This window comes from Hordeum vulgare, chromosome 6H (assembly GCF_904849725.1).
Source record: "Hordeum vulgare subsp. vulgare chromosome 6H, MorexV3_pseudomolecules_assembly, whole genome shotgun sequence".
Lineage (NCBI taxonomy): Eukaryota > Viridiplantae > Streptophyta > Magnoliopsida > Poales > Poaceae > Hordeum > Hordeum vulgare.
Window position 1 is genome coordinate 3,904,125 of NC_058523.1, and position 72,089 is coordinate 3,976,213.

A 72,089-nucleotide genomic window follows, 5' to 3' on the forward strand; every position below is an offset into this window, starting at 1 on the left:
ATCATCACCGCGACAACGATGAGGAACATGATGGCGAGAAGACGAGCAGATCTTGCCAAGGATGCCATTGTACGCGCTATGACAGGGGGCTGATAACCTATGACAGGGGGCTGGTTATCAGTTTGAGTTGATTTATGCTTCTTCTTAATCTGATTAGTGTGATCTGTCTTGTCCTTGCAAGCCGTGGTATTTATAGTAACAGACATGTATGCAACTGGTTTGGAAGGGATGCACACATGACTAAGTCTAAGGGCACGTGGTGTTATGCCTATATTTAACTAATCGGTTACTCGAAAGGTGAGAACAACAGGTGTGAATGAACGTTTTATTTTGGAACTTGGCCTCGTATATATGACAGTCAAAGCTTCTAGCAGCACACGTGTATTCATGGTAAACACGTAGAATAATTCAGAAAACTTTCACCGAGTTGCTCTATATGGCACATCCATGACATACCAAGTTTTTGCAACTAATGATCAAAGAAATAAAAAAAAAGGAACATCACACCCATTGGAAATTACCCGAAATAGTTACACTTGAGTTTAAACCAACATCACATATAGTCCGTACGATACAAATGAAAACGACAGTATGATGCAAATATATTACATAAAATTTAAAACTAAAACTAGATAAAACTAGACTACTTTTCATCATTGTCCTCGCTGCTGCCAGGGTTCATATGAACACGTCCCGAACCCGAGGCGTGTCGGACCGGAGCATATCTCTGCCTAGTACACGTCGAAGGGACGGGCCCAGACACCGCGCTAGCCGGAGCTTTTCCGGGCGCGCGAAGGTATGGCGGCTGCAGGGAAGAAGGCGACGGGGGCGAAGAGAGAGGCGCCAGAGACGACGAAGAATGTCGCAGGGGCAGCGGCGCAGAGAAATCGGTGGGAAGTGGGGGCGGCGGGGCAGAGAAAGCGGCCAAAAATAGCGGTTGGCGGGCTCTAATGCGTTGCTTTAATCGAGCCTGCAACATCACAGACCAAAAGTGCCCCACGCGCACGCAGTTTTTTTACCACGCCGAACTTTCCCGCGAGTCCTGAAGCGCGCACACCGGATGCGCGCATGAAAAATGATTTTTCTTCTGCACGCGCGTGTTGGAGTTGCTCTAAGGTTAGTTCATCGTCGTTTGCACCACAAAGCGAATAGTTACTTAACAAATGTTCACTAAAAACATACTTGTTTGTTGAGATTTATTAATTAATTCAATTACTTTGCGCTTGGTTGTCTACGTTTCAAGTTAATCAATAATTTGTTTAATTAGTTAAATTAGTTTCCATTTGCTCACCACGTAAACGGCAGAAACACCACGAGACCAGCAAGAGAAAAGCACCCACATTCCACACTAGGAATGATTTCATCTCTGCACTAGTAGAAAACATGACTTTAGTCCTGGTTCCACACGGGCTTTAGTCCCGGTTTTTCAACCGGGACAAAACAATCGGTACCAAAGGTCCGAACTTTTAGTCCCGGTTTTCTTACGAACCGGACCCGAAGGATCTCCACGTGGCCGCTGCGGGGCGTTCAGATAGGAGGAACTTTTGTCCCGATTGATAACAACAACCGTGATCAAAAGGCAGCCCCGCCTCAGCAGCTTGCCGGCGCTGGATTTTTTTTTAATGGGGGGTTAGGATTTTAGAGGGTTTTATTAGGGGTTTCATATTGTGTTAGCTAGCTACTACATATAGAGAGAAGTGATATCTCTTTCTTCGTACTTCGTCGACGGTAGCTACTACCTATAGAGAGAACTTGATGCTAGCTAGTAAGTAAATGAACGAACCATTAATTACACTACTTCGTTATGAACATATATAGAGAGAAGTGACCTCTTGTTCTCCGTGCTTGGTCGAACAACTCGACCCTACTACATATTGTACACGATCATGCATATATACAATATATAACATCTCTTGCGATCCCTAACTAGTTAATATCTATCGTCCACCAAAATCGGTAAGGAAATCCTGATGATATGCCCCGTCTGATGGTATGACATGCTCAACAAAAAATCCCGCAAATTCCTCTTGAATTGCTCGTATGCGATCAGTTGGTAGGAGTTCTTGCCGCATACGCTCGATCTAATTTAAAGAAGGGCATCAATATATATATATATATATATATATATATATATATATATATATATATATATATATATCAACAAAGTTGATGGTAATAAAATAAAAATGTGAAGGGCTACTATCGGGGCTGTTTCCAACTGTACATCTTTGCTTATGAAATCAGCAGGACTGAAACCAGGATAATTAGCGGCCACTACTCCCGATTCAACATCAGTGACATCGGTAAACACCTTGAGAGGGGGGCACGATTGCTTCTGCTGTTCGCCGAGCTAGAGAATTTGTTTCCCACTTCTCGAACCATTGGTGTTTAAGCTTTCCGACTGCTTCGCTTTAGTGTGTGTCTTTTGAATAATTCGCTCATAGTGTGATGGCAGCGGACGTGGTACCGATGGTGGTCTCTCAAGGGCATCCAGATAGCGCTTCGCTTTTACCGGATCAACATTCTCCTTTGGAGGTGGACGTTTAGGTGCAAAATGGGCCTTAGTATAGGCGGCCACGGTTTCCGTGTTTTCCTCGGGAGTCATCTCATATGGTAACTTTGAAAGAGGCTTGAGGCTTGGACCATATTTAAATTTCTTCCCGCCTCTAGTACTGCTAGCCACCGGAGCTGCGGCGTCTCTCTTCGTCAGTTGCTGACGCGCCGGAGGAGGCGGAGGAGGAGGAGGTGGAGTGCGCTCACGCGTCGGAGGAGGCGGAGCGCGCTCATGTGCCGGAGGAGTCAGAGGAGGCGGAGTGCGCTCACGCGCCAGAGGAGGCAAAGGAGGAGGAGGCAGAGTGCCCTCACGCGCCAGAGGAGGCGGAGTACACTGACGCGCCGGAGGAGGCAGAGTGCTCTCATGTGCCGGAGGAGGTGGAGGAGGAGGAGGAGGAGTCTGCGGAGGCGTCCAGTGTGAAAGCTTGATGTACTCCTTTCTCCATAGACATATAGACCTTAAAACATTTTCCGCATGAATCTCCCCTTCACCTCTATGGTAGTCAAGCTCCAACTCCTCAAATCCTTCCATTATTTCATCCATAGTCAGAATAGCATAGTCATGTGGAATCGGACGGCAATGAAAAGTTCCCTCAGCTCTAGGAGGTAGATCAGAGCCGACCACCGCCTTCAAGGTCAGGTTGTTCTGGCATTTCGCCATTAGTAAATTTTAACTTAGTGAGCCTTTTAATTAACTCATTTTGAATATATGAACATTTTAACTTAGTAACTTAGTAACTTGGTAAATTTTAACTAAGATGTATACAGTGCGAGATTATAACTTGGTTAGTCTGAAACCCTTTATTATATAACAATAACATCTAATGAGTGACTGTGGTGCATTTATTTTCCAGTGCGTGCGGTGATGTCATCCCATATATATCAACTATAGGAATGGGAGCTTCACATTTTCATTTTAAAAAAGTAGCTTCACATTTTCATTTCAAAAGAAAGACATGCTTCACATTTTCATTTAAAAAATACTACCTTCGAATTTTCATTACAAAAACAAAGCACATTTCCACAAAACATCTCATCTCTCAAAATGGGAGCTTCACATATTATTTCAAATCACATCATGCATATGCAAAATTTCACATTTGTTTCTCTATCTAAAAAACAGAGGACGTCTAAAAAAACAGAGCACATTTCATACATCTCATCTCATTATGCAACACAAATTCATCTATCTATTCATCTCATCTCATCTCATTATGCAACACAAATTCATCTATCTATTCATCTCATCTCATTATGCAACAAAAAACAGAGCATGGCTGGAGCAGTGGCAGCTGGGGCGAGCATGGTCGGACGAGTGGCAGCATGTGTGGCTTGGGAAAGGGGGGCTCACTGGAGGTGCGGGGATGGAGCTATGAAGACCGGCGGCGACGAGGAGCCGGCTCGAGGACACACGGCGACAGAGAGGAGGGCGAGCGAGGAGGTCCGGCGCGAGTGATGGTCAGCGGGCTCGGGGACGGCAGGGCATCGGCGAGGACTGATGGGGATATGTTCCTAGGGTAGGGTCATAGGCCTGACCTACACGTCCTACCTAAGGGCACCTCATAATTAGCTAGGAGACTTTAAGGAGGACTCACACTAGATGGCTACAACATCTAAACCACTCGGTAAATAATCACTCGGTGGATTCCTCATTCACTCGACGGTTAACTTCCACTCAGAAGAGCCAGAAGCCAGTCGACGCAGAAGACCAGACGACAGTCCAGGGAGGCTGACAGGCGAGCGTTCGGCTGGTTGTTGTAAATATCATTTATTGCGTACGTTATTAGCGCCTTTAAACTCCACTAATCGAACCCTTGGTTGTCGGGCATTGATGAGGGGCAGCGCACCCTCTATAAGCCACCCCTCCCCTCTGGCACAAGGGTTCACACCCCTTGTAACACTCATATTCCACTCGACATCAAGCTCCAAGAGCACTGACACATAGGGCTGTTACCTCCACGAAGAGGGACCTGAACTCATACAAGCTTGCCACAGCTAGGACTCTACCCTCTACTTTCGTACCCTACACATCTACTGTGAGACTTGTTCCCACAACAGTTGGCGCCCACCGTGGGGCAGGCGTCTAGGCGATTTCCGGCAAGTTTGCGTTTTTTCGTCTTCACCATGTCTTCCGGCGGAAATCTGTGCTTGGGCAACGAGATCCGTTCCGGCGTGCTCATCTTCATCGCTGATGATTCAGCATGGCTTCAGGAGGCGCCTCTAGACGTTGAGGCGCTCCCGATCCGCGAGGCAACGCACTTTCGTGCAAGCTCCTGCGGAGTTCTACTTCGTCAACCGTCATCTCTGTTGTCGACCTCTCTCCCTGTTGTTCGTCGCCACAAGCAATCCGGTCGCTCGCGGCTTTAGTGCTGGGTGCGTCACGCGTTGACTCATCAAGCATCTTCCCCACAGATTGCGGCCATCGAGCCCGCCACATCTCTTCGCGACGCATCCGACTTGGTGTCGAACCAGTCTAATGTTTCCTCCGAGTGCGAGAGCTCCAACCCTCTGACGGAGGTCTTCATGGTTGGCTCATAGGAGAGCCCGTACGGGTGTTGGTCCAGTTGGCGAGAGTAGCGAGGTTCTTGTGGCGTTCTGTTAGAGCCCGACCGTATTCATCGCGTTGATGCGGGAAACGTGCACCACCCAGGGCATGCGGATCGCGCGGTCGTGGACGAGTGGAGCGCAGCATCGTGTGAGTGCACCCGCGTATAAAGGCTCCGCCCTTTGTGCTATTGTAACGCTTGGTGTCGAGTTCGTGCTCGAAGAAAAATATTTTTGTTGTTGCGGCAGGGCATACGGGCGCCCGAAAACACCACCATGTCATGTGTCTCGTCATTTTTTCCTCCTTCCTCCTTGGTTTGTGCCAGAGAGAGAAGTGTATAGAGAGAGGTAGTGAGCGAGAGGGAGCTGGGCACTGGCGCAAAGAGCAAGCAGAGGTCGTCATCACTGCTCGAGTCCTATATATATGCCTACGAGGCTTAAAGAATAAACATCAGTTTCATTAGTCTCACTCTCTATTCATATTTACATTTAGAAACAAAAATAAAGAAATCTAAACATGATATTCGCTCCCGGTTGACTACTTACCTACTTTAGTTTGTGTTCCACAACTTAGTAGACAAAGTAAAAACACTGCAAAAATATAGCCAAATACTTAAAACAGTCCCGAGCGCACCCATCTTCTGGCCATCCAATCGGTATAGTAGCGTTCACCTGGTAGCTAGATTCCCCGCGCATGCATTTATTTGGGGCTTTAAAATTTTCTAAAATCCGTAAATTTTGACTCTAGCATTGGATTTCGAATCCGTCTTCACCATTGTGTTTGTCGCGATGAGTACTTCAAAACTAGATCCATATGGATAGGTTCCGACATACTATTTTTGAGCAACATTGGGGTGATATTGATACAACTTTAGTGCTAATAAAAAGCAACCTCTTATTAGTGTGTGTAGTATGATCGCCTATCAAAGAATTTTTTTAAATGAAACTTTGATGTTAGATGAGGCAACTTGAGTGCTAAACTCAAGCAACTTTGATGCTATATGAATTGCATCATGTGTATACACATGACTTGCTTGTTGGATGCACTGGAGTTGCGCAAAACACGCTAAAAGTTGCTAACATTTTTGTGATACTCGATTGCAATTATGGCAACTATTCCTGAATAACAAGCAACTGACCATTAATGATAGGCAATTGAATATCAACCATAGACAATTGACCATCAGTAATAGGAAGCTAAGCATCAAAATGGAGCAATTTTATCATATTGTAGGCAACTGAGCATCAAAATTGAGCAATTTCATAGTACTTGTAGGCAACTATTTATCATTGATTAATATGTAAAGCTTTTAGAGGTGAATCTAGTCAACTGGTTGTCGTGGTAAGCAACTTAGAAGAATTCTTCGCTGATAGATAGTCATATTAAGGGGGGGAAGAAGTTGCTTGCCTATAGAACTAAAGTTGCCTCTATAGCACAAAAAGTTGCTCAGAAAAAAAGTTCGTCAAAACCTATTCATATGAGATGTAGTTTTGAAGAACTCCTCGTGAGAAACTGAATAGTGAAAATGGATCTAAATTTCGAAACTCGAATCAAAAGTTATGACTTTTTAAATTTTTGGAGCACTTGGATGAAGTTACCTTTTCTGACAGGTGCGTTTGCTAGACGCATCCAAAATATAGATGTAAGAGGCTAACCTTTACGGATTCAAGAGTTTGTGACTAAATAATGATTTTCTTTGCAGCTTCAGCGATCACTTATAAGCATAGTTTAAAAAACCGGACCGGAAAAATGACCGGACCGGAAAAAACCAGAACTAGAGATCAAATCGGGTTTTTAAGTCGAGAAGACCGTTCAAGCAATCGAACTTGCAACACCGCGTGAATCGGCCAGTTTTTCGTAAAACCGATGAACCGGGTGGTTTACAAAAAACCGGGCGGTTCGATGTTGATTCCCGAAAAGCCCCTGGATCCACTTGTTTTCCTCTAGAGAAAGAAGAGGTAGAATTGAAAAGGTAAAAGATCCCTCTTTTGGTAGAGTTTCGGCTGAATCGTGAGGGATTCCCTCAATTTGTGCAGAGGCCATAGGGCAGCCGCCACCACCTATCTGCTCTCGCCTGGCGCCGCCGGCCCGCCGCACCCCTCGGTGCCACCGCCATGCCACCTGACCTTGTTGTGAAAGCAGCAGGCGGAAGCAGAAGGTCGCCAGCCGCGCCACCCGCCACCCGCCGTATAGCGTCGCCGCTCGGTCGCGCCACCACTCTGGAGTCCGGACTCTGCCTCTGCCTCTCGCAGTCTAGCTCTCCTCGCCCCGCCATCCTGCAGCAAGAACAACATCTACCAGCCTGTCGGCTCTCCATCTCGTTATACAGCATCACCCACCAGCTCACCAGCACCAGGAGCCGAGGTCCAGTCGTCCAACCACGTCCATGATAACTTTGTAAGAAAAATCTTCCTAATGGGATTGCATAGTGGTTTCATATTCTTCATTTAGAGGATACATAATTACAATGGGATTGCATATTGGTTTGATATTATTGTGCATTTCATTTGTCCATTTTAGGATTCCATTAGTAGGATGGGTTTGTCGGAGACGCCCATGACACGAATTGATGGCAGCACTAGCAACTCGTCGTTTGAGGACCAATCTTCACAGGCACAGCCAAAGTCGAGAACCAAAGAAAAAATTGATCCATCATGGGCACATTGTGTTGAAGTTCTTGACGAAGCAAATACATCTTCAAACGTGATGGAATTCATCATTTCAAGCGACATTTAGCTGTATAAAAAGGTGATGCGAATATATGCATGAAGTTTCCTGAAGAGGTTAGAAGTGAGATGAATCAAAGAATTGCAACCTTCGAAGAGAAGAAAAGGAAGTCATAAGATGTTGTTGTTCGCATATTGGACGATTGCATGGAAGTTTCTGTTGGAGAACGTCCCATGGGAAACAAAAAAATTCCTACGCGCACGAAGACTTATCATGGTGATGTCCATCTATGAGAGGAGATTTGGATCTACATACCCTTGTAGATCGCACAGCAGGAAGCGTTAAGAAACGTGGTTGATGTAGTGGAACGTTTCGTGATTCAGATCGCCGTAGTCGTACTATCTCATCACGATCCGTCCCGCGAACTTCATCACGATCCGTCCCGCTAACTGCATCACGATCCTTCCCGATCTAGTGCCAAACGAATGACACCTCCGCGTTCAGCACACGTACAGCTCGATGACGATCTCCACCTTCTTGATCCAGCAAGAGTGGGCGGAGAGGTAGAAGAGTTCTCCGGCAACGTGACGGCGCACCGGTGGTGGTGATGATCTACTCCGGCAGGGCTTCGCCTAAGCTCCGCAGAAATACGATCTGGAGGAAAAACTGTGTGGTATAGGGTCGGGCAGCACGTGGCAAAGTTGTGTCTCAAAAACCCTCAATACCTCTAGTATATATAGGAGGGAGGGAGGGGAGGAGGCAGCCTCAAACCCTCAAGGTTTGGCCAAAATTGGAGGTGGAGGAGTCCTACTCCAATCCTACTTGGAGTAGGATTCCACCTTCCCACTTGAAAACTCTTTCCACCTTGTGTTTTTTCCTTCTCAAACCTTATGGGCCTTGGTGGGAACTTATTCCAGCCCACTAGAGGCTGGTTTATCTCTTCCCATAGCCCATGAGACCCCTTGGGGCGTGACACCCCTCCTGATGGTCCTCGGTACCCCTCCCGATGGTCCCCGGTACACTACCGATGAGCCCGAAACTTTTCCGGTGACCAAAAAAGGATTTTCTATATATCAATCTTTACCTCCGGACCATTCCGGAGCTCCCCGTGACATCTTAGATCTCATTTGGGACTCCGGACAACTTTCGGTTACCAACACCTATAACTCAACTATACCGAAATGTCAGTGAACCTTAAGTGTGCAGATCCTGCGGGTTCGAGAACTATGTAGACATGACCCGAGGTACTCCTCGGTTAATATCCAATAGCGGGACCTGGATGCCCATATTGGATCCTACATATTCTCCGAAGATCTTCTCGGTTGAACCTCGATGTCAAGGATTCATATAATCCCTTATGTCATTCCCTTTGTCCTTCGGTATGTTACTTGCCCGAGATTCGATTGTCGATATCCGCATACCTATTTCAATCTCGTTACCAGCAAGTCTCTTTACTCGTTCCTAAATACAAGATCCCGTGACTTACACTTAGTCACATTGCTTGCAAGGCTTGTGTGTGATGTTGTATTACCGAGTGGGCCCCGAGATACCTCTACGTCACACGGAGTGAAAAATCCACTCTTGATCCATACTAACTCAACGGACACCTTCGGAGATACCTGTAGAACACCTTTATAGTCACCCAGTTACGTTGTGACGTTTGATGCACACAAGGTATTCCTCCGGTGCCAGTGAGTTATATGATCTCATGGTCATAGGAACAAATACTTGACACGCAGAAAACTATAGCAATAAAACGACACGATCAATATGCTACGTTCATAGTTTGGGTCTTGTCCATCACATGATTCTCCTAATGATGTGATCTCGTTATCAAGTGACAACACTTGTCTATGGTTAGGAAACCTTGACCATCTTTGATCAACGAGCTAGTCAACTAGAGGCTTACTAGGGACATTGTGTTGTCTATGTATCCACACATGTATTTGAGTTTTCAATCAATACAATTCTAGCATGGATAATAAACGATTATTATGAACAAGGAGATATAATAATAACTAATTTATTATTGCCTCTAGGGCATATTTCCAACAGTCTCCCACTTGCACTAGAGTCAATAATCTAGTTCACATCACCATGTGATTTCCACGAATCCAACACCCATATAGTTCTGGGGTCTGATCACGTCTTGCTCGTGAGAGAGGTTTTAGTCAACGGTTCTGAAACTTTCAGATCCGTGTGTTCTTTACAAATCTTTATGTCATCTTATAGATGCTGCTACTACGTGCTATTCGGAAATACTCCAAATATCTACTCTACTATATGAATCTGTTTCACTACTCATAGTTATTCGGATTAGTGTCAAAGCTTGCATCGACGTAACCCTTTACGACGAACTCTTTAACCACCTCCATAATCGAGAAAAATTCCTTAGTCCATTAGTTACTAAGGATAACTTTGACTGTTGTTCAGTGATTCAATCCTGGATCACTCTCTGTAGCTCTTAACAGACTTGTGGCAAAGCACATATCAGGTGCGGTACACAGCATGGCATACTGTAGAGTCTACGGCTAAGGCATAGGGGACGACCTTCGTCCTTTCTCTTTCTTCTGTCGTGGTCGGGCTTTTGAGTCTTACTCATATTCACACCTTACAATACAGCCAAGAACTCCTTCTTTGTTGATCTATTTTGAACTCCTTCAAAAACTTGTCAAGGTATGCATTTCAATTGAAAGTTCTGTTTCAGCATTTTGATCTATCTCCATAGATCTTGATGTTTAATATTTGAAGTAGATCTATCCAGGTCTTCCTTTGAAACACCCCTTTCAAACAACCTTTATGCTTTACAGAAATTCTACATTAGTTCTGATCAACAATATGTCAACCACATATACTTTATCAGAAAAACTATAGTGCTCCCACTCACTTCTTTGGAAACACAAGTTTCTCATAAACCTTGTACAAACACAAAAGCTTTGATCATCTCATCAAAGTGTATATTCCAACTCCGAGATGCTTGTACCAGTCCATAAAAGGATCGCTGGAGCTTGCATACTTGTTAGTATCCTTAGGATCGACAAAACCTTCTGATTGTATCACATACAATCTTTCCTCAAGGAAACCGTCGAGGAAACAATGTTTTGTGTTCCTATGTGCAATATTTCACAAATAATGCAGCAACTACTAACATAATTCCAACAGACTTTTAGCATCGCTACGAGTGAGAAAGTCACATCATAGTCAACTCTTTGATCTTGTCGAAAACATCTTTGCGACAAGTCGAGCTTTTCTTAATAGTGACTTATCACCATCATCGTCTGTCTTCCTTTTAAAGATCCATCTTTCCTTAATAGTTTTACTACCATCAAGTAGTCCTTCCAAAGTCTACACTTTGTTTTATACATGGATCCTCTCTCGGATTTCATGGCCTCCAGCCATTTGTCGGAATCCGGGCCCACCATTGCTTCTCCATAACTCATAGGTTCATTGTTGCTCAACAGCATGACCTCCAAGACAGGGTTAACGTACCACTCTGTAGTAGTACGCGACCTTTGTCGACCTACGAGGTTTGTAGTAACTTGATCCGAAGCTCTAATGATCACTATCATCAGCTTCCACTTCAATTGGTGTAGGCGCCACAAGAACAACTTCATGCGCCCTGCTACACACTGGTTGAAGTGATGGTTCAATAACCTCATCAAGTTCCACCACTCTCCCACTCAATTCTTTCGAGAGAAACCTTTCCTCGAGAAAGGATCCGTTTCTAGAAACAAACACTTTGCTTCCGGATCTGAGATAGGAGATGTATCCAACTGTTTTGGATATCCTATGAAGATGCATTTATCCGCTTTGGGTTTGAGCTTATCAGACTGTAACCTTTTCACATAAGTATCGCAGCCCCAAACTTTCAATAAACGACAGCTTAGGTTTCTCTAAACCATAGTCTATACTGTGTCATCTCAACGAAAATATGTGGTGTCCTATTTAAAGTGAATGCGGTTGTCTCTAATGCATAACCCATAAACAATAGTGGTAATTCAATAAGAGACATCATAGTATGCACCATATCAAAATAGGGCGTACCTATGACGTTCGGACACACCATCACACTATGGTGTTCAAGGTGGCATGAATCGCGAAACAATTTCCACATTGTCTTTAACTGTGTACCAAAACTCGCAACTCAGATATTCCTCTCTATGATCATATCGTAGACAGTTTATCCCCTTGTCACGACGATTTTCACTCTGAAATAGCATTGAACTTTTCAATATTTCAAAATTGTGATTCATCAAGTAAATACTCCCGTATCTACTCAAATCGACAGTGAAGTAAGAACATAACGATATCCATTGCGTGCCTTAGCACTCATTGGACTGCACACATCAAAAATGTATTACTCCCAACAAGTTACTCTCTTGTTTCATGTGGCATGATTTGCATGTCTCAAGTGATTCAAAATCAAGTGAGTCCAAACGATCTATCTCTATGGAGCTTCTTCATCCATTTATACCAACAGGTATGGTTTGCATGTCTCAAACGTTTTAAAAATGAGTGAGTACAAAGATCCATCGGCATGGAGCTTCTTCATGCATTTTACACCAACATGACTCAAGTGGCAGTGCCACAACTAAGTGGTACTATCATTATTACTTTATATCTTTTGGCACCAATATTATGAACATGTGTAACACTACGATAGAGATTCAATAAACCATTGAGGGTAATTATTCAAGCAAATAGAATAACTATTATTCTCTTTAAATGAATAATTGTATTGCAATAAACACGATCCAATCATGTTCATGCTCAACGCAAACATCAAATAATAATTATTTATGTTTTACCACCAATCCCGATGAGAGCGTGCGATGTTTGATCACATCAACCTTGGAAACACTTCCAACACATATCGTCACCTCGCCTTTAGCCAGTCTCCGTTTATACCATAGCTTTCATTTCGAGTTACTAATTACTTAGCAACCGAACCGGTATCCAATACCCTCGTTCTACTAGGAGTACCAGTAAAGCACACATCAATATCATGTATATCACATATACTTCTGTCGACTTTTGACAGCCTTCCTTTCTACCAAGTATCCAGGGTAGCTCCGCCTCGGTAACCGTTCCCCTCATCACAGAAGCACTTAGTCTCGGGTTTGGGTTCAATCTTTGGGTTTCTTCATCAGAGCAACAACTAGTTTGTCGTTCCATGAAGTATCCCTTTTTAGCCATTGCCCTTCTTGAAACTAGTGGTTCTACTAACCGTCAATAATTGATGCTCCTTCTTGATTTCTACTTTCGCAGTGTCAAACATTGCGAATCACTCAAGGATCATCATATCTATCCTTGATATGTTATAGTTCATCACGAAGATCTAGCGGCTTAGTGGCAGTGACTTTGGAGAACCATCACTATCTCATCTGAAAGATTAACTCCCACTTGATTCAAGTGATTGTTGTACTCATACAATCTGAGAACATGCTCAACGATTTGAGCATTTCTCCTTTACTTTGTAGGCAAAGAATCTTGTCGGAGGCCTTATACCTCTCAACAAGGGCACGAGCATGAAATCTCAATTTCATCTCTTTGAACATATCTTATGTTCTGCGACGTTTTCAAAACGTCTTCGACGCCTTGCTTCTAAGACATTAAGTATTGCACACTGAACTATCATGTACTCATCAAAGACGTGTATGTCAGATGTTCGCAACAACCACAGCCGACGCCCGAGGTGCAGCACACCGAGTGGTGCATTAAGGACATAAGCCTTCTGCGCAGCAATGAGGACAATCCTTAGTTTTACGGACCCAGTCCGCAAAGTTGCTACTATCAACTTTCAACTAAATTTTCTCTAGGAACATATAAAAACAGTAGAGCTATAGCGCAAGCTACATCGTAATTCACAAAGACCATTAGACTATGTTCATGATATAATTAGTTCAATTAATCATATTACTTAAGAACTCTCACTCAAAAAGTACATCTCTCTAGTCATTTGAGTGGTACATGATCCAAATCCACTATCTTAAGTCCGATCATCACGTGAGTCGAGAATAGTTTCAGTGGTAAGCATCTCTATGCTAATCATATCAACTATACGATTCATGCTCGACTTTTCAGTCTCTTGTGTTCCGGGGCCATGTCTGCACATGCTAGGCTCGTCAAGTTTAACCCGAGTGTTCCACGTGTGCAACTGTTTTGCACCGTTGTATGTGAATGTTGAGTCTATCACACCCGATCATCACGTGGTGTCTCGAAATGACGAACTGTAGCAACGGTGCACAGTTGGGGAGAACACAATTTCGTCTTGAAATTTTAGTGAGAGATCACCTCATAATGCTACCGTCGTTCTAAGAAAAATAAGGTGCATAAAAGGATTAACATCACATCCAATTCATAAGTGACATGATATGGCCATCATCATGTGCTTCTTGATCTCCATCACCAAAGCACCGGCACAATCTTCTTGTCACCGGCGCCACACCATGATCTCCATCATCATGATATCCATCAACGTGTCTCCATCGGGGTTGCCGTGCTACTTATGCTATTACTACTAAAGCTATGTCCTAGCAATATAGTAAACGCATCTGCAAACACAAACGTTAGTTTAAAGACAACCCTATGGCTCCTGCCGGTTGTCGTACCATCGGTGTGCAAGTCGATATTAACTATTACAACATGATCATCTCATACATCCAATATATCACATCACGTCCTTGGCCATATCATATCACAAGCATACCCTGCAAAAACAAGTTAGACGTCCTTTAATTGTTGTTGCATGTTTTACGTGGCTGCTATGGGTATCTAGTAGATCGCATCTTACTTACGCAAAAACCACAACGGAGATGTGCAAATTGCTATTTAACCTCTCCAAGGACCGCCTCGGTCAACACAAATTCAACTAAAATTGAAGAAACCGACACCCGCCAGTCATCTTTATGCAACGAGGTTGCATGTCAATCGATGAAACCAGTCTTTCGTAAGCGTATGAATAATGTCGGTCCGGGCCGCTTCAATCCAACAATACCGCCGAATTGAGAAAAGACTAAGGAGGGCAGCAAATCGAACATCACCATCCACAAAACCCTTTGTGTTCTACTCGAGATTACATCTACGCATGAACCTAGCTCATGCTGCCACTGTTGGAGAACGTCGCATGGGAAACAAAAAAATCCCTACGCGCACGAAGACCTATCATGGTGATGTCCATCTACGAGAGGAGATTTGGATCTACGTACCCTTGTAGATTGCACAGCAGGAAGCGTTAAGAAACGCGGTTGATGTAGTGGAACGTTACGCGATTCAGATCGCCGTAGTCGTACTATCTCATCACAATCCGTCCCGCAAACTTCATCACGATCTGTCCCGCTAACTTCATCATGATCATTCCCGATCTAGTGCCGAACGGACGGCACCTCCGCGTTCAGCACACGTACAGCTCGATGACGATGTCCACCTTCTTGATCCAGTAAGAGGGGGCGGAGAGGTAGAAGAGTTCTCCGGCAGCGTGACGGCGCGCCGATGGTGGTGATTATCTACTCCGGTAGGGCTTCGCCTAAGCTCCGCAGAAATACGATCTAGAGGAAAAACTGCGTGGTATAGGGTCGAGCAACACGTGGCAAAGTTGTGTCTCAAAAACCCTCAATACCTCTAGTATATATAGGAGGGAGGGAGGGGAGGAGGCAGCCTCAAACCCTCAAGCTTTGGCCGAAATTGGAGGTGGAGGAGTCCTACTCCAATCCTACTTGGAGTAGGATTCCACCTTCCCACTTGAAAACTCTTTCCACCTTGTGTTTTTTCCTTCTCAAACCTTATGGGCCTTGGTGGGAACTTATTCCAGCCCACTAGGGGCTGGTTTATCCCTTTCCATATCCCATGAGACCCCTTGGGGCGTGACACCCCTCCCGATGGTCCCCGGTACCCCTCCCGGCACTCCCAGTACACTAGCGATGAGCCCGAAACTTTTCCGGTGACCAAAACAGGACTTCCTATATATCAATCTTTACCTACGGACCATTCCGGAGCTCCTCATGACGTCCTGGATCTCATATGGGACTCCGAACAACTTTCGGTTACCAACACCTATAACTCAATTATACCGAAACGTCACTGAACCTTAAGTGTGCAGACCCTGCGGGTTCGAGAACTATGTAGACATGACCCGAGGTACTCCTCGGTCAATATCCAATAGCGGGACCTGGATGCCCATATTGGATCCTACATATTATCCGAAGAACTTATCGGTTGAACCTCAGTGTCAAGGATTCATATAATCCCGTATGTCCTTCCCTTTGTCCTTCGGTATGTTACTTGCCCGAGATTCGATCGTCGGTATCCGCATACCTATTTCAATCTCGTTACCAGCAAGTCTCTTTACTCGTTCCTTAATACAAGATCTCGTGACTTACACTTAGTCACATTGCTTGCAAGGCTTGTGTGTGATGTTGTATTAGCGAGTGGGCCCTATGATACCTCTTCGTCATACGGAGTGACAAATCCCAGTCTTGATCCATACTAACTCAACGGACATCTTCGGAGATACCTGTAGAACACTTTTATAGTCACCCAGTTACGTTGTGACGTTTGGTGCACACAAGGTATTCCTCTGGTGCTAGTGAGTTATATGATCTCATGGTCATAGGAACAAATACTTGACACGCAGAAAACTATAGCAATAAAACGACACGATCAATATGCTACGTTCATAGTTTGGGTCTTGTCCATCACATGATTCTCTTAATGATGTGATCCCGTTATCAAGTGACAACACTTGTCTATGGTTAGGAAACCTTGATCATCTTTGATCAACGAGCTAGTCAACTAGAGATTACTAGGGATAGTGTGTTGTCTATGTATCCACACATGTATTTGAGTTTCCAAACAATACAATTCTAGCATGTATAATAAACGATTATTATGAATAAGGAAATATAATAATAACTAATTTATTATTGCCTCTAGGGCATATTTCCAACAGTTTCAGCTGAAGATGTTGCTAGTAGAGCAAAAAGAGGCAAAGCAAATCAACTGGTTGTTTGTGTTCCTACCAAAAGCAAAGAATCAAACAAATTCTTCATATCTAGAACCCTTCCACGTGATTAACCAACATTGAAGAGTGTTATTCGATCTCAGGAAGCATTAGAGAGAGTTGACTTAATTATAAACAAATGGTTATTGATGCATCCATTCCTTTCAATGCAACAACTTCTAGATTTTATCACTCATAAAACTTTTGGTCTATTGTCCAAAAGGTATGGTCTTCCTCAAATCTGTTAATGCCACTGCTAGTTCCAAAACCGGTGATTTCTTGTTCAAACTAAAAGCAAAAAAAATGTTGATTATGTACTTGACCAACAGTTTTGGGAAGATTGTGCTAATAGCATATAAAACTGGCCGGAATAGGCCAAAAACTGCGAGTTTTGACGAGTTCCCCGTAATCGGACCCCGAGGTTCCGAAAAAGTTTGGACCACAGCGGGACCCAAAATCAGTGACTAATAGCATACAAAACTGGCCGGAATAGGCCAAAACTGCGAGTTTTGTTTAGTTCCCCGTAACAAGACCAAGTATTCCCGAAACATTTCGATCACATCGGGATCCAAAATCAATGACTAATAGCATACACAACTGACTGGAATAGGCCAAAATTGTGAGTTTTGACGAGTTCCCCGTAACCAGACCCCGAGGTTCCCAAAACGTTCGGATCACAACGGGACACAAAATCAGTGACATACAAAACTGGCCGGAATAGGCCAAAACTGCGAGTTTTTACGTGTTCCCCGTAACTAGACCCAATGGTTCTCAAAACATTTGGATCACATTGGGGCCCAAAATCAGTGTCTAATAGCACACAAAACTGGCTGGAATAGGCCAAAGCTGCGAGTTTTGACGAGTACCCCGTAATCGGACCCTGGTGTTCCCGAAACGTTCGGATCACAGCGGTACCCAAAATTAGTGACTAATAGCATACAAAACTAGCCAGAATAGGCCAAAACTACGAGTTTTGACGACTTCCCCGCAACCGAACCCCAGGGTTCCCGAAACGTTTGGATCGCAACGGAACCCAAAATCAGTGACTAATAGCATACTAAACTGGCCGGAATAGCCCAAAATTGCGAGTTTTGACGAGTTCCCCGTAACCGGACCCAAGGGTTCCCGAAATAGTCAGATCACATCAAGACCCAAAATCAGTGACTAATAGCATAGAAAAGTGGTCGGAATAGGCCAAAACTGCGAGTTTTTACGAGTTCCCCGTAACTGGACCCTGAGGTTCCGCAAACGTTCGGATCACAGCGGGACCCAAAATCAGTGACTAATAGCATACTACACTGTCGGCATAGCCCAAAATTGCGAGTTTTAACGAGTTCTTCGTAACCGGATCCAAGGGTTCCCGAAAGATTCGGGTAACATCGAGACCTAAAATCAGTGACTAATAGCATACAAAACTGATCGGAATATGTGAAAACGGTTAGTTTTGACGATTTCCCCCTAACCGGACCCCGGGGTTCTCGAAACGTTCGGATCCTAGGAGGACCCAAAATCAGTGACCAATAGAATAGAAAACTGGCCACAATAGGCCAATACTATGAGGTTTGACGAGTTCCACATAACCGGACCCCGGGGTTTCCGAAACGTTCGGATCGCAGCGGGACCCAATAATAACCAAGACGTATATGAAGGAGATGCCAACATAAAACACCTTTTGAACTATGGTAAGCTTGGGACTAAGGGCAGCCAAACCACCAGTTGGAAGCCGAGAAGAAGCAACAGTTACAAACTGGCAGAATGCATGCTGTTGATCAGGGGTAAATTTCGCCATGATCTCAAGTAGCTTCGCCATGATCTCGAGTAGCTGCAGACAACGAGAGGATCAAGATATCATTAAACATATACAGTGCCAGATTAAGGTATAGGAAAATAAGGGTGTACTTACATTTATAATGGCAGGACTTTTAGGAGTAAACCGGTGATCAAATTTTATGTTATCCACCAGTGATTTGGCCTGCAGCAATCAAGGCCAGTTCAGTGGAAATGTAACAGGACACAAGTGAAATCAAGAGAGGGAGATGAAGCGTTACCTCCCATATTTCTTGACGACCACATATTAGATAGTCAAGCTCTTGAGGTGAAAATATTTGGAGGGATGAGATATCAAAGACCTAAAACAAAGAAAAGTACACGGTCATTTAGGAAAAGTAAATAAGTCTCGATACATCTACACAATGATTAAAAGGAGTTGACAAGCGAACAGAATGAGGTCGCACCTGGCTAAAACCTGATATGAAAGCTTCAACCTGCTTCATAATCCCTGACTTCACTGTCGCATCGACTACCAAAGAAACATACTCCTCTAGGTTGTGGATATTAACCTAAGGGAAAGAATAAACTCTATTTATCACTTCCCGCATAAAAAGAAGAGCAAATGTGAACACGAAATCCCTAACATGAACACATCACTTACAATTATGTTTTGCTCGCCTTCTTTGAGAACATAATCAGGAAAACCTGGAAGAGTAAAAGCTAAACACAGGTCCTCGATAGGAGCTCCACGGAGGGAATTGAGGAAGAACAACAAAGAACCGAAGAGGAACCAGACAATCATGGCGAAGGAATTTTTCTCGAATTAACAAAGTCCGGCGAGGTTTATATTTGACCTCTGGTGATCATTAGATGTATTAATTCATGTGTCGGAGGTAGTTACCACTAACTGGTAGACATCATTTTCCATATATATGGTCATACGAAAAATTCTATGATATATACATAACGTCTACAGTATATGATGGTGTAAAATATGTTTGAAATGAAAAATAGAAAATGAAAAGCAAAAATAATAAACAATAAACCCTAAAACCCAAAACCCCAAAGCACCAAAGCCTTTACTCCCGGTTGGTGCCCGCGGTGCGAGCTGCCAACCACGTGGATGTGTATTAGTCCCAGGTCGTGGTCAACCGGGACTAGGGGGGCTTTAGTCCCAAGTTATTAGTCCCGGTTGATGACCCGGGACTAAAGGCCCTTACCAACCAGGACTACAACCTCGTTTTCTACTAGTGGGTGGATCAGGCAGCGAGCACACACCGGTGCGCGACGAAGGCCTCGTTGCCGACCTCAAATGTCACATCAACGCCCACCTTACTCTGAAGGAGAGCGCTAACACGTTGATGTATGTCCGGCGGGAGCACCTCCGTGCCGTCAAGACCACCGACATTATCATCTCAAGGGCGTATGTTCTTGTAAACCTGTCGTTGCCCTAGCTCGGAGCGTTGTGGGCTGCGAGCTAAACGAGTACTAGAATGTACCTTCTCGACCTAGTCGTCGAGACTTAAATAAACTTTGCATCCGGGACCTCCTCGACACCGGTGTCATAGAAAGGGTTAGAAACAGCGAAATGAAGCTGGTGCAGAACGAGATGTTGTCGTTCGGGAAATAGTCGAATCATGGCCTCCCGACGAGAGGGCCGGCGGTTATGCTCTCGCCCATGGACATTAGCTCTTTTGTGCGCGAGTAGCCCTTGACCATGAGCAGGTCTTTGCATGCCTGGTGCTAGAAACACTAAAGTGTGCCTTCTTCCACGACGTGTCCCCGGGGTTGGCAAGCCTAGTGCGGTTCCTCATCAACATCGAATTCTTTCGTCTACACATGCCCGGTGCTGACAACACTGACATGTTCCATCGTCCACGATGTGTCCACCAAGCCTAGCAAGTCCAGTGAGGTGCCTTGTCAACATCGACTTCTTTCGTCTATGCATGCCCGATGCTGACAACACCGACATGTGCCATCACAATGCTTTGTCAACATCGTATTTTTCCCAGCGCACCCCTACCTCGAGTCCACTGTGCACAAGACTAAGTCGGCGCCTCTGTGCCCCCGCGGCTCCACAGTGACTACCTTGACACCGGCCACCCCGACTGGACATAGACCACTTCGTCCCTCGCGCAACTACCTCGACCACGACTATACCATCCTACATTCTCACGTACATCAACATGGGCACAAATATCTAACGTCTTACTTGAACAACCTCGTTGGTTTCCACACTAGCCAGGAATTCCGTCGATGCATCGACCATTACGACTTATGTGTGTGTGTGGGGGGGGGGGGGTATCCGTCGGCTTACATTCTGGTACCTCTTCAGTCTCATCACCTGTGTCGCTACCTTTGTGACTGTGGGGCGTTGTTGAGTATCGTAATTAGTTAGGAAATATAAAATAGACTACGAACTATTTCAGCTTCTCTTGTACTTCAAGTTGATCATGTACATCTATAGGTATAGGCACGAGGCTCAAGCAATAAACATTAATGCCCTTCTCTATTCCTCTTTACGTTTAGAAACAAAAATAAATAAAATTAAACAAGATATCGGCTCTGTGTTGACTACTTACCTACTGCAGTTTGTGTTCCACAAGTTGGTTGACAAAGTCAAAAGACTACGAAAATATAGATGCAAGAGACTAGCTTGCGGTTTGTGCCTAAAAAATGATTTAGTTTGCAGCCTGAGCGATCAGTTATAAGCAATAAAAAGAAGGCAACAACCGCGTCGTGTCTTTGCCTATAGATAAATAAATAATTTCCAAGAGAAGGAGTACTGAGATCTATTAACTTGAACATTTATTTATTCAACCTGACTGACATTTTTACAATAAATAGGCACCGAGCCAGCTGGATTTGGTACTCACAAATTTGATCCCCTATGTGCATGCATACATACCGAGGCACTAATTCTATCCATTTATTATTATTATTTAATTTTGGCACATCAGATTGCAATAGAGATAGCCACCATCAAGACTGAGGGATTTCTCCGTGGTGGCCCTCAGCACCACCTCCTGCTCGGGTGACACCATTGCATTCAGTGGGGGCGCTCTATATTCTTCTTGAGCCGTTCGCCGGCGTTGGGATCGAAATTGATCGCTGCAAGTGCAAGCGTATATAAAATACCGTTGTTGACCATTTCACGGACTACGGGAGGGGCCAGAACTTATATTAGGTAAAAACGAGGCAGCTGAGTACTCACCGCATTCTACGATGGGGCTGGTCGTGATCATCACCGCGACAACGATGAGGAACATGATGGCGAGAAGACGAGCAGATCTTGCCAAGGATGCCATTGTACGCGCTATGACAGGGGGCTGATAACCTATGACAGGGGGCTGGTTATCAGTTTGAGTTGATTTATGCTTCTTCTTAATCTGATTAGTGTGATCTGTCTTGTCCTTGCAAGCCGTGGTATTTATAGTAACAGACATGTATGCAACTGGTTTGGAAGGGATGCACACATGACTAAGTCTAAGGGCACGTGGTGTTATGCCTATATTTAACTAATCGGTTACTCGAAAGGTGAGAACAACAGGTGTGAATGAACGTTTTATTTTGGAACTTGGCCTCGTATATATGACAGTCAAAGCTTCTAGCAGCACACGTGTATTCATGGTAAACACGTAGAATAATTCAGAAACCTTTCACCCAGTTGCTCTATATGGCACATCCATGACATACCAAGTTTTTGCAACTAATGATCAAAGAAATAAAAAAAAAAGGAACATCACACCCATTGGAAATTACCCGAAATAGTTACACTTGAGTTTAAACCAACATCACATATAGTCCGTACGATACAAATGAAAACGACAGTATGATGCAAATATATTACATAAAATTTAAAACTAAAACTAGATAAAACTTTAAAACTAGATAAAACTAGACTACTTTTCATCATTGTCCTCGCTGCTGCCAGGGTTCATATGAACACGTCCCGAACCCGAGGCGTGTCGGACCGGAGCATATCTCTGCCTAGTACACGTCGAAGGGACGGGCCCAGACACCGCGCTAGCCGGAGCTTTTCCGGGCGCGCGAAGGTACGGCGGCTGCAGGGAAGAAGGCGACGGGGGCGAAGAGAGAGGCGCCAGAGACGACGAAGAATGTCGCAGGGGCAGCGGCGCAGAGAAATCGGTGGGAAGTGGGGGCGGCGGGGCAGAGAAAGCGGCCAAAAATAGCGGTTGGCGGGCTCTAATGCGTTGCTTTAATCGAGCCTGCAACATCACAGACCAAAAGTGCCCCACGCGCACGCAGTTTTTTTACCACGCCGAACTTTCCCGCGAGTCCTGAAGCGCGCACAACGGATGCGCGCATGAAAAATGATTTTTCTTCTGCACGCGCGTGTTGGAGTTGCTCTAAGGTTAGTTCATCGTCGTTTGCACCACAAAGCGAATAGTTACTTAACAAATGTTCACTAAAAACATACTTGTTTGTTGAGATTTATTAATTAATTCAATTACTTTGCGCTTGGTTGTCTACGTTTCAAGTTAATCAATAATTTGTTTAATTAGTTAAATTAGTTTCCATTTGCTCACCACGTAAACGGCAGAAACACCACGAGACCAGCAAGAGAAAAGCACCCACATTCCACACTAGGAATGATTTCATCTCTGCACTAGTAGAAAACATGACTTTAGTCCTGGTTCCAGACGGGCTTTAGTCCCGGTTTTTCAACCGGGACAAAACAATCGGTACCAAAGGTCCGAACTTTTAGTCCCGGTTTTCTTACGAACCGGACCCGAAGGATCTCCACGTGGCCGCTGCGGGGCGTTCAGATAGGAGGAACTTTTGTCCCGATTGATAACAACAACCGTGATCAAAAGGCAGCCCCGCGTCAGCAGCTTGCCGGCGCTGGATTTTTTTTTAATGGGGGGTTAGGATTTTAGAGGGTTTTATTAGGGGTTTCATATTGTGTTAGCTAGCTACTACATATAGAGAGAAGTGATATCTCTTTCTTCGTACTTCGTCGACGGTAGCTACTACCTATAGAGAGAACTTGATGCTAGCTAGTAAGTAAATGAACGAACCATTAATTACACTACTTCGTTATGAACATATATAGAGAGAAGTGACCTCTTGTTCTCCGTGCTTGGTCGAACAACTCGACCCTACTACATATTGTACACGATCATGCATATATACAATATATAACATCTCTTGCGATCCCTAACTAGTTAATATCTATCGTCCACCAAAATCGGTAAGGAAATCCTGATGATATGCCCCGTCTGATGGTATGACATGCTCAACAAAAAATCCCGCAAATTCCTCTTGAATTGCTCGTATGCGATCAGTTGGTAGGAGTTCTTGCCGCATACGCTCGATCTAATTTAAAGAAGGGCATCAATATATATATATATATATATATATATATATATATATATATATATATATCAACAAAGTTGATGGTAATAAAATAAAAATGTGAAGGGCTACTATCGGGGCTGTTTCCAACTGTACATCTTTGCTTATGAAATCAGCAGGACTGAAACCAGGATAATTAGCGGCCACTACTCCCGATTCAACATCAGTGACATCGGTAAACACCTTGAGAGGGGGGCACGATTGCTTCTGCTGTTCGCCGAGCTAGAGAATTTGTTTCCCACTTCTCGAACCATTGGTGTTTAAGCTTTCCGACTGCTTCGCTTTAGTGTGTGTCTTTTGAATAATTCGCTCATAGTGTGATGGCAGCGGACGTGGTACCGATGGTGGTCTCTCAAGGGCATCCAGATAGCGCTTCGCTTTTACCGGATCAACATTCTCCTTTGGAGGTGGACGTTTAGGTGCAAAATGGGCCTTAGTATAGGCGGCCACGGTTTCCGTGTTTTCCTCGGGAGTCATCTCATATGGTAACTTTGAAAGAGGCTTGAGGCTTGGACCATATTTAAATTTCTTCCCGCCTCTAGTACTGCTAGCCACCGGAGCTGCGGCGTCTCTCTTCGTCAGTTGCTGACGCGCCGGAGGAGGCGGAGGAGGAGGAGGTGGAGTGCGCTCACGCGTCGGAGGAGGCGGAGCGCGCTCATGTGCCGGAGGAGTCAGAGGAGGCGGAGTGCGCTCACGCGCCTGAGGAGGCAAAGGAGGAGGAGGCAGAGTGCCCTCACGCGCCAGAGGAGGCGGAGTACACTGACGCGCCGGAGGAGGCAGAGTGCTCTCATGTGCCGGAGGAGGTGGAGGAGGAGGAGGAGGAGTCTGCGGAGGCGTCCAGTGTGAAAGCTTGATGTACTCCTTTCTCCATAGACATATAGACCTTAAAACATTTTCCGCATGAATCTCCCCTTCACCTCTATGGTAGTCAAGCTCCAACTCCTCAAATCCTTCCATTATTTCATCCATAGTCAGAATAGCATAGTCATGTGGAATCGGACGGTAATGAAACGTTCCCTCAGCTCTAGGAGGTAGATCAGAGCCGACCACCGCCTTCAAGGTCAGGTTGTTCTGGCATTTCTCCATTAGTAAATTTTAACTTAGTGAGCCTTTTAATTAACTCATTTTGAATATATGAACATTTTAACTTAGTAACTTAGTAACTTGGTAAATTTTAACTAAGATGTATACAGTGCGAGATTATAACTTGGTTAGTCTGAAACCCTTTATTATATAACAATAACATCTAACGAGTGACTGTGGTGCATTTATTTTCCAGTGCGTGCGGTGATGTCATCCCATATATATCAACTATAGGAATGGGAGCTTCACATTTTCATTTTAAAAAAGTAGCTTCACATTTTCATTTCAAAAAAAAGACATGCTTCACATTTTCATTTAAAAAATACTACCTTCGAATTTTCATTACAAAAACAAAGCACATTTCCACAAAACATCTCATCTCTCAAAATGGGAGCTTCACATATTATTTCAAATCACATCATGCATATGCAAAATTTCACATTTGTTTCTCTATCTAAAAAACAGAGGACGTCTAAAAAAACAGAGCACATTTCATACATCTCATCTCATTATGCAACACAAATTCATCTATCTATTCATCTCATCTCATCTCATTATGCAACACAAATTCATCTATCTATTCATCTCATCTCATTATGCAACAAAAAACAGAGCATGGCTGGAGCAGTGGCAGCTGGGGCGAGCATGGTCGGACGAGTGGCAGCATGTGTGGCTTGGGAAAGGGGGGCTCACTGGAGGTGCGGGGATGGAGCTATGAAGACCGGCGGCGACGAGGAGCCGGCTCGAGGACACACGGCGACAGAGAGGAGGGCGAGCGAGGAGGTCCGGCGCGAGTGATGGTCAGCGGGCTCGGGGACGGCAGGGCATCGGCGAGGACTGATGGGGATATGTTCCTAGGGTAGGGTCATAGGCCTGACCTACACGTCCTACCTAAGGGCACCTCATAATTAGCTAGGAGACTTTAAGGAGGACTCACACTAGATGGCTACAACATCTAAACCACTCGGTAAATAATCACTCGGTGGATTCCTCATTCACTCGACGGTTAACTTCCACTCAGAAGAGCCAGAAGCCAGTCGACGCAGAAGACCAGACGACAGTCCAGGGAGGCTGACAGGCGAGCGTTCGGCTGGTTGTTGTAAATATCATTTATTGCGTACGTTATTAGTAACGTACGCCTTTAAACTCCACTAATCGAACCCTTGGTTGTCGGGCATTGATGAGGGGCAGCGCACCCTCTATAAGCCACCCCTCCCCTCTGGCACAAGGGTTCACACCCCTTGTAACACTCATATTCCACTCGACATCAAGCTCCAAGAGCACTGACACATAGGGCTGTTACCTCCACGAAGAGGGACCTGAACTCATACAAGCTTGCCACAGCTAGGACTCTACCCTCTACTTTCGTACCCTACACATCTACTGTGAGACTTGTTCCCACAACAGTTGGCGCCCACCGTGGGGCAGGCGTCTAGGCGATTTCCGGCAAGTTTGCGTTTTTTCGTCTTCACCATGTCTTCCGGCGGAAATCTGTGCTTGGGCAACGAGATCCGTTCCGGCGTGCTCATCTTCATCGCTGATGATTCAGCATGGCTTCAGGAGGCGCCTCTAGACGTTGAGGCGCTCCCGATCCGCGAGGCAACGCACTTTCGTGCAAGCTCCTGCGGAGTTCTACTTCGTCAACCGTCATCTCTGTTGTCGACCTCTCTCCCTGTTGTTCGTCGCCACAAGCAATCCGGTCGCTCGCGGCTTTAGTGCTGGGTGCGTCACGCGTTGACTCATCAAGCATCTTCCCCACAGATTGCGGCCATCGAGCCCGCCACATCTCTTCGCGACGCATCCGACTTGGTGTCGAACCAGTCTAATGTTTCCTCCGAGTGCGAGAGCTCCAACCCTCTGACGGAGGTCTTCATGGTTGGCTCATAGGAGAGCCCGTACGGGTGTTGGTCCAGTTGGCGAGAGTAGCGAGGTTCTTGTGGCGTTCTGTTAGAGCCCGACCGTATTCATCGCGTTGATGCGGGAAACGTGCACCACCCAGGGCATGCGGATCGCGCGGTCGTGGACGAGTGGAGCGCAGCATTGTGTGAGTGCACCCGCGTATAAAGGCTCCGCCCTTTGTGCTATTGTAACGCTTGGTGTCGAGTTCGTGCTCGAAGAAAAATATTTTTGTTGTTGCGGCAGGGCATACGGGCGCCCGAAAACACCACCATGTCATGTGTCTCGTCATTTTTTCCTCCTTCCTCCTTGGTTTGTGCCAGAGAGAGAAGTGTATAGAGAGAGGTAGTGAGCGAGAGGGAGCTGGGCACTGGCGCAAAGAGCAAGCAGAGGTCGTCATCACTGCTCGAGTCCTATATATATGCCTACGAGGCTTAAAGAATAAACATCAGTTTCATTAGTCTCACTCTCTATTCATATTTACATTTAGAAACAAAAATAAAGAAATCTAAACATGATATTCGCTCCCGGTTGACTACTTACCTACTTTAGTTTGTGTTCCACAACTTAGTAGACAAAGTAAAAACACTGCAAAAATATAGCCAAATACTTAAAACAGTCCCGAGCGCACCCATCTTCTGGCCATCCAATCGGTATAGTAGCGTTCACCTGGTAGCTAGATTCCCCGCGCATGCATTTATTTGGGGCTTTAAAATTTTCTAAAATCCGTAAATTTTGACTCTAGCATTGGATTTCGAATCCGTCTTCACCATTGTGTTTGTCGCGATGAGTACTTCAAAACTAGATCCATATGGATAGGTTCCGACATACTATTTTTGAGCAACATTGGGGTGATATTGATACAACTTTAGTGCTAATAAAAAGCAACCTCTTATTAGTGTGTGTAGTATGATCGCCTATCAAAGAATTTTTTTAAATGAAACTTTGATGTTAGATGAGGCAACTTGAGTGCTAAACTCAAGCAACTTTGATGCTATATGAATTGCATCATGTGTATACACATGACTTGCTTGTTGGATGCACTGGAGTTGCGCAAAACACGCTAAAAGTTGCTAACATTTTTGTGATACTCGATTGCAATTATGGCAACTATTCCTGAATAACAAGCAACTGACCATTAATGATAGGCAATTGAATATCAACCATAGACAATTGACCATCAGTAATAGGAAGCTAAGCATCAAAATGGAGCAATTTTATCATATTGTAGGCAACTGAGCATCAAAATTGAGCAATTTCATAGTACTTGTAGGCAACTATTTATCATTGATTAATATGTAAAGCTTTTAGAGGTGAATCTAGTCAACTGGTTGTCGTGGTAAGCAACTTAGAAGAATTCTTCGCTGATAGATAGTCATATTAAGGGGGGGAAGAAGTTGCTTGCCTATAGAACTAAAGTTGCCTCTATAGCACAAAAAGTTGCTCAGAAAAAAAGTTCGTCAAAACCTATTCATATGAGATGTAGTTTTGAAGAACTCCTCGTGAGAAACTGAATAGTGAAAATGGATCTAAATTTCGAAACTCGAATCAAAAGTTATGACTTTTTAAATTTTTGGAGCACTTGGATGAAGTTACCTTTTCTGACAGGTGCGTTTGCTAGACGCATCCAAAATATAGATGTAAGAGGCTAACCTTTACGGATTCAAGAGTTTGTGACTAAATAATGATTTTCTTTGCAGCTTCAGCGATCACTTATAAGCATAGTTTAAAAAACCGGACCGGAAAAATGACCGGACCGGAAAAAACCAGAACTAGAGATCAAATCGGGTTTTTAAGTCGAGAAGACCGTTCAAGCAATCGAACTTGCAACACCGCGTGAATCGGCCAGTTTTTCGTAAAACCGATGAACCGGGTGGTTTACAAAAAACCGGGCGGTTCGATGTTGATTCCCGAAAAGCCCCTGGATCCACTTGTTTTCCTCTAGAGAAAGAAGAGGTAGAATTGAAAAGGTAAAAGATCCCTCTTTTGGTAGAGTTTCGGCTGAATCGTGAGGGATTCCCTCAATTTGTGCAGAGGCCATAGGGCAGCCGCCACCACCTATCTGCTCTCGCCTGGCGCCGCCGGCCCGCCGCACCCCTCGGTGCCACCGCCATGCCACCTGACCTTGTTGTGAAAGCAGCAGGCGGAAGCAGAAGGTCGCCAGCCGCGCCACCCGCCACCCGCCGTATAGCGTCGCCGCTCGGTCGCGCCACCACTCTGGAGTCCGGACTCTGCCTCTGCCTCTCGCAGTCTAGCTCTCCTCGCCCCGCCATCCTGCAGCAAGAACAACATCTACCAGCCTGTCGGCTCTCCATCTCGTTATACAGCATCACCCACCAGCTCACCAGCACCAGGAGCCGAGGTCCAGTCGTCCAACCACGTCCATGATAACTTTGTAAGAAAAATCTTCCTAATGGGATTGCATAGTGGTTTCATATTCTTCATTTAGAGGATACATAATTACAATGGGATTGCATATTGGTTTGATATTATTGTGCATTTCATTTGTCCATTTTAGGATTCCATTAGTAGGATGGGTTTGTCGGAGACGCCCATGACACGAATTGATGGCAGCACTAGCAACTCGTCGTTTGAGGACCAATCTTCACAGGCACAGCCAAAGTCGAGAACCAAAGAAAAAATTGATCCATCATGGGCACATTGTGTTGAAGTTCTTGACGAAGCAAATACATCTTCAAACGTGATGGAATTCATCATTTCAAGCGACATTTAGCTGTATAAAAAGGTGATGCGAATATATGCATGAAGTTTCCTGAAGAGGTTAGAAGTGAGATGAATCAAAGAATTGCAACCTTCGAAGAGAAGAAAAGGAAGTCATAAGATGTTGTTGTTCGCATATTGGACGATTGCATGGAAGTTTCTGTTGGAGAACGTCCCATGGGAAACAAAAAAATTCCTACGCGCACGAAGACCTATCATGGTGATGTCCATCTATGAGAGGAGATTTGGATCTACATACCCTTGTAGATCGCACAGCAGGAAGCGTTAAGAAACGTGGTTGACGTAGTGGAACGTTTCGTGATTCAGATCGCCGTAGTCGTACTATCTCATCACGATCCGTCCCGCGACCTTCATCACGATCCGTCCCGCTAACTGCATCACGATCCTTCCCGATCTAGTGCCAAACGAATGACACCTCCGCGTTCAGCACACGTACAGCTCGATGACGATCTCCACCTTCTTGATCCAGCAAGAGTGGGCGGAGAGGTAGAAGAGTTCTCCGGCAACGTGACGGCGCACCGGTGGTGGTGATGATCTACTCCGGCAGGGCTTCGCCTAAGCTCCGCAGAAATAAGATCTGGAGGAAAAACTGTGTGGTATAGGGTCGGGCAGCACGTGGCAAAGTTGTGTCTCAAAAACCCTCAATACCTCTAGTATATATAGGAGGGAGGGAGGGGAGGAGGCAGCCTCAAACCCTCAAGGTTTGGCCAAAATTGGAGGTGGAGGAGTCCTACTCCAATCCTACTTGGAGTAGGATTCCACCTTCCCACTTGAAAACTCTTTCCACCTTGTGTTTTTTCCTTCTCAAACCTTATGGGCCTTGGTGGGAACTTATTCCAGCCCACTAGAGGCTGGTTTATCTCTTCCCATAGCCCATGAGACCCCTTGGGGCGTGACACCCCTCCTGATGGTCCCCGGTACCCCTCCCGATGGTCCCCGGTACACTACCGATGAGCCCGAAACTTTTCCGGTGACCAAAAAAGGATTTTCTATATATCAATCTTTACCTCCGGACCATTCCGGAGCTCCCCTGACATCTTAGATCTCATTTGGGACTCCGGACAACTTTCGGTTACCAACACCTATAACTCAACTATACCGAAATGTCAGTGAACCTTAAGTGTGCAGATCCTGCGGGTTCGAGAACTATGTAGACATGACCCGAGGTACTCCTCGGTTAATATCCAATAGCGGGACCTGGATGCCCATATTGGATCCTACATATTCTCCGAAGATCTTCTCGGTTGAACCTCGGTGTCAAGGATTCATATAATCCCTTATGTCATTCCCTTTGTCCTTCGGTATGTTACTTGCCCGAGATTCGATTGTCGATATCCGCATACCTATTTCAATCTCGTTACCAGCAAGTCTCTTTACTCGTTCCTAAATACAAGATCCCGTGACTTACACTTAGTCACATTGCTTGCAAGGCTTGTGTGTGATGTTGTATTACCGAGTGGGCCCCGAGATACCTCTACGTCACACGGAGTGAAAAATCCACTCTTGATCCATACTAACTCAACGGACACCTTCGGAGATACCTGTAGAACACCTTTATAGTCACCCAGTTACGTTGTGACGTTTGATGCACACAAGGTATTCCTCCGGTGCCAGTGAGTTATATGATCTCATGGTCATAGGAACAAATACTTGACACGCAGAAAACTATAGCAATAAAACGACACGATCAATGTGCTACGTTCATAGTTTGGGTCTTGTCCATCACATGATTCTCCTAATGATGTGATCTCGTTATCAAGTGACAACACTTGTCTATGGTTAGGAAACCTTGACCATCTTTGATCAACGAGCTAGTCAACTAGAGGCTTACTAGGGACATTGTGTTGTCTATGTATCCACACATGTATTTGAGTTTTCAATCAATACAATTCTAGCATGGATAATAAACGATTATTATGAACAAGGAGATATAATAATAACTAATTTATTATTGCCTCTAGGGCATATTTCCAACAGTCTCCCACTTGCACTAGAGTCAATAATCTAGTTCACATCACCATGTGATTTCCACGAATCCAACACCCATATAGTTCTGGGGTCTGATCACGTCTTGCTCGTGAGAGAGGTTTTAGTCAACGGTTCTGAAACTTTCAGATCCGTGTGTTCTTTACAAATCTTTATGTCATCTTATAGATGCTGCTACTACGTGCTATTCGGAAATACTCCAAATATCTACTCTACTATATGAATCTGTTTCACTACTCATAGTTATTCGGATTAGTGTCAAAGCTTGCATCGACGTAACCCTTTACGACGAACTCTTTAACCACCTCCATAATCGAGAAAAATTCCTTAGTCCATTAGTTACTAAGGATAACTTTGACTGTTGTTCAGTGATTCAATCCTGGATCACTCTCTGTAGCTCTTAACAGACTTGTGGCAAAGCACATATCAGGTGCGGTACACAGCATGGCATACTGTAGAGTCTACGGCTAAGGCATAGGGGACGACCTTCGTCCTTTCTCTTTCTTCTGTCGTGGTCGGGCTTTTGAGTCTTACTCATATTCACACCTTACAATACAGCCAAGAACTCCTTCTTTGTTGATCTATTTTGAACTCCTTCAAAAACTTGTCAAGGTATGCATTTCAATTGAAAGTTCTGTTTCAGCATTTTGATCTATCTCCATAGATCTTGATGTTTAATATTTGAAGTAGATCTATCCAGGTCTTCCTTTGAAACACCCCTTTCAAACAACCTTTATGCTTTACAGAAATTCTACATTAGTTCTGATCAACAATATGTCAACCACATATACTTTATCAGAAAAACTATAGTGCTCCCACTCACTTCTTTGGAAACACAAGTTTCTCATAAACCTTGTACAAACACAAAAGCTTTGATCATCTCATCAAAGTGTATATTCCAACTCCGAGATGCTTGTACCAGTCCATAAAAGGATCGCTGGAGCTTGCATACTTGTTAGTATCCTTAGGATCGACAAAACCTTCTGATTGTATCACATACAATCTTTCCTCAAGGAAACCGTCGAGGAAACAATGTTTTGTGTTCCTATGTGCAATATTTCACAAATAATGCAGCAACTACTAACATAATTCCAACAGACTTTTAGCATCGCTACGAGTGAGAAAGTCACATCATAGTCAACTCTTTGATCTTGTCGAAAACATCTTTGCGACAAGTCGAGCTTTTCTTAATAGTGACTTATCACCATCATCGTCTGTCTTCCTTTTAAAGATCCATCTTTCCTTAATAGTTTTACTACCATCAAGTAGTCCTTCCAAAGTCTACACTTTGTTTTATACATGGATCCTCTCTCGGATTTCATGGCCTCCAGCCATTTGTCGGAATCCGGGCCCACCATTGCTTCTCCATAACTCATAGGTTCATTGTTGCTCAACAGCATGACCTCCAAGACAGGGTTAACGTACCACTCTGTAGTAGTACGCGACCTTTGTCGACCTACGAGGTTTGTAGTAACTTGATCCGAAGCTCTAATGATCACTATCATCAGCTTCCACTTCAATTGGTGTAGGCGCCACAAGAACAACTTCATGCGCCCTGCTACACACTGGTTGAAGTGATGGTTCAATAACCTCATCAAGTTCCACCACTCTCCCACTCAATTCTTTCGAGAGAAACCTTTCCTCGAGAAAGGATCCGTTTCTAGAAACAAACACTTTGCTTCCGGATCTGAGATAGGAGATGTATCCAACTGTTTTGGATATCCTATGAAGATGCATTTATCCGCTTTGGGTTTGAGCTTATCAGACTGTAACCTTTTCACATAAGTATCGCAGCCCCAAACTTTCAATAAACGACAGCTTAGGTTTCTCTAAACCATAGTCTATACTGTGTCATCTCAACGAAAATATGTGGTGTCCTATTTAAAGTGAATGCGGTTGTCTCTAATGCATAACCCATAAACAATAGTGGTAATTCAATAAGAGACATCATAGTATGCACCATATCAAAATAGGGCGTACCTATGACGTTCGGACACACCATCACACTATGGTGTTCAAGGTGGCATGAATCGCGAAACAATTTCCACATTGTCTTTAACTGTGTACCAAAACTCGCAACTCAGATATTCCTCTCTATGATCATATCGTAGACAGTTTATCCCCTTGTCACGACGATTTTCACTCTGAAATAGCATTGAACTTTTCAATATTTCAAAATTGTGATTCATCAAGTAAATACTCCCGTATCTACTCAAATCGACAGTGAAGTAAGAACATAACGATATCCATTGCGTGCCTTAGCACTCATTGGACTGCACACATCAAAAATGTATTACTCCCAACAAGTTACTCTCTTGTTTCATGTGGCATGATTTGCATGTCTCAAGTGATTCAAAATCAAGTGAGTCCAAACGATCTATCTCTATGGAGCTTCTTCATCCATTTATACCAACAGGTATGGTTTGCATGTCTCAAACGTTTTAAAAATGAGTGAGTACAAAGATCCATCGGCATGGAGCTTCTTCATGCATTTTACACCAACATGACTCAAGTGGCAGTGCCACAACTAAGTGGTACTATCATTATTACTTTATATCTTTTGGCACCAATATTATGAACATGTGTAACACTACGATAGAGATTCAATAAACCATTGAGGGTAATTATTCAAGCAAATAGAATAACTATTATTCTCTTTAAATGAATAATTGTATTGCAATAAACACGATCCAATCATGTTCATGCTCAACGCAAACATCAAATAATAATTATTTATGTTTTACCACCAATCCCGATGAGAGCGTGCGATGTTTGATCACATCAACCTTGGAAACACTTCCAACACATATCGTCACCTCGCCTTTAGCCAGTCTCCGTTTATACCATAGCTTTCATTTCGAGTTACTAATTACTTAGCAACCGAACCGGTATCCAATACCCTCGTTCTACTAGGAGTACCAGTAAAGCACACATCAATATCATGTATATCACATATACTTCTGTCGACTTTTGACAGCCTTCCTTTCTACCAAGTATCCAGGGTAGCTCCGCCTCGGTAACCGTTCCCCTCATCACAGAAGCACTTAGTCTCGGGTTTGGGTTCAATCTTTGGGTTTCTTCATCAGAGCAACAACTAGTTTGTCGTTCCATGAAGTATCCCTTTTTAGCCATTGCCCTTCTTGAAACTAGTGGTTCTACTAACCGTCAATAATTGATGCTCCTTCTTGATTTCTACTTTCGCAGTGTCAAACATTGCGAATCACTCAAGGATCATCATATCTATCCTTGATATGTTATAGTTCATCACGAAGATCTAGCGGCTTAGTGGCAGTGACTTTGGAGAACCATCACTATCTCATCTGAAAGATTAACTCCCACTTGATTCAAGTGATTGTTGTACTCATACAATCTGAGAACATGCTCAACGATTTGAGCATTTCTCCTTTACTTTGTAGGCAAAGAATCTTGTCGGAGGCCTTATACCTCTCAACAAGGGCACGAGCATGAAATCTCAATTTCATCTCTTTGAACATATCTTATGTTCTGCGACGTTTTCAAAACGTCTTCGACGCCTTGCTTCTAAGACATTAAGTATTGCACACTGAACTATCATGTACTCATCAAAGACGTGTATGTCAGATGTTCGCAACAACCACAGCCGACGCCCGAGGTGCAGCACACAGAGTGGTGCATTAAGGACATAAGCCTTCTGCGCAGCAATGAGGACAATCCTTAGTTTTACGGACCCAGTCCGTAAAGTTGCTACTATCAACTTTCAACTAAATTTTCTCTAGGAACATATAAAAACAGTAGAGCTATAGCGCAAGCTACATCGTAATTCACAAAGACCATTAGACTATGTTCATGATATAATTAGTTCAATTAATCATATTACTTAAGAACTCTCACTCAAAAAGTACATCTCTCTAGTCATTTGAGTGGTACATGATCCAAATCCACTATCTTAAGTCCGATCATCACGTGAGTCGAGAATAGTTTCAGTGGTAAGCATCTCTATGCTAATCATATCAACTATACGATTCATGCTCGACTTTTCAGTCTCTTGTGTTCCGGGGCCATGTCTGCACATGCTAGGCTCGTCAAGTTTAACCCGAGTGTTCCACGTGTGCAACTGTTTTGCACCGTTGTATGTGAACGTTGAGTCTATCACACCCGATCATCACGTGGTGTCTCGAAATGACGAACTGTAGCAACGGTGCACAGTTGGGGAGAACACAATTTCGTCTTGAAATTTTAGTGAGAGATCACCTCATAATGCTACCGTCGTTCTAAGAAAAATAAGGTGCATAAAAGGATTAACATCACATCCAATTCATAAGTGACATGATATGGCCATCATCATGTGCTTCTTGATCTCCATCACCAAAGCACCGGCACAATCTTCTTGTCACCGGCGCCACACCATGATCTCCATCATCATGATATCCATCAACGTGTCTCCATCGGGGTTGCCGTGCTACTTATGCTATTACTACTAAAGCTATGTCCTAGCAATATAGTAAACGCATCTGCAAACACAAACGTTAGTTTAAAGACAACCCTATGGCTCCTGCCGGTTGTCGTACCATCGGTGTGCAAGTCGATATTAACTATTACAACATGATCATCTCATACATCCAATATATCACATCACGTCCTTGGCCATATCATATCACAAGCATACCCTGCAAAAACAAGTTAGACGTCCTTTAATTGTTGTTGCATGTTTTACGTGGCTGCTATGGGTATCTAGTAGATCGCATCTTACTTACGCAAAAACCACAACGGAGATGTGCAAATTGCTATTTAACCTCTCCAAGGACCGCCTCGGTCAACACAAATTCAACTAAAATTGAAGAAACCGACACCCGCCAGTCATCTTTATGCAACGAGGTTGCATGTCAATCGATGAAACCAGTCTTTCGTAAGCGTATGAATAATGTCGGTCCGGGCCGCTTCAATCCAACAATACCGCCGAATTGAGAAAAGACTAAGGAGGGCAGCAAATCGAACATCACCATCCACAAAACCCTTTGTGTTCTACTCGAGATTACATCTACGCATGAACCTAGCTCATGCTGCCACTGTTGGAGAACGTCGCATGGGAAACAAAAAAATCCCTACGCGCACGAAGACCTATCATGGTGATGTCCATCTACGAGAGGAGATTTGGATCTACGTACCCTTGTAGATTGCACAGCAGGAAGCGTTAAGAAACGCGGTTGATGTAGTGGAACGTTACGCGATTCAGATCGCCGTAGTCGTACTATCTCATCACAATCCGTCCCGCAAACTTCATCACGATCTGTCCCGCTAACTTCATCATGATCATTCCCGATCTAGTGCCGAACGGACGGCACCTCCGCGTTCAGCACACGTACAGCTCGATGACGATGTCCACCTTCTTGATCCAGTAAGAGGGGGCGGAGAGGTAGAAGAGTTCTCCGGCAGCGTGACGGCGCGCCGATGGTGGTGATTATCTACTCCGGTAGGGCTTCGCCTAAGCTCCGCAGAAATACGATCTAGAGGAAAAACTGCGTGGTATAGGGTCGAGCAACACGTGGCAAAGTTGTGTCTCAAAAACCCTCAATACCTCTAGTATATATAGGAGGGAGGGAGGGGAGGAGGCAGCCTCAAACCCTCAAGCTTTGGCCGAAATTGGAGGTGGAGGAGTCCTACTCCAATCCTACTTGGAGTAGGATTCCACCTTCCCACTTGAAAACTCTTTCCACCTTGTGTTTTTTCCTTCTCAAACCTTATGGGCCTTGGTGGGAACTTATTCCAGCCCACTAGGGGCTGGTTTATCCCTTTCCATATCCCATGAGACCCCTTGGGGCGTGACACCCCTCCCGATGGTCCCCGGTACCCCTCCCGGCACTCCCAGTACACTAGCGATGAGCCCGAAACTTTTCCGGTGACCAAAACAGGACTTCCTATATATCAATCTTTACCTACGGACCATTCCGGAGCTCCTCATGACGTCCTGGATCTCATATGGGACTCCGAACAACTTTCGGTTACCAACACCTATAACTCAATTATACCGAAACGTCACTGAACCTTAAGTGTGCAGACCCTGCGGGTTCGAGAACTATGTAGACATGACCCGAGGTACTCCTCGGTCAATATCCAATAGCGGGACCTGGATGCCCATATTGGATCCTACATATTATCCGAAGAACTTATCGGTTGAACCTCAGTGTCAAGGATTCATATAATCCCGTATGTCCTTCCCTTTGTCCTTCGGTATGTTACTTGCCCGAGATTCGATCGTCGGTATCCGCATACCTATTTCAATCTCGTTACCAGCAAGTCTCTTTACTCGTTCCTTAATACAAGATCTCGTGACTTACACTTAGTCACATTGCTTGCAAGGCTTGTGTGTGATGTTGTATTAGCGAGTGGGCCCTATGATACCTCTTCGTCATACGGAGTGACAAATCCCAGTCTTGATCCATACTAACTCAACGGACATCTTCGGAGATACCTGTAGAACACCTTTATAGTCACCCAGTTACGTTGTGACGTTTGGTGCACACAAGGTATTCCTCTGGTGCTAGTGAGTTATATGATCTCATGGTCATAGGAACAAATACTTGACACGCAGAAAACTATAGCAATAAAACGACACGATCAATATGCTACGTTCATAGTTTGGGTCTTGTCCATCACATGATTCTCTTAATGATGTGATCCCGTTATCAAGTGACAACACTTGTCTATGGTTAGGAAACCTTGATCATCTTTGATCAACGAGCTAGTCAACTAGAGGTTACTAGGGATAGTGTGTTGTCTATGTATCCACACATGTATTTGAGTTTCCAAACAATACAATTCTAGCATGTATAATAAACGATTATTATGAACAAGGAAATATAATAATAACTAATTTATTATTGCCTCTAGGGCATATTTCCAACAGTTTCAGCTGAAGATGTTGCTAGTAGAGCAAAAAGAGGCAAAGCAAATCAACTGGTTGTTTGTGTTCCTACCAAAAGCAAAGAATCAAACAAATTCTTCATATCTAGAACCCTTCCACGTGATTAACCAACATTGAAGAGTGTTATTCGATCTCAGGAAGCATTAGAGAGAGTTGACTTAATTATAAACAAATGGTTATTGATGCATCCATTCCTTTCAATGCAACAACTTCTAGATTTTATCACTCATAAAACTTTTGGTCTATTGTCCAAAAGGTATGGTCTTCCTCAAATCTGTTAATGCCACTGCTAGTTCCAAAACCGGTGATTTCTTGTTCAAACTAAAAGCAAAAAAAATGTTGATTATGTACTTGACCAACAGTTTTGGAAAGATTGTGCTTTGGTTTGCCAATTCTCGAAACCTTTAGTTTGTGTGCTAAGAATTGTTGATAGTGATGAAAGGCCAGCAATGGGGTATCTATTTGGAGCATTATATCCTGCAGTTGAGAAGATTGAGAAGCGGATTCAAAGAAAGAAAAGAGCCATTCAACAACATGTTCTTAAAATTATAGAGGAGAGGTGGTATAAGAACTTGAATAAAAATTTGCATGCAGCTGGATTTTGGTTAAATCCAATCAACCAATACAATGAAGAGCTTATGTCAAAGTATCACACCACTGCCTCCGGAGTTATTGATGTTATTGAGAGGTATGCATCAAATGATATAGATTTGCACAAAGCTTTGACACGAGAGATGAAGATTTTCAGAGGTGCGGAAGATGATTTTGGAAGAGTGACAACCATTAGTGACCGAGCTATAATGCTTCCTGGTATGCATTTATCTTTTGTTATCCATTTTCCAATTTCAGCCTTAAGTGATTTTAAAATATGCATATGCTTTCCTTTCTCTAGATGAATGGTGGTCGAATTATGGTTGTAGTGCTCCACACCTGCAAAAGCTTGCAATTTGTGTATCGAGCGAAACTTGTAGTGCTTCGGATTGTGAGAGAAATTGGAGTCTATTTGAGCATATTCACTCCAAAAAAAAGAAATAGACTTGAGCATCAAAGGATGAATGATATTGCTTATGTGCACTACAACTCAAGGCTGGAACAAAGGTGCTCTCTTTATGTTATCCTTATCCCTACTCCTTGGTTTATTCTTTTTATTGGTGTGTTGTATGGTTTATAATTTCATCGCATGTTTAGGTGTATGTACCAAACTAGAAACTATGAACCAATTAGTTTGGAGGACATTGGCAAGTTTGATGAAAATTGGATTCTTGAAGATGATCCTGTTGTACTAAGTGTGGAATCGATAGAATTATTCCGCAAAGGATTTCACCAAATGACAATGACATTGAGAAAAATTGCAATATGAAAGGTAATGTTTCTATTCCCACACTTGGCATTTTTCTGTTTTTACTCATTATTCCTGATTTTGAGCACAAAAACTTGTGTAGATGATGATCTTGTGATTGAGGATGATGAGGACAATGACATGGTTTGTTCTCATTCTCAAGGAAATTATCATACAAACCTGCCAAGAGTAGACGAGGGTGCAAATGATGGACATGATGATGAGGAGGAGGAGGAGGACAATGGGATGGATTATCTTGAGCCACGTGGACCGAGTACGATTGATTGGAACTTCCAATATCGTTAACTACTACCCTGCCTTCATGCTTGTTGCTTGTTCTACTTATATTTGTTTGTGAGAAAGACTACGTTTGAGAGTTTGAGACTTTAGTTATTGCCTCTTGTTGCTACCATTGCTACTGAACTATGGAAGACTATACATTATTATGAGATTATGAGACTATGAATTATGTTGCTGGCTTGTTGCTATGTTGGTTGTTGCTATTTGTGATGTTGCTTGCTGCTGCTAGTAGATGTGATATTGTGAATTTGTGATATTGTGAAGTATTATGTATATGCATGCAAGAGGAGATGAATTCTAGGAGTACACTATGAATAAAATGGATTCCAATTCCAGCTGGCTCGGTGACAAGAAGCATGTTATTTATTGTAAAATGTCAGTTGGGTTGAATAAATAAATATCCATTTTAATAGCTTTGGATACTCCTTCTGCTCGCAATTCTTTCCTTATAACCAAAGGCAAGACGCGGTTGTTCCCTTTCTTTTATTGCTTATAAATGATGGATGAAGCTTCAAGCTAAATCATTGTTTAGTCACAAAACCTTGCGTCTGTACGGGCTTGTCTCTTACATCTGTATTTTTGTAGTCGTTCGACTTTGTCTACTAACTTGCGGAACACAAACTAAAGTAGGTAAGTAGTCACCGAGAGCGGATATCCTGTTTGGATTTCATTTTTGTTTCTAAATGTAAAGACGGATAGAGAGGGAGATTTGTGGAACTAATGTTTATTGCTTGATTCTGGTGTGCATGTATATATAAGTACATGATTAACTTGCAATAAAAGACAAGCTTAAATAATTCCTAGTCTATCCTATATTTACTAACTAACCACGGTTAATAAAAATCCCCCTGCAATCACAATGGTAGTGATGCAGACGGCGAGACTGGAGGAGAATCCGAAGGTAAGCCGGCGGATATCCCAGACCCCTACACACACAGTCAAAACGGTCGATGCATCGCGCAAGTTGTGGCTGGAGTGAAAACCAACGATGTTGCTCCTGCAAGGCGGTAGCCCTTTGTGCCACGATGTAGCCGATAGGGTAGCATGGTATAGCCGTGGTCGAGGTAGCCGTGTGAGGGTCGATGTGGTCGTATTCCAGTCGGGGTGGCCAATGTCGAGGTAGTCGTCGTGGAGCCATGGGGGCACGGAGGCGTCGAGTTAGTCATCGACATAGTGGTGTCGAGGTAGTGGTCCGTCGGGAAGAAGACATTGTTGACGAGATGTCGCTCCGAGTATTCCAAACTCGGGGACACTTCATGGACGAAGGCACGCGTCGGTGTTTCCAGCACCGGGCATGCGTAGACGGAAAAAGTTGATGTTGACGATGGGCCATACTAGGCGTTCCAGGATCGCCCGGGGACACGTCGTGGACAAAGGCCTGACGTGGCCGACGACGTAGCCGGTGCGAGGCAGCCGTCGAGGCCGACAGAGCCTCCAGCCAGCAGTCGGCCCGAGGCAGGCGGTGAGGCCGACGCGACCGGAGCCGACAACCGGCCCGAGGCAGGCGATGCGGCAAGAGGCGGGAGCCAGGCCCACGTAGCCAGGCCGAGGCAGCCGGTGCGTGACCGTACGGGGCGACGTTAGAGGCGGGTGGTGATGAAGCGGTCCCGGTTGGAGAAGGGCGGCAATGACCGGTGCAGGGTGACGGGCGAGCAAACGCGCAATCAATGGTTGTGAGGGTCCGCCGTGTAACGCGAGGTCGCCGGGTCGGTGAAGAGGTCGGGTCGCGTCGATGTCGGAGTAGAGGCGTCGTGGTCGACGACGGCGGCGGCGACGCAAACCGATCTTAGGTCGAAAAACCAAAAAAACGCCGATCAAAGTGACCAACGGAAGAGAGAACACCCAGATCAAGAGATTAGGAAAAAGACTCTCTAGGATAGCCGATCAACACGACCGGCGGACGAACCCTAGGCACGGGCGGCGCGGCCCCCGGCGGCTGTCATTGACGCCGATCGCCCCGGGGGCGGCGCGTGGGGTGGAAGCGTTGGACGGCAGCTAGGTCTAAGAACTTGCGACAGATACCATGTTAAAAGAGAGAAAGAGATTGGTGGAATAGTTGTTGTATTGCTTGAGCCTCGTGGGCATATACATAGGAGTATATGATCATTTTTGAGTACAAACACGAACAAATCGTAGTGTATCTAAACAACCACGATACTCAACATAGTGGTTATCAAGAAGAACATATGTACTCCTTCCAGTTCACCAAAATTCACAAATGCCTTTCCAGAAACTTCCAGTGATTCAATTCATACAAATGAACTCCTTATTCTGGAGTAGATGATTTTGGAAAGGCATTTTGCTGCTGAGTTACCCACGACTCTAAAATACGATTTACATTAATCCCTGGTCTGTTGCTTTTGTGGTTTTATTCCAATAACAAAATCTCTGGTGACCATTTTCTCTATTAGAACGTCTCGTTTTGGTCAATTTACTTGGAGCTATATATATACTCGTGCTAACATATATAGGCAACACATAATGTTTCCTTGTTTGGTATCAGCATCCTAACATTTATCAATGAACACATTGTTTCTGTATCATCGCCAGTATTGGAGAAATGTAGCAGGACACCACATCGAAATGTAGTGGAGAAGTCCACGGAATAACACGACATCGCGCAAGAACACTGACCGAACATATTTGCCATGTTTAAAATGTTGCTTGCATTTAACATGCCAGCAAACCAATTCCGTAGACCTGGGTTTCAAGTTTGGTCTACACCCTGACTAGCTCGGAAACGAGACAAAGAATAACCTCAAATAGACTAGAGCGCACGAATTTATTATCAAGTTACACATGTACAGAAAGTCGAAGCAAACACAGCAACATTCTCAAATCGGTACATAAGACATGGTATCGCCAACGAGCGAACAAATCCTTACGACAAATATGTTTACTCCTTTTTATTTACAATGTATTGGAGGAAAGGTGCTCCTGATACTTGTCGGTGGTGCTCGCGAGGCTCGCCGCTTCAGCAGGTTCGACTGAAAAAACACAACACAAAACAGCACATGAGGATGAGGGGAAGCAAAAGACTTCACAACGAAGCCAAACAGAACCTTAAGGCTGGTAATTAACTGCTAGGACCTGATCTTTCAAGCTTTATGCGGAGCGGCTGGTAACCTCAACCTATGTTATTGCAGGCAACGAAGAAGAAAACTATTTCGGGATAAAATTGACGGGCATCCAATGGTGAGCCCTGTATCGTTAGTTTATCAGCTCAGGATAGATCAAAAGATCCACGGCCTTCTAGGATGGCGTAGAGCAGCTTCTTGCGCATGACTTCCTGCGAGAACACGTCCAAACAAGCCGAGTTAGCGGGGATACAACAGCGCGTTAAACTTGCCACCAAACACCAGAGGATAAAACCATGCTTACTTTTGTGGAATACGGGGGTAGTTTGAGATAATTGGCACACGTCATGACACTGGGCAGATCGTCATCCGCAGCGTCTGTTACCCCGCTTGTATTCAATGCACTCACCCCACTCGAGGGGTGCTGACAATCGAAAGAGATAGCAGGTTAAGAAAGAAACATGGCAGACAATAATAACCAAGACGCATATGCAGCAGATGTCGACATAAAGCACCTTTCGAACTATGGTAAGCCTGGGACTAAGGGCAGCCAAACCACCAGTTGGAAGCCGAGAAGCACCAGTTACAAACTGGCAGAATGCATGCTGTTGATCAGGGGTAAATTCCGCCATGATCTCGAGTAGCTGCAGACAAGCAGAAGATCAAGATATCATTAAACATATACAGTGCCAGATTAAGGTATAGGAAAATACAGGTGCACTTACATTTATAATGGCAGGACTTTTAGCAGTAAACCCGTGATCAAATTTTATGTTATCCACCAGTGATTCGGCCTGCAGCAATCAAGGCCAGTTCAGTGGAAATGTAACAGAACACAAGTGAAATCAAGAAGAGGGAGATGAAGCATTACCTCCCATATTTCTTGACGACCACATATTAGATAGTCAAGCTCTTGAGGTGAAAATATTTGGAGGGATGAGATATCGAAGACCTAAAACAAAGAAAAGTACACAGGCATTTAGGAAAAGTAAATAAGTCTCGAGACATCTACAAATTGATTAAAAGGAGTTGACAAGCGAACAGAATGAGGTCGCACCTGGCTAAAACCTGATCTGAAAGCTTCAACCTGCTTCATAATCCCTGACTTCAGTGTCGCATCGACTACCAAAGAAACATACTCCTCTAGGTTGTGAATATTAACCTAAGGGAAAGAATAAACTCTATTTATCACTCCCCGCATAAAAAGAAGAGCAAATGTGAACACGAAATCCCTAAGATAAACACGTCACTTACAATTGTGTTTTGCTCGCCTTCTTTGAGAACATAATCAGGAAAACCTGGAAGAGTAAAATCTAAACACAAGTCCTCGATAGGAGCTCCACGGAATCGCAAGTCTGCAACTTTTAGCTGATCCTTGCCACAGCTGGACTCAAAGAACCTCTTACGCTCAACAAGAACTTGCAATTCTTGCAGTGTCTTTCCAAGCTCAGCATCGAAGGAGATAATGTCGAATAAATCAAGCTCCTAGCAAAAATAAAGCATTTTACATTAGTAAATGCTGAAACTGGAAGGACATACAGTCAAGTAAATACTGTTTTCACGAATAAGAGGGTCTGTGCTTACCTGCCCGAGTATTAGCTTATAAAATGCTGTTGACAAAGGCAAATCTAAAAGCCGTCCATCCTGCAAGACTTTCGCCACAACTCGACCGACCAAGCGAAAATATTCGACGACTTTGAGGAATCTGCTACCCTCTGAGGTATCAACATTAGAAGGCCAAGGGCGAGGAAATAATCCAAGAGGAGCTTGTATCAGATTCCGGGCATCTTCGGATGAGTTGAGTTCTTGAGGAGCTGGCAAATCATCGTCAGAATCCGCATGGATCACACCATTCTTATCGATTTCCATTTCTGAATAATCGTAAGGCGAACTAGATCTCCATAATCCCAGCCGGGCACTTTGCAGTTCATGGCCCAGGAGAGTATAGAACTCCAAAGTAGGACCCAGCCCTGTCCCAACCTCACCAAAGTATTCCACCTCAAGAACAGCTCTCTGACTAGAGAACATCTCCATTACTTTGGCGGCAGAATCCAGAATGCGGTTACGGGAAACACGAACTTTCTGACGCTGTAACCTGCCAAATCGGACCTCTCTTTCACTACCTGTATTGGGATTATCACCCTGCTGCTGCTGAAGCCGATTCAACGCTCGGGACAGCCCAAAAGCTGTGGAGTGGAAGTACTGCCTCCTTGTTTCGAAGGGGAACAGAAAGGGGCAGGCTTTAGTGATCTGATTACACCAAGAAGGTAAACTGCCGCTACAGAGTGCAAGAACATCCTGCATTTGCCGAGTAAGCTTTGGTGTCAACTTACTGTTGACGAACTCTTCAGAAGGCACCTTGGTTCCAGCTTCATATAGCTCATCCAACGTAGCGATTTTCCCCTCAGCAAAATCGTCAGATGCTGTCTGTGCTCTTAAACGAGGGGATAGCTGATTCAGCCCCTCTAGTACGCGTAACAGCGCTAAAATGTTGTATGTTGAGTTTGTTTTCTCCAGATCACATGGAAGTTCCCCTTGTAAGATGCTATCAAGAAGAGAAACCGTGTGTGCTTCAGAAACAGATCTGCAAGATTCTGATTTTTGATGCAATGAGGCAGAACTACCTTGGGACCCCTTCTCAGCCTGGCTATCAGCCTTCTGGTAAGTTATCGTGAACACGTCACCCCAGAAGCGGTTTCCATCGTTTGGCAAGTCAGACCCGTTGAACCTTTCTTCATCATCCTCATCGAGCATCTGTTGACGCTGGATTGCTTGATATACGGTCAAATTTTTGCTAAGCTGCTTCCCACCAGCCATGAATATCAGCTTGTTGTGCTCACTCATGCTACCTCCAAGTGACAGGCCACGCCGATCACGACCACCTCTAACACCGCGGCCACCACCAGAAGTCAGCCCAGCCATTGTCGCAGCAACAAACGACATTGCACCTTGCGATCCAAAGGCACCTGCACTTCGAAATTCAGCAGCATTTACTCCCCTGCCCATAATGTTTCTAGCACTGGAACCAGAACCAGATGATGGCTGCGCCTGGTTATCACTTGCTGAACCAACATTGGAGTCATCAGCGTCGCCCAATTTCACATCATGCACCCCATCTTGAACACAAATAGGAAGAGATCCCTCTTGGAGAACCTGAGAATCTCAACATCGTTATTATTTTAATGCGGAAAGAAGTAAAAGATCTTCAGGCTGTTCAAATAAGAACTTTATTTCCCACATGCCTGTATGCTAATCTTAAAGCATGCCTGAGTCTAGCACCTTACAGCTTATAATCAAAATAAACTAATTTACTATATGAGTCACCCCAATGCCTTTGTATTCTCTGTGGATGCATCACTTAGGTTAAACAGGGAAAATATAGATGCTTGTGTACCCCCAACTACACCTAAGCATGAGTATAAAATAGGCCAGGCTGACTGTCTAAAGTCGAAACTATCTCATGAACACATTAATACTCCAGATACAAATACATACAAGGTTTACGAGAAAAATGAAAAGGATTAAATCATAAAAACTATCACCTCATGATCATCATCTTCATCCTCTGAAATGTCATCATCGTCAATCATTAAAGCATCATCAAGCTCAATATGAGATGTGTCCAGCTCCTCATCCTGCACACAACCACATAACAGATAAAGAGGTGTTGCTTGGTAAAGTTCCAGTTCAAGTAAAAATAACTTCAACAGATTTTAAATTGTGAGCTTGGTTGACTATATGGCTTAATCACCCTTGAACATTATGGCAAACTATACAGCACAAGATGGCCTCGGTGCATGGCACCATTACTAAAAGAGAGAATCAACAAGAAAGAGCCAACAAACAACCACGAGTTATATATAAAAGGGTGGGGAGCTTTATCTCTTTCTTTGCAAGAAGCTACGAATAACAAAAATGGGCATGGCACAATGCCCAAAGAAGATGCATGTTGATATCTGGTGCTAGCCTAGGGTATTTGCCAATTGCCTTGGTACTTATACAAATATGTCTTGAAACATGAAGCCCTCTTTTTCAAAGATGATCTACGTTATTGGTAAATATATACAGCTTGTGTGAGATATAACCAAAAGGTTGTCAGAAGCCCTCTTTTTCAAACATGATTCTACGACTTTACGGTACAAACTAACCCTTTTGATTCTACGATTTTGATTCATATAATCTACGTTTTTACTTATCCTGATAGGTAAGATTCTACAATTTGCACTAGTCTTATAAGAAGCTATACTGAAATAACAATCACATCCTTTTTTGGAGTTCTCTTATTCATGTAGAGTGCAAAAAAAAAAAAAAAAAACATACCTCGGAACTACTGTCACCATGTGTTTGCTTCATGTCCAAATCTTTCTCTGAGGCCGATTTTCTGCGGGTAGCATTCCTTGTGTTCGGTCCTTTCGGTTCAGCTGAGCTTGGTTTTACAACAGCTTTGCCTTTTGCCTTTGCACTACAAGTGCTTTCCTCTAGAGACTCCTTATTTGATGTACCAGCACTTGCAGCAGATGACTTTGATCTTGTTGTCGGACGCCCGCCTGATGCAGGTGTTGATGATGCACCAACAGCGGCACCAGGTGTACCTGATTCAGAATTATTTGCAGAAGCGGCTTGAGGTTTGGAAGCAGCCTCACCACGCTGAACTCTGGGCCAAAGAAAATCTTCGACAGCTGCTAGACTCGCAAAGGGATCGATAAGTACAATATTTGATGAATAATCCCGAAGTGATTTTTCGCCTTGAGCTCGACACAGACGCAACTTGAAGGGTTGAGCTAGAGCACCAAGACCTGAGGTCAGACGGGAGCCTCCAGTACCAATTCTGTTTGACTGGCTGAGCATAACAGGGAAACGTTCCAATGAACATAATGCACTTTGCAGTTTTTGGACCAAGAGAGTCATTGGAGTTTCATCCCTTTCATGGTCAACAGAAAGGGCAACAGATATGAAGGACTTGTATCGCCTAAGCGCCTGCTGGCGAAGCTTCGGCAGGTTTGCTTCGGATACCTTTTCCTTACCAAATGTCCCACATGACAAATAGTCAAGAAATGATGTGATAACTCCACTCCTGATGAATTCAAATGTGGAAACACCATTAGCTTTGCTTAGCTCAGCAAGCATTTCATTTACTATCAGGTCTAACTGTTCCTCCACATCATGTGAGATGTCAAAATGGCTAGCACTCAAGGCTTTTGACTTCCCTTTGGCTTTTGTTACGACATTGTCAGTTGCAGTATTCAACTTTGCACAGAGTGCTCTCAGTGTAAGAAGGTCATCAGTCACTCCAGTATCGCTTGAACCATGGTCTGAAGGGAAGTATTTATCTTTGAACGACTTCGCACGGTCGCTAACTTCAAAACGGAGACTGGTGACTGGAACTTCCGTAGAGCATGGTGGCGCGCTGGCAATGCCAGAATTGGAAACGTTTGATACATCTAACAAACTGTTTTCTGTAGGTGCAGCACCCCCACGACGACGTTGTCGTCTAGGGCGTGAGGACATAACAGAATCACCATCCTTATCCTGTGGTGGTACCTGAGGAGGCACCATATTGGAGGATTCCGGACATATAAGTGCTTCCACAGCATGAACAACACCTTCCCTCACAAATAACTTGGAAAATGTCTCGGGAAGTTTCTCCATCATAATTTCTGCTATCTGAAGAGCAGGAATCAGCACTTGCGGATCTTTCCAAGCAAGAATGCCTGCTAGGAAGCTGCAAGGGACATTTGTATAACTCAGCAAGGATCAGAGAAAAAGCATTGTCTACTGAAGCAGTGCATGCAGCCTCCAATGACTGAAACCATTCTCTGGAAGAAACGAATCACACATCATAGTAGAAACTTGTATTGGTACCTGGATATGTTTGTCGTGCTAAGGAGAGTCTGGATCATTTCAGCAGAGCTATAGCACATTAATTTCCCAATGATAGATAAACACTTATGACGTGTTGGTGCATTTACACTTGAACCATACACCTGTCCGGCAGGAGAGGTTATTAAGTATGAGAACCCAAAATAAGTCCAAAAGTTTGTGATTAAAATTCGTCAACAAGAAATAAGAAAGAGAGCAGACCTGTGTCATTACGGGCAATAAGTCCATACCGAACTGCTGTAGAAGTTCGGGGTGCTCTTGTAATAGACTCTCATGGCCTGACCTCTCATTTTCTGTTGAACCAGCCCCATCTTGTCTGGTGGGAGCAGGTCTCCTTGTTGAAGAGCCTTTAATAAATACACGACAGTTTGTTGGTAAAGAAATTATCCCCACAGGCAAATGTGGGAGCAAATCATCGGCAAGGCTCACGATCTCAAACATCTGCAGGGTTACGAGTAAATATATGAACACCATACGTGCAAGAAAAGCATGCAAGCATATATCACCGTCCCACTCCGGATAAAAAAACTTGCGAGTTTATTGTTTTAATCAATGCTTGAGCAGCTAAGCAAGAGAAGTAGCTCCAGACAATATTACACGTCTATATCCAACAAATGTCAGATTCTTTTGAAACTCTATCAAATATGGTTGTTGCAAGACATGATTTACTTGTGCATTTCTGTTCCCTATTCGTGCCTCCTTAGAACATCTTAAAGGTTTTGATGCAAGATGCCTAAATCAAGGATGATAACTAAATTGGTTTGGCAATCCATGCTCCTAAGACATGGCATTTTTACTTGGCTCTGTAGCTTTCTTTTGGATGGTAGTCTGCACGTTCATCCTCAAGACAACTGTGGACTAGTTTGCTACATCCTACATAACTCTCTTCAGCACTGAAGAAAATTACGCATTTATCTGGCATGTATAATTACACAAATGTTACGGAACCTTTCCATTTTCAACAAGTTTGTAAGCTGTGGAGAGGATGTGAAAAGAGGCAATGCTAGTACATCATCTGCTACTCAAATTTCAATAGAGTAATGCATACGAATTGGGTCCCATCAAAGATGGTAAAAACTAGTCATAAAGCTAACACCCACAGAAGAGTAAAGCCAGTGATAGATGTAACTACCTGATCAGCAGGCCTTGACAAAGCCGGGGCGACTGATGTTCCGGCAACCAAACCGGACCCTGAAAGAATTTCTTTAATGGTGCCACTAATGCCAAGAAGAAGAAGTGTTTTGGTTGCCAACAGCGATCCACTCGCACATGTTGAGAGAAGACGGATTAAACCCTGAAAGGATGAGCAATCCACACTTAGCAAGACAAAGACAACAGGAAAGAAAAAGGCCAAAGTAAACAATACAGAAGGATAGCAAAACACATTTCTTTGTGTATACCGTATATGTCGATGTGCTCAGCGATGTCTGGCCTGGGGAGTTGCTGATGGATACCAAGTTAGCGGCTTGCGCAACCAACCCATGATTGCACAGTTCATCCAACTTCTCAGGTTGGTGAGCAAAGGCCTCTGCGATGCGTGTCAAACAAACAGAAGCATGCTCTAGCACCTGTAATCAATGTGCACAAATAAAAGGTTGAAACCATTGTATGTGCCCTGGCAGGATTCGTATATCGTAATAAGAGATGAGAGATCAAGGGTCAGAAGCTTGGACTTCGAAGGCACGTACCTTAGAGTCATGATGGTGTAGGAGATTAGTGAGCAACGGTACCGCTTCCATGACGAACTCGGATGCATCGGATGGCAGCTTCCTGCAAATATTAGCAGCAGTAGACAATGCAACTCTCTAGAAGAATGCATGGCCACCAAGGAAACATATATGGTAAGTAGAAGCAAACAGTGCACACAGGAAAAACAGGGGAAACGAAACTGAAGTAGAATGGAACCAAGGTGTATGCTCTGTGAATACGACAAAATGAACTATACATTCTGATGAAGAAACCATGGAGTTGAATTCGAATAAATACCTGAACACCAGTAGAGAAGAAGTCCAGATACGACAGGACGGCCATTAGTGCACCAGCTCTCAAACAGGCGGTCGGATGCTCCAGCGAAATCTTCCTCAGAGCTTGCAGAGACTAGGAGCATCAACACAAAAACAGATACCGAAATTTGTCAGTATCTCGGCGAGGGAATGGGCGAGGGGAGCAAGACGACATGTTTGTCTCCCTTGCGAATCTACCGAGATAACAAAATAAGTAGAAGTGGATGCATCCAGGATCGATGATGACATAATATCCAGCCATACACGCTAATCGTCTCGCCGCGGTCCAAATATGGCGCGAACACATGCAAAATTCTAAGCAACAGCATATTCATTTCGCGCAAAGAAAAGAAAAACCAGGTGCAACTTTAGCTAGATTAGATGGGTCGATTAATCTCTAGGTGGGTTAATGAGTCAAGTCACCTGCTCGGCGAGGTCCATGTACTCAATGGTGAGGAGCCGGGCGCAGAAGCACGGTATAGCACCATAGTGCACGACAGAGGAGCAGGCAGAGGGCAGCACGTCGACGAGGTTGGCGAGGGCGCGGGCGGCGAGCAGCATGACGTTGGGGCTGGCGCCGGGGCCGTCGTCCTCGCGGAGCAGGCCGACGAGGAGCGGCACGAAGGCGTCGACGGGGAAGGCGGCGAGGGAGTCCTCGGTGCCGATGCAGAGCATCTCGCAGAGCTGGTTGAGGGAGACGAGCTGGCGCGACTCGTCGCCCTCGGCCTGCAGGCCGGCGAGGATCCGCTTGAGCTGCGCGGAGGCGGTGGAGGAGGCGGCGGCGGCGGCGGCGGAGCCCGGGAGCAGGTCGTCGAGCCCTGCGCCGATCCTGCGGAGGAGGCCCTGGAGCGCGGTGCTGGCTGAGGTGAAGGAGGGCGGGAAGGGCGCTGCGGACCCGTCGTCGTCGCCCTCGTCGTCCTCGTCCTCGTGGTGGTGGTGGTGGGGCGGGGCGGGGTTGGAGGTGGAGGAGGGGTCCGGGTCCTTGCCTTTCTCCGCGGCGGCGGCCGCGGCGCGCGCCCGGCGGCGGGAGGACGGGGACGGGTCCATCGCGCGGCGGGCGCGGAGAGGGGGAGGAGGGGCCGTGCGGGCGCGCTTGGAGGAGGAGGGGGAGGGGGAGGAGGAGGAGGGGGTGCTGGCGGCGGCGGCGCGCTTGCGGCTGCGCGTTTCCATGCACGCGACGGGCGGTCCGGCGGGGCGGCTCGCTGCCGTGCCTAGGCGGCCGGCGGCAGCGGGCGCATCGGGCGGGCGGATCTGCGGCTGGTTGATCCCCGCGGGCGGCCGGGATCGATCCGGCGGCGGCGCGGTGGGGGGAGGGGGAGGAGGAGGGGTGGATCCCTAATGGAGGGGGGGCGCTAATGGCGTTGGATTTGGGGATTTTGTGGAGAGGGTTAGCCACTGACGGAGAAAGACGGGATTTTTGCCACTCTTCTCTTCTCTTCTCTTCACTCCCACTTCACCTCCACGACCGCTTCTCCCCTACCCCTTTTCTCTTCCTCCTCCATCAATAAAATAATAATATGTCTTCCTCCTTTTGTGCCCAACTAATAAGAGCAAGTACAATAATATAGCCAGCTGCTGGTTATAAGTCATTGCCATGTCATCTATATCTCACCTTATAGCCAACATGTACAATAGTTCATTGCAAAAGTGTAATACTTATTTATTATATGGTTCACCTTTCATACTCATAAAATGCCTAGGAGCACGTGCTAGAGCTGGCTCTTAGCTAAAAGCTCGCTTACCTTCTTTATTGTATGGTGCACCTTTCATACTCACAAATATAATTAGAAATGGAGGGAGTAGTCCATATAGAATCATTTCCATAATGTTTATTTTTTCTAATGAAAATAAAAAATAGAAATTGCATTTCCATAATCATCAACTCTTCAGGCTCATACATCAAGCCAGGGCAGGCCGACACCCACCCCCGAAGCCCACTACAGCCGTCCCAACAACCCTCCTCAAAATGACCAAACCACCCCCACCTCCAATACCCTCCACTACACGCACGCCCGTAATTACCTCGAACCTCCAGCCCCGTTTTCGTCATCACACCAGCACACTCTGATGTCACATCACACCACACACACACTCGCACAGCAGCTTCCACAACACAGCGGCGGCTAGGGTTCTACCACCTCCAGAGCCCCAATCCTTCCTCCAATCCAACCCAGCCCATCGTCCATGCCGGCGGCCTCCTCCTAGGTTCGATCTCCTCGACGACGACCCCTCGCAGCTCCTCGCCGCCGCCGCCGCCAAGAAGGCCGCCGCCCCGGCCCCAGCCAAGCCGGCCTCCAAGCAGCCCGCCAAGACCCCGCCGCCCGGTGAGTGCACCTCGATTCGCCCTCTATCCAATTCGATTGCTGGATTCATGTTTCGTTGCGAGCTTCCATTTCTGCTGCTCATGGTGCGATGTGGTTTCTGCTGCAGCGGAGGACGCGAGGGGCAGCCGTGAGGATGTGGCCCGGCGCGGGAGGGGCGGCCGCGGGGGCGGGTTCGGCCGGACCGGTCGGAGGCGCGACCACGGCGACACCGACGCCAACGGCTTCAAGGGCGGCTACGTCGGCGGATATGAGGCGCCTCGGCTGAAGGACGGCTGGTGATCTGGCCAGTTGGAATTTTAAACGAACTCTTGGTCAAACATTTCGTGGAGTAAACTACTGGCCTCAACCCATTACTCGCGTCACATGCAACTATATGGAAATGCTAAAAACATTTAGATGCCTAGGTTACCTTGCTAAAATATATGGAAATGTTAAAAACATGGTACACTTTCTGAGCTATCACATGCAACTCCTCACTGACATTGGGAAATAGAAAAGGAAAACAATGTTCAAAATTATTTACAAGAATATACGGGGAAAAATAGATTTGCATCTTACAACTGAGTATCAAGTGGGAAATTGAATTTGCATCTTACAACTCAGTATCAAGTGGGAAAATTGAGTATCAAGTAGTTATTTGTTTCAATGGCACTTGAGTTTGGATGTTGCACTATTATTCTAGGACGGTGTTCTCTTTTTTCATGATATGGTTTCCTTATGCAGGTGCACAAGAGAGTGTCGTGTGGTGTGCACAGTGGAGAAGTCGTCGCCCAACATCAGCAGCAAGTCTGTCGGCATGCGGCCGACGCTCACTCTGACACTCACCCTGACATGGCCTGCCCTGCCCCTTTGGTGGCTTCTTCTTCGACTACATCATTGGTAAGCCATTGGTCCCCCATCAACGGATTTAATATGCTTGGTTTTGGTCTAGTTTTTTTAATCTTTGTGACACTTTTGTTTCAAACACCAATTGAATGCCAGTTAGTTGTATGCAATGGCATTGATTTTTTGAACGGCGGAGACACTTTCGTTTGAACTGGTGGTTGAATGCCTGTGAGTGGCAGGCACAAAGGGTGTGGGTGGCGGTTGTCGCAGCTGGTGTTTGCAGCGGTATAGCCCTGCATGTTTCCTGTGTTGATGTCTTTGCACTTTTGGTGGTTTTGATAACTGGTTGTCCTCTTTATGTGCTGCCCTCCAAGCTTGAGTATTGATATGCTATCCTGTTGTCATGAGGAGTCCATTGGAGACTCTAGAACCAGAAGAGATCTTTCTTTCTCTCATGATTAGAAAACACAGTTATTACTGGTCATGTGTGCTTGCAGTTATGATGCATTGACTCAAGAAATAGAAGTGATCTTTCTATTTTGTGAAGTCGATCTCAATTGTTCACCTATCCTTTTATACATGGGTAGAAGTCCTAATAAGAGAAAACAAACTATGGTACCTAAACAGTAGTAGATATCAATATCAATATCTGAGCTATAACGATTACTTGATCTTTATGGCATGGACGATGTGTTTGACAACACTATTAACTTGTAAGGTCTGCTTGTTCTAGCTATATATTGCATGTGCTAGATAGCTCCTATCCAAACTTGTAGAAGTCTACGTCAGTAGCACTTATACTTAATTTTTAAATTCTCTACTTTGTTATCTGGGTTGATGACACCAGTTAACCATGCTCTCTCTCTCTCTCTCTCTTTGTGTGTGTGTGTGTGTGCCCAAGAAGTGGCATGGACCCTCAGCTATCGCGAAGTTTGATCTTGTGGAGGGCGAGAATATCGATTGATGGATGTATGGAGCTTGTAGTGCCACTTGGTCCTAACTGGTAAGTTGGTGGTGTGGAGTGTTGTCTCATTAGTTGTTTGTTTTGTCACTATATATTAGTCAACTCCAGTAGCACCCATACTTAACTTTTGAATTCTATTTGGTTTTTTTTATTTATAGGTTGAGGCCAATAGTTGATCTTTGTTCTCTCTCTCCGCCCAGGTTGTGGTGTGGTTCAGCACCGACTAAATCACCATAAAGGACATGGTGGTCACCGGCATGCCCATCAAGATCGTCGGCGTTGCCGCTCTCACGGTCCTGCTGCCAACGCTAGGTAACTTTACCTGCTTACAACTTAGTACTAATTACTGTTGATTGACCCCAATCAAATTAATAAATCCTTCATTAACTCAGTACTAATTACTGTTGAAGTAGATCATAAGGTGTCTATCAGTATGGAACATCAGCCCAGTAATTGCGTTTGAAACTACTCACGTCACGTTGCAACTCCATTGAGCAAATGGTACGCGTCCATGGTACGCACGCTGGTTAGCTTGCAGACTACTAGATTGGCTGTGCATGCTACTTTTTTTTGAACCGATGTGCATGCTACTTTGAACTCGCGTCGAGATTGAACTGATGGTAGTATAGACATAGCACTTACTATTTGTTTCTAAGCTGTCGTTGTTCAGTCCAAAGAAACTTGCACTTACAGTTTGAAGGGTTCCCGCAGTTAAGATTGATGTAATTTATATCTGGTTTTATGGTATAAAATGTTATCATGTCAGTAGAAATTACACAATACACACCAACAATGTACTTATCAGAAATTAGTAAGCATGCACGTGCAACGCACGTCTCAAAAAAAAGGGTTCATATGGTATCATAGTAAAACAATTTCTGATTTTTTTCAGACGGGTACAAATGTTATTATGTCACTCAAATTGTATTCTCAAAATTGTGACATATTTGTGATCCAACACACCTATCATAATCTATAGTAAAACATATTTGAGTTTTTTTATCAAGCCATTTATCGATGTCTTATATAAAACAATGTGAGTTTTATTTAAAACAATATGAGAACGTGTGTAACATACGATCCAGAAACATGTCTCCGCACAAAATTCACGACCACACAATAATTGTTACAGAAATATATTTTAAAAACCAGGACTAAGCACGTCTTGATGGTCCATCTTTTGAAGCAATGAAAGTCCATCTATAGATGCGATCTATGATGCTTTCTCCAATGTATGGGATATTGTTTTGAGATTCATTTTCTTCATACTTTAAAATATGCACCAAAAGTCGCTTCCTCAGTTCAAAACAGTCCTACATATGCATTAGACAACATTGTTATAACAAGTTTGTATGTGCAATGTGTATACAAATAAGCATGGTGTAAATACTCACCTGGGGTACAGGAAAATATAGCTTTCCATCGCACAATGAGTGCATGTAGTTAAAAACCAAATACCCCGACAAGGCACTGCATGTATGAAATAAACACATAATGTGCGTTGAATGAATGAATTATTTAGTATTATAGTGCATTAAAAAGATTCATACCAGTGTGAGTTTGTTGGAACAACCGGAACTATACATTCCCATTTAGAGATATCGTCCTTGAATGCAGGGTTTGCAACTTGGAGTGCGAGGTTTAGGTTACTGACCACGGTTTTAAGTATATTCTTCCCCAAAGTAGGTATTGGTATCGAATCAAAAATTGAGATAACTTTTTTATCTTGATCCAAGACAAACAATAGAAACAGCCCAAAAATATTCCAAAGCAATAAAATCTGCAATGATGCATACATTTATAAATACATGTAATATTAATTTAAACCAAATAAACCACTGTTATAAATGAAAAATTAAAATCTTACCATATCACACTGTGAGATATGATACTCATTGCTGTCAGGCCAGCTATGAAAGAATCGTTTAAACGTAGCAATGTCCATATTTTCATGATGACTTGGGTCTCGTGCATAGTGGAACATGGACTAAAATAAAAATAAGAAAACAATAGTGCTATGAGAAAAAAAAATGTAAAACGCACAACCATGTAGTGAGATGGAATGTCTCTGAGAAGCTGGACTTCGTGGCGTGCTAGTATCCGCACAACCATGCTAAAGCAATCAATATCCATATATTCATCATTGTTTAATATGTTTTTTATTTGTCTCAACTTTAAGCTGATAGGGTAAGGATCAGAGCTTTTCCCCATTCGCTCCTGTAAAATCAAAATTTTGTCAATTATAATGACATCAAAGTAATTTATTAGAATACAAAATGAACTAAAAGAACATGGCTTACTCTAGTAAAGCGTCATCATCAACCATACTGATGAACAAGCACAGTTCGTCTATTAAGTCATCGTTTGTTGGGTTGACAAACGATGAAAGGATATATGACTGTGAGATGAGCTCAACATCTAATGATGTATTCGATGTTTTGAGATTTTGAGGGGGTCCATCCAGAATCATACAATCCGTGGGATCTATATTGTTTTCGTCATCTTCCATGTCTCGATTTCTTATATTATCATCATTTAATTTCGAGTCCACTAAAATGACAGCTAGTTTTGTTTTAAAATCTGTTATATGATCCTATTAAAATAGAAATAAGAGTTAAGTAATGATACAACATAGAATAAGTATTACATAAAATTTACCTACGTAGGAGTGTCAGACAAATCATTTCCACTGAAGTACTCCATAAAATTTATCATCGAGAGACCACAAGATGACCTATATATGATTATAGAAATTAAATATATCCAATATTTTTTTATCAATTTTATAAGTGTTTTATATAAAAATGATTTTATAGAAATTAAATTAAATTATAGATATTTAATAGCTGCGGTTATCGTGCGGCTAGATTTGGTTAGGGTGTGGTACTTATCCACCTGTTTTTCTCCATGAAGGTTGTGCCGTGCATTGCACTGAAGTTGACCCACCACAATGATAGCAAATGTCGTATGCTGCTGAGGTGCTTTCCTCTATGAGATGTTTGTTTGTTTGCAGGACATGCTTCCCTGTACTTAATAATAGTGTAAGTGTAGACTATTTATATAATGTCTGTGTCTTACAGATGTCTACTCTTTTTAAAAAAAACAATGTTTCAGCTGCTCAATGATCATCAGATTTTCCAATGCATACTCTATCTGGCTCTGAGAATGAGTTCAAGCAAGATGAGCGACCATTTGCACGGGTAATGGTGATTCTCCAAAACTATCTTTTTATATGATGTATTTAGAAATAGAGTTTAAGATATTCCTCATATATGTAAACATAGAATTCTCACTTCTACTAATTGTAGTTATTCTAGAACCTGAGACGACAAAGGATCACATTCTTACAACATATGTCTTAATATTAATGGTTCGGATATCGTGAAGGAGAAGGAGGTGCCGAAAGGGGATGGGAGCAACAAGTTTGATTCGAAAGAGGTATACCCATCTGTCTGCAGACTGCTCTTAATACATTCTTCCCTTGGCCATGCTGTAATGTTTACGTCTTTCCACTTATCAAATTTTAGTTCAATTTGAAGTGATGCATATTGGAATACATTTTCCAGTCCTTCGAGCAGTTGCATGAATAAATAACAACGTATTAGCATCACAACCGAAGAATAACATAAATCGTCTTATCAAAAGATGGTGGAGTGGGACTAATAACTAACCATAGCAGTGAGGTATTTGCGGTTCATTCCTCGGCCTAGCGAGTCGAGCACCTGGATACGTCGCACCCCGGTATTTATAACTGCTAGGTACCAATGAAAGTTTTTAATGTTTACTGAAACATATATCTGTAAATAGAGTTTTTGTTAGTTTAGGTCCCATCTGTAGAAACATTCATCCATGATTGAATTCATAGTAATATGTAAGGAACTGAGACTCGCCATATCATGTTCCAAATAAGTTGTAGCTCTATCTAACACCCATCTTAGTGTGTCATCCCGTATAAACTTAAATTCCTTTATCAGCTTAGAGATGCATGCATTCTCTAAGAACACACTTCCACCTGTCCTCATCTTTAGATGCTCTTTAGCACTTATGCAATGTATGTATGCGTCTATGATCTACAATATGAAGTGCACACCTTGGTTATAGGACAAAATAGAAACTCATGTTCAAATAGCATCGTCTCGTCATAAAGCTACATATACTTACTTCTCGCCAAGAAATTCTCCGGGGAATAAAAGACGTTCCAACTGTCTTCTTTGGAGATTTGAGTCGTCAATGCTCACTAAAGTTCTTTTATCATTTGGTTCAGACATGATATTTTCAATCACGGACCAATCATCGCCGGTGCAGGCGTAATCTATCATGATCGAAGTAATAGCATTTATTCATAACGAGGAAAACAAATGTAGCAAAACCAGGGCATAGAAAGATTTGTCCGTGCCTTCTGGAGCCACCACGTAGTCTTGTGCCTTCTTAGGTTTGTTATGCAGTCGGATAGGCTTCCATGTCTGCGCGGGCATTCGCAGCTTGTCCCCTATAATTTCTGCCCCTTCCCTGCCGGACGTTTGTTCTAATTCTTCATCCCCACATGCCTCCATTTGTTTACTTGTTTCGTTGTCTGTTAATTCCTGAGAGCAACATTACAAAGAATCATCTGTATGCACGATATAATAGAATTAGAATTAGAAATATTTGGGACATAGTTGGAATTGAAAAGATACCTCTGTCACTTCGGAGAGTTCAGAATTAGTGGACTGCGTGCTCTTATTTTCCTCCAATTCATCTTTGCCGGCTATTCCATTTGAATCTGCCATCTTATCCCCTATAGTTTGTGCCCCTTCGGTGCACCATGTCTGTGCTAATTCCTCGTCCTGAGCTTGATGCATTTGTTCACTTGTTTCCTTGAAGGTTAATTCCTGAGAAAAGTTGACTTTCGCATTAGAACTATTTATTTAGGACATAGTTGAAAAAGAAAAAATGACTTTGCCACCTCAGAATGAGTGGACTGTGTGCTCTTCTTTTTCTCCTCTTCATCTTTGTCAGCTCGTACATTTGAATCTGCAAGTTGTCCCCTATAGTTTCCCCCTGCCGTGGGTATAAGCCTGACAGTAGATGTGTAGGGTACGAAAAGGATGGGCAGAGCCTTAGCTACGGCGAGGTTGTACGAGTTCAGGCCCCTCTGCGGTGGAGGTAATAGCCCTACGTCTCAGTGCTCAGGGAGCTTGTTGTCGAGTGAAAATACGGAATACAGTGAGTTGCTAACCCCTCTACCAGTGGGGGAGGGTGGCTTATATAGAGTGCGCTGCCCTCCACAACGGTTCCGGTACAGGGGTGGAGTAGTGGCGATGGAATGCATACGTTACAGGTAACGTATGCCCTAAATGCTAATAAATGCACCTGGAAACGTACGCCGTTTCCCTCCAGGGGGGTTACGATGTACCGAGTGGTATCCAGTCCGTTAGCTTGATATCCTCCGAATGCTAGTCTCCGACTGGATGATCGAGGACCTGTTACTGACTGGATGATGGGGACTCCTTAATTCAGTCGGAGCTGACTAAGGGCCTTGTCCTTTGTGAGGGGTAGTCCTTGGGTTGGACCTACAGGGCAGGCCTATGACCCTACCCTAGGACTATAACCCCATCATTAGTCCCCGAATGGATTGGGGTTGGAACGACGAAGCGATGCTTGAAGTTTGGATCCGACTAGAACGGATTTGGCTTGGGCGTTGCTTGCCTCGATCCATTTTATCCTTTCTGACCAATGATCCGAGTGGAAATCTCCGTGGAACAAACCGTCGGAAACCGAGTGTATTCAGGGTATCTCTTGACGCGACCCGTCAACTGACAGCAGCGGATTTTCCGGGATCTTCAAATTTCGGTTTCCGCGCGCTCAACGGGGATGACGCCAGCGCGCGCCTTCAACTCCTCCACCGATATCGCTGCGGCCGGTCGGGGGATAAGGTTTCGGGGCCACCTACCAGCGACCCAGTCGGAACCTTACTTAAATCCCGGCGGCAAGGGTTTTTCGTTACGCCCGCCGGATCTTTTGCCATTGCTTCGTCCTCCTCGCCTCCTTCAGCGCACCTAACCTCCCCACTCCTCCTCTCTCTCCGCGAACTCGCAACTTCCGCCATGACCAAGGGTCAAACCAGCAAGATGGAGGCGAGGAAGAAGAAGGGGAAGGCGGCGGCTCCTGCTCAGCGGCGGCAGCGGCCGTTGCCGGCGGGGTGGATTCAAGGCGACTTCCTCCCCTCCACGGTGACGGAGGGGGATCTGCTACAGCTGGTGGAGGACGGGATGATCGTCCACAAGTCTTGGAGGCTGCCGGCTGAGGACGAGGTCGAGCCGGCACCCCGGGAGGGGGAGCGCGTCTTGCTGCTCAGCCATGTCTACCGAGGTTTCTCCCTGCCCCCGCATCCTTTCTTTAAGGGCATCATGGACCACTTCGGGGCACAGCTTCACCACTTTCCTCCGAATGCTATCGCCCATCTCTCTGCCTTCATCGTTATGTGCGAGTGTTTCATCGGCTGCCCCCCCCCCCATTGGGGGTTGTTCAAACACATATTTTCTGCTCGATCCCAAACCATCAAACGACTCAGCCAGTCGGATGATAAGACACATCTTCTCCAGCTCTGCGGGGGCTTAGGTTTCCAGAAAAAGAGTCGGAGTAGTTATCCTGCTCTTCAGCTGAGCGAGTCGGTCAGGAACTGGCAGTCGACGTGGTTCTACTGCCAAGACGTTGCCTGTCCGAACGCCTCTTCAGGGTTTCCCCCTTTTAGCCTTGATCATCCCGCTCCACCTAAGCAGCTCGCGCTCACGAAGGCGGAGAAGCTCGACATCCAGCCCTTGGTCGACGCACTCGTAGACGTCGTCAGGAGGGGAGTCACTGGCATGGATTTGCTGGAGACTTTCCTTGGTCGGCGCATACAACCACTGCAGGCTCGCGACCACACCATGTGGCACTACTCGGGGACTGAGGACTCCACTCGGACTAAAGTCTTGAGCGTGACCGAGGAGAAGGTGGCGTCGTGGGTGCTCCAGATCACGGGCGCCTGTGAGAACCCCACAGGGTCTCTGCGAGTGAGGGCTTTCAGCGCGGACAATCCTCCTCCGAATCAGGTGAGTACCATGTGTCGAGTGCACGTATCTGTTTTAGTTTTATCACTTTCTTGAATCTCTGCTTGTCGCTTGATGTCGCCGACTGTATTTCACGCAGAAGTGGACCAACTGGTTTTCTCCTGTCTCGAACGGGAACCCGGCCGAGGAGGAGGAGGAAGGCAGCCAGGAAGGCAGCGTGGAGAGCGCTGAGTATGTCTCCGATAGCGGGGAGTCGGAGGAAGAGACTAGCGAGGAAGAGGAGGAAGACGAAGAGAAGGACTCGCCGCCTCCGCAATTAGAGCATCGGACCAAGCGCCGACACGAGCCTGCCGTTCCCTCGGTCCCTCCGGCATCTTCGAGTGCTCCGCCCACTGCCCCAGTGGCCCCGAGTGCTCGGAGCACCAAGAGGGCCAGGGATGCTGCCGCTGAGCCTGCGGGTCACTCTTCCAAGGCGGCCAAACCGAGTGGGTCCAAACCTCGGAAGGCTCTGCCGCGGATGAGGGTTGCTGTCCCCGTCACCTCCACATAAGTGTATCGATCTTCTAATTTCTTCTGATATCTGAGTGAACTCCTGTTTATTGGTCGAATGGATTTCACTCGACAGGGTCGCTACTTCTGCCACCTCTCCGGTGCGCCAGTTCTTGAGGCTGCTCCGCCTGTTGCTGCTCTCGCCGCCGACGTGCTGCCGACTGAGGCGCTGCCGCCGACTGAACCGGCGCTGGTGGTCGAAGAGCCGACTGGAGCGGACCTTGGGATGCCTCAGGAACTTCCGACGATGCCAGACTCGTCGAATGTCGAGTTCAATATCCAGCGTCTCCCGGAGGAGCAGGTGGAAGCGGCCAAGGGAGCCATGGTGCAGGCGGAGCTGATGGCTGGGGAAGCCAAGAGGGCTTACGACTCCGTCGCATCCTTGTACCAGCGGAGCTTGGAGCTGCGGGATGATATCCGAGTAAGTGGGCTAGTAAGTATTTACTTTTCTCTTGTAACCCACTGGGTGTTTTTGGATAGCATCTGTTGTTTGCAATGGGTTCACTCTGAGTGAACCCAGTGGGTGTAGTCCCCGAGACTTCTGTCGAGTGCTTGCACCGGCAGTTGTCTTTATACATATTGTCTTTGCTTTGGTCAAGTCTGTAAATAATATGACCGACTGCGAGCAGTTGTGGCACTCGGAGTGCACTTACTGTAAGAGTCCCCGAGAGTAATTTGTACTCAGGTCGGGTAGTATTGGCCTCGTAGGCGTAGGTGGTAACATGCATCTCAATAGGGCGGGCCTTCTTGAGTTGCATGCCAGTGGGGTCACTCTTAGTGAACCCACTGGGTGTAGTCCCCGAGACCGCTGTCGACTGCTTGCGTCGGCAGGGGTCTGAAGAACTTAGACTTTTATTGTTGAATTTTCTGATTGTCCCTTGGTATTTGCTGGCAGAAAACTTGTGAAATGGGGACAGCATATGAGACTCTGAGGGCGGAGAAGATTCAGTTTGGTGGTGAGCGGGATGCGACACTGCTCGCAATGGATGGTATGAAGGTGGTTCTGGTGGAGCGAGAGAAATCGTTGGAGGAGGCTCGTGAAGCGAACAAAGTGCTAACTGAGGAAGTTGAGAAGATGGGGAAACAAAGGACTGCTCTGATGGGACAGATGAATGTGCTGAACAAACGATGCAAAGCGCAGGAGAAATATGTCAGCGACTGGGCTCGGCAGATGATGACGCGTTTGGCTGGTAAGTCCTGCTTTTTCCGAGTGCTTGTGTTATGCGCGTCACACTCGGCGCTTATTGTTTGCTTGTCCTGTTGTCGCAGATTTTTGCTTTGACGCTGAAGCTGAAGCAGCTGATGTGGAGCGGTCGATTCTGGAGAACGTTCCACTCGGCGAGGACGCCAATCGGGATCTGCTCGGGGCGCACATCCGCGTGGGCAAAGTTGGCCCTTTCATCGGTCGACTGCGAGAAGTCGTCGGCCGAATCGACAAGGAGCTGTGGCCGGAAGATGAGTCGCGGCAGGAGATGGAGAACCTGATGGCTCGACTGGAGGAGATTCCGAACCGAGTGCAGCCGTGGAAGAAATCTGCAGCTCGTTGTGGTGCAGATGTTGCTCTGTCCCTGGTCCGAGTCCATTGCATGGAGGTGCGCGAGGAGAAGCTGAAGACATTGAAGGTGGCCAACACGAAGAAACTTCGATTCGAAGACTTCATGGAAACCTTCCTTGAAAGTGCCACCCGCATCGCCGACGGAATCGACCTGGACACCTTCGTGGAGCTCTCCAGTCCTGGCGCTACTCCAGACGACGCGTAAGAAAAGTTGATCCTCGGTATGTCGAGTGTTGATTTGTAAGAAACTTTGGCCACTGCTGTTGGCCATCACATTCTTGTTTCGGTGTGGGTAAGCTTGATCCACACCGAGGCACTATCTTTGGTTGAACTTTGAATCGAATCTTTTGCTCTTCTGTTGCAATTTTGACTCGAGTTTTTGTTTGGCGTTTCTTGGTGAAGCCAAAGGCAAACATTCGGAACATGTCAGTTGTCTTGACATCTGCATGAGCCTCATTGAGGGTCCGTGGAATTTCCGATTGGATCTGTATTGTCACCGAGTGGATCAGTAGGATCGCCGCTAGGTTGTCGAGTGCGACTATCAGGTCGCACTCGGGGCGAGTTGGTAATGATGTAGTTGTCAGTTGTTTTGACATCCACATGAGCCTCAATGAGGGTCTGCAACTCATGTAGTTGTCAGTTGTTTTGACCTCCACATGAGTCTCAATGAGGGTCTGCAACTCATGTAGTTGTCAGTTGTTTTGACATCCACATGAGCCTCAATGAGGGTCTGCAACTCATGTAGTTGTCAGTTGATTACCCGAGTGTACCTGTAGGATATAGTCGAAGGCATGTGGGTGCTTAGGCGATTCTGCATCGCATCTAAGTCCCCGAGTGTGGCGTTAAGTGCACACTCGAAGAAAGTTAATACTTAGGCAATTCGTGATCGCAGCTAAGTCCTCGAGTGTGACGTTAAGTGCATACTCGGAAAAAGTTCATACTTAGGCGATTCTGGATCGCAGCTAAGTCCCCGAGTGTGACGTTAAGTGCACACTCGGAGAAAGTTCGTACTTAGGCGATTCTGGATCACAACTGAAGAAAGTTAATACTTAGGCAATTCGTGATCGCAGCTAAGTCTCTGAGTGTGACGTTAAGTGCACACTCGGGAAAAGTTCATACTTAGGCGATTCTGGATCGCAGCTAAGTCTCCGAGTGTGACGTTAAGTGCACACTCGGAGAAAGTTAATACTTAGGCGACTCTGGATCGCAGCTAAGTCCCCGAGTGTGACGTTAAATGCACACTCGGAGAAAGTTCATACTTAGGCAATTCTGGATCGCAGCTAAGTCTCCGAGTGCGACGTTAAGTGCAAACTCGGAGAAAGTTAATACTTAGGCGATTCTGGATCGCAGCTAAGTCCCCGAGTGTGACGTTAAGTGCACACTCGGAGAAAGTTCATACTTAGGCGATTCTGGATCGCAGCTAAGCCCCCGAGTGTGACGTTAAGTGCACACTCGGAGAAAGTTCATACTTAGGCGATTCTGGATCGCAGCTAAGCCCCCGAGTGTGACGTTAAGTGCACACTCGGAGAAAGTTCATACTTAGGCGATTCTGGATTGCAGCTAAGTTTTTTTTTTGAGACCGGAGTCTACGACCGCGGAAGAACTTTGAACCTGCAAAAAACTCAATCTGCTTTATATTATTTCACCAATACTTGTTCTTTACATTGCTTCAGTCGATGGTCACGTGTAGAAGCGCTTCAGGAGATCTCCGTTCCATGCTCGCGGCTCGTCTATCTCCCTGTCGATGTTGTGGAGTCTGTATGCTCCATTGTTCAGCACCTTTGAGATGATGAAGGGTCCTTCCCAGGCAGGAGCCAACTTGTGAGGTCTTTGCTGATCCACTCGGAGCACCAGGTCGCCTGCTTGGAACGTACGACTCCTGACGTGTCGCGCGTGAAAACACCGCAGATCTTGTTGATAAATGGTTGAGCGAGTCAGTGCCATCTCGCGCTCCTCCTCTAGAAGGTCCACTCCGTCTTGCCTTGCTTGTTTTGCTTCAGCTTCGGAGAAGAGTTCGACTCGTGGCGCATTGTGAAGCAAGTCACTCGGAAGGACCGCTTCTGCTCCATAAACGAGGAAGAACGGTGATTGCCCTGTAGATCTGTTCGGGGTCGTGCGGAGACCCCAAAGTACTGAAGGTAACTCGGTGACCCATGCGCCAGCGGTGTGTCCCACCTCTCGCAGGAGTCGGGGCTTCAAACCTTGAAGAATAAGCCCATTCGCCCGCTCTGCTTGTCCATTGGATTGGGGATGTGCTACGGAAGCAAAATCCACTCGGATACCTTGGCTTGCACAGAAACCTTTGAATCTGTCCGAGTCAAAGTTTGTCCCATTGTCCGTGATTATGCTATGAGGTACACCGAATCTGGAGATGATGTCCCTGATAAACTTGACGGCTGTTGAGGCATCGAGTTTCTTGATGGGCTTGGCTTCGATCCATTTCGTGAACTTGTCGACTGCCACCAACAGATGTGTGTATCCCCCTTGGCCTGTCTTGAATGGCCCGACTGTATCTAATCCCCAAACTGCAAACGGCCACACAAGAGGGATTGTCTTCAACGCAGATGTCGGCTTGTGGGACTTGTTGGAGTAGAACTGACAGCCCTCACATCGGTCGACCATATCTTTAGCCATCTCGTTTGCCTGCAGCCAGAAAAAACCAGCCCTGAATGCCTTGGCGACGATTGCTCTCGAAGAGGCGTGATGACCGCAGGTCCCCAAGTGAATATCTTCTAGGATCAGCTGCCCCTCCTCTGGGGAGATGCATCGTTGGAGAACGCCTGAAACGCTCTCCCTGTACAATTGACCATCAATGACAGTGAATGACTTCGACCTGCGGACTATCTGCCTGGCCTGGACTTAGTCGTCTGGTAGTTCGCGTCTCAGGATATATGCAATGATCGGCACAGTCCAATCGGGGATGACAGTAAGAATTTCCATGACCAGATCAACCACATCAGGTACATCGACTTCAGTCGGATCTGTTGAACTCTTTGGTTGTACTGGTTCTTCTGTAAAAGGATCTTCTTTGACTGAAGGGAGGTGAAGGTGCTCGAGGCAGACGTCACTCGGGACCGGTCTCCGAGTGGATCCGAGTTTTGCCAACTCATCAGCTGCTTGGTTCTTCAGTCTCGGAACATGATGAAGCTCTAGACCTTCAAACTTCTTCTCAAGCTTTCTCATTGCATTGCAGTATGTGGTCATGGTGGGGTTCCTGATGTCCCACTCTTTCATCACTTGATTGACCACCAAATCCGAATCGCCGTAGACCATCAGGCGACGGACGCCGAGTGAGATGGCCATACGCAGCCCGTAGAGGAGAGCTTCATACTTTGCCTCGTTGTTGGAGGAATCGAAGTGTATCTGTAGCACGTACTTGAGCTTGTCGCCCTTTGGCGATATGATCACAACGCCAGCGCCGGAGCCATTCAACATCTTGGACCCATCAAAGAACATTGTCCAATGGGCCGAGTAGATGTGGGTCGGTTGTTGTTGTTCTACCCATTCTGCTATGAAGTCAGCCAGAGCTTGAGACTTAATAGCTTTCTTGGCCTCGAACTTGATATCACAGTACAACATCTCCATCGCCCACTTTGCCACTCGGCCTGACGCGTCTCGATTGTGGAGAATTTCCGACAATGGAGCATCAGAAACGACAGACACCGAGTGGTCTTGGAAATAATGGGCCACCTTCTTCGCAGTCATGTAAATCCCATAGATAAGTTTTTGATAGTGGGGATACCTCTTCTTGGAAGGAGTCAGGACCTCGGAGACGTAGTACACTGGCCGCTGAACTTTGTATGCTTTGCCTTCTTCTTCTCGTTCGACTGTAAGAACAGTACTGACGACTTGATTTGTAGCCGCGATATACAGAAGAAGGGGCTCTTTACTGAGCGGAGCAGTAAGAACCGGCTGGGTGGAAAGTAGGACTTTGAGGTCGTCGAATGCGACTTGGGCTTCGTGTGTCCACTCGAAGGTATCTGATTTCTTCATGAGTCGGTACAGAGGAAGTGCTTTCTCGCCGAGTCAACTGATGAACCTGCTCAAAGCCGCTAGGCAACCTGTAAGCCGTTGAACCTCGTGTATTCTGACCGGCCTCTCCATTCGGACGATGGTCCCGATCTTTTCGGGGTTGACATCGATCCCTCGTTCGGAAACGAAGAAACCGAGTAACTTTCCGCTGGGAACGCCGAATGAACATTTGGCGGGGTTGAGCTTGATATCGTACCTACGAAGGTTGGCGAATGTTTCTGCCAAGTCAGTCAGCAGGTCGGAACCTTTGCGTGACTTGACTACGATATCATCCATATACGCCTCCACATTCCGACCGGTCTGGTCGAGGAGACATTTTTGGATCATGCGCATAAAGGTAGCTCCTGCATTCTTCAAACCGAATGGCATAGTGATGTAGCAGAAGCACCCGAATGGGGTGATGAAGGTTGTTTTTAACTCATCGGGACCATACAGACGGATCTGATGATAGCCCGAGTAGGCATCAAGAAATGACAGACGCTCGCAACCCGCAGTCGAATCGACAATTTGATCTATGCGGGGGAGCGGAAAATGGTCTTTCGGGCAGACCTTATTGAGATGCTTGAACTCGATGCACATTCGGAGCGATTTGTCCTTCTTGGGCACCATGACAACATTGGCGAGCCACTCGGAGTGGTGAACCTCGCGAATGAAGTTGGCCGCCAACAGCTTGGCCACCTCTTCCCCGATTGCCTTCCTCTTGTGCGCGGCGGACCGGCGCAGACGCTCTCGGACAGGCCGAGCAGTGGAATCCACTTGCAGTCGGTGCTCAGCCAACTCCCTGGGTACACCTGGCATGTCAGAGGGCTTCCATGCGAAGATGTCCCAGTTCTCACGGAGGAATTGGGTGAGCTCGGCTTCCTATTTAGGATCGAGGGTGGTGGAGATGTTTGTCGGGGCAGTAGTGGCGTCCGTCGGGTGGATGCTGACCTTCTTCGTTTCTCCCGCCGACTGAAATGCAGACTCTGAAGCTGGCTTCTTCGAGTGCATCAGGTCGGCGGGGTCGACTGTTTTCTTGTACTCGTCAAGCTCGAGGATGGCCATCTGCTGGTCGGTGATTCTTGATCCCTGCTGCAGACACTCTTCGGCCCGCTGCCGATTGCCTGTGATGGTGATCACACCCTTCGGGCCTAGCATCTTCAGCTTCAGGTATACGTAACATAGACGGGCCATGAAACGCGCATACGCTGGGCGACCCAGAATTGCGTGATAAGCGTTCTGGAAGTCGACCACTTCGAACGTCAGTTTTTCCTTGCGGAAGTTCTTGTCGGAGCCGAAAATGACGTCCAATGCGATCTGGCCGAGTGACTTGGCCTTCCGTCCAGGGACGACTCCATGGAACTGCATGCTGCTCTCGCTGAGTTTGGACATCGGGATGCCCATCCCCTTGAGTGTGTCGGCATACATGATGTTCAAGCCGCTGCCGCCATCCATGAGGACTTTGCGCAGTCGGACTCCTTCCACCACCGGGTCGACGACCAGAGTCTGTCTCCCCGGGGTGGGTACATGTGCTGGATGATCCGACTGGTCAAAGGTGATTGTAGTCTGAGACCATTTGAGGAACTTGGGGCTGGCAGGTGTGGCCATGTTCACCTCCCTGTTCACCAGCTTCAGTCGACTCTTGCTCTCGACGTCAGCAAAAATCATCAGGGTTGCATGGACTTGGGGGAAGGGATCCTCCTTATCCTCCTCATCCTGTTCATGGTCCTTCTTACTCGGTTGCCCTTCGCTGAACCCCTGGATCAGGAGGCGACACTGTCGAGTGGTATGGTTCGCATATATGGGGTTGCCCTCTTCATCTATCTTCGTATGAACCGGACATGGCTGGTCCAGGATGGGGTTATTGAATTACTTCTTCTTGGGGGTGAACTGAGCCTTCCCTTTGCCCTTGAACTTGGCATTGGTTACGGCTGCGGCTTCTGCTTGCGGAGCAGTCGGAGCTTTCTGCTTCTGCTTCCGAGTGTTGCCTCCATCTCCATCAGCGACTGTTTTGTGCTTGCCGCTTCGGATGCGGTCTTCTTCTTCGCCATTAGCATAGCGCGTCGCTATTTCCATCATCTTGCTCATGGAGATGTCGCCTGTTCGGCCGAATTTCAGATACAGATCTCTGTACCGCACGCCTGCCTTGAAGGCGCAGACTGCTTGATGCTCGGTGACGTTCTCCACCGTGTGGTAGAGAGTTGTCCAACGCTGAATGAAATCTCGCAGGGGCTCATTCTGCTTCTGGACGCAATGCTGGAGCTCCACGAGGCCTGCAGGGCGCTTGCACGTCCCTTCAAAGGTCTTGATGAACACTCGGGCCAGATCTGCCCAACCGCAGATGCTGGAGGGGGCCAACTGGTTCAGCCACGCTCGCGCCGAGCCGTCGAGCATCAGAGGGAGGTGCTTCATGGCGACATGGTCGTCCCCTCCTCCGATCTGGACCGCCACTCGGTAGTCGTCTAGCCACGTTTCCGGCTTGGACTCTCCTGTAAACTTGCTGATTCCCGTCGCCAATCGGAAGTTGGGCGGGATGTCAGCCGAGCGGATGGCTCGACTAAAACACTCGGGACCAGACACGATGATCCTGCTTCCACTTGGACGGTCCATATCGTGACCATCGCGGTGGGCTCGGCCCCTGTCGACCCTTCGCTGGGCGATACGCCCTCTTGCATCGGGCCTTGGGTCGTAAGTGTCACCGACTGAACGCCGATCATCATGATGTCGGGGCCCGTGGGGCCCACCCCGCGGAGGGGTGCGCAAATGGCGGCGATCTTCGTGATTTATAGAATGGCTGCCTCCTCTGTGCCGCTGATGGGAACCAGGGCTGTGAACCGACCGATGCGTATTCGCACGAACGGAACTATTATGGATCCTGTTATGCGACTGGGAGACTGCCGAATTCTGCTGCTGCGCCGTGTGCAACAGGGCTCGGATCTGCTCGATTCCCCTACCAGCCTCTGAATCCGTCGGCTGGAGGGAATCGGCTATCTTGGCAGCTGCAGCCAAGTTGAGGACGGGTGTGCGGAACAACTCCATGTTGCTCCGCCGAGTGTGTCGACTGGCAGAACGGCGAGGCGGACGACGCGCGCCGGACGTTTCGCCGATCTCGTGCTAGTTCCGGCCAGCTTGACGGGGATCTTCATGGGAGTTGGCCATGTGTACTTCTGTTGCAGGCCCGCGACCCGCATATTCGGAAGGAAACTCAGTCGGAACCGAGTCCGAGTGTTGGGACCGCGGGGCAACCACAACGGACTCTAGAACCGCCACTTGTGAAGACGCGTTCTGGCGCGCCTAGGCGTGTTGCACCCAACGCTGGAGCCGCGGACGGCGAGACCGCTTGCTGCGGCACGTGACGGCGGTGCAGGTCGACACCGGAGCCGACTGTTGGAGAAGAAGAATGCCGCGGGCGCCGGCACGGAAGTGCGTAGCCCCACGACGGGGAAGCGCCTCGACGTCGAGAGGAGCATCCCGAAGCCACGCCGAATCGTCGATGATGAAGGAGAGAGCGCCGAAGAAGATCTGGTGACCCATGCTCGAACCTCCACCGGACGACATGACGAAAGGAAGTAGTCGCAAACTCGCCGGAAGTCGCTTAGACGCCTGCCCCACGGTGGGCGCCAACTGTCGTGGGTATAAGCCTAACAGTAGATGTGTAGGGTACGAAAAGGATGGGCAGAGCCTTAGCTATGGCGAGGTTGTATGAGTTCA

General features: G+C 45.7%; 2 protein-coding genes and 2 long non-coding RNA genes across 4 annotated transcripts in view; all 4 read right to left on the reverse strand.

Annotated features, from left to right (window-relative positions):
• The window catches only part of LOC123401994, an 889-nt gene extending 445 nt beyond the window's left edge, over window positions 1-444 (reverse strand). The window contains exon 1 of the long non-coding RNA XR_006611219.1: window positions 1-444. This exon is cut by the window's left edge and continues 26 nt beyond it. This is a non-coding gene — a long non-coding RNA (uncharacterized LOC123401994).
• Window positions 445-18,556: 18,112 nt separating this feature from the next.
• On the reverse strand, window positions 18,557-19,536 carry LOC123404840 (E3 ubiquitin-protein ligase UPL3-like). The gene is made up of 5 exons (XM_045098787.1): window positions 19,195-19,536; window positions 18,998-19,102; window positions 18,812-18,892; window positions 18,627-18,735; window positions 18,557-18,585 (listed from the first exon to the last, which is right to left on the reverse strand). Exons 1-5 carry the CDS (start codon window positions 19,333-19,335, stop codon window positions 18,557-18,559), a joined length of 465 nt encoding a protein of 154 aa, XP_044954722.1. The 5' UTR covers window positions 19,336-19,536.
• Window positions 19,537-21,328: 1,792 nt separating this feature from the next.
• Window positions 21,329-22,260, reverse strand: LOC123401996. Its single transcript, XR_006611220.1, has 2 exons — window positions 21,748-22,260; window positions 21,329-21,644 (listed from the first exon to the last, which is right to left on the reverse strand). It is a non-coding gene; the product is annotated as an uncharacterized LOC123401996 (long non-coding RNA).
• Window positions 22,261-42,789: 20,529 nt separating this feature from the next.
• On the reverse strand, window positions 42,790-52,295 carry LOC123401995 (E3 ubiquitin-protein ligase UPL3-like). The gene is made up of 18 exons (XM_045095850.1): window positions 51,543-52,295; window positions 51,103-51,213; window positions 50,805-50,921; window positions 50,517-50,684; window positions 50,249-50,410; window positions 49,318-49,557; window positions 49,099-49,220; window positions 47,557-48,958; window positions 46,779-46,871; window positions 44,821-46,389; window positions 44,491-44,721; window positions 44,294-44,398; window positions 44,108-44,188; window positions 43,962-44,030; window positions 43,752-43,880; window positions 43,541-43,660; window positions 43,250-43,448; window positions 42,790-43,146 (listed from the first exon to the last, which is right to left on the reverse strand). Exons 1-17 carry the CDS (start codon window positions 52,287-52,289, stop codon window positions 43,383-43,385), a joined length of 5,532 nt encoding a protein of 1,843 aa, XP_044951785.1. The 5' UTR covers window positions 52,290-52,295; the 3' UTR covers window positions 42,790-43,146; window positions 43,250-43,382.
• Window positions 52,296-72,089: the final 19,794 nt, after the last annotated feature.

Coding starts and splice junctions, on each gene's coding strand:
- LOC123404840 (XM_045098787.1), bottom strand. CDS start 19,335: ATGATTGTCTGGTTCCTCTTCGGTTCTTTGTTGTTCTTCCTCAATTCC. Junction 19,103..19,194: donor AAGGCGAGCAAAACATAATT/GTAAGTGATGTG, acceptor TCTTTCCCTTAG/GTTAATATCCACAACCTAGA. Junction 18,893..18,997: donor TCATATCAGGTTTTAGCCAG/GTGCGACCTCAT, acceptor TCTTTGTTTTAG/GTCTTTGATATCTCATCCCT.
- LOC123401995 (XM_045095850.1), bottom strand. CDS start 52,289: ATGGAAACGCGCAGCCGCAAGCGCGCCGCCGCCGCCAGCACCCCCTCC. Junction 49,558..50,248: donor TGTCAAGGCCTGCTGATCAG/GTAGTTACATCT, acceptor GTAACCCTGCAG/ATGTTTGAGATCGTGAGCCT. Junction 44,399..44,490: donor AAGGCGAGCAAAACACAATT/GTAAGTGACGTG, acceptor TCTTTCCCTTAG/GTTAATATTCACAACCTAGA.